Below are 72,089 nucleotides of genomic sequence, written 5' to 3' on the forward strand. Positions count from 1 at the left end.
GGCCATATAGTCCCTCCTAGGCTCCGCCCACCCCAGTCATTCGACCGACGGACAGGAGGAAATATATATATAGGAGAAACCATATGGTACCGTGGTGACTGTAGTTAGAGAAAATAATTCATCAGACCTGATTAATAAAACCAGGGCGGGCCGTGGACCGGACACACCGTTGGAGAAAGTAATTTATCAGGTAAACATAAATTCTGTTTTCTCCAACATTGGTGTGTCCGGTACACGGCGTCATCCTTACTTGTGGGAACCAATACCAAAGCTTTAGGACACGGATGAAGGGAGGGAGCAAATCAGGTTACCTAAACGGAAGGCACCACAGCTTGCAAAACCTTTCTCCCAAAAATAGCCTCCGAAGAAGCAAAAGTATCAAATTTGTAAAATTTGGCAAAAGTGTGCAGTGAAGACCAAGTCGCTGCCTTACATATCTGGTCAACAGAAGCCTCGTTCTTGAAGGCCCATGTGGAAGCCACAGCCCTAGTGGAGTGAGCTGTGATTCTTTCAGGAGGCTGCCGTCCGGCAGTCTCATAAGCCAATCGGATGATGCTTTTAAGCCAAAAGGAAAGAGAGGTGGAAGTCGCTTTCTGACCTCTCCTTTTACCAGAATAAACAACAAACAAGGAAGATGTTTGTCTGAAATCTTTTGTAGCCTCTAAATAGAATTTTAGAGCACGGACTACGTCCAAATTGTGTAACAAACGTTCCTTCTTTGAAACTGGATTCGGACATAAAGAAGGTACAACTATCTCCTGGTTAATATTTTAGTTAGAAACAACCTTAGGAAGAAAACCAGGCTTAGTACGCAAAACCACCTTATCTGCATGGAATACCAGATAGGGCGGAGAACACTGCAGAGCAGATAACTCTGAAACTCTTCTAGCAGAAGAAATTGCAACCAAAAACAAAACTTTCCAAGATAATAACTTAATATCTATGGAATGTAAAGGTTCAAACGGAACCCCTTGAAGAACTGAAAGAACTAGATTTAGACTCCAGGGAGGAGTCAAAGGTCTGTAAACAGGCTTGATCCTAACCAGGGCCTGAACAAACGCTTGAACATCTGGCACAGCTGCCAGTCTTTTGTGTAGTAAGACAGATAAGGCAGAGATCTGTCCCTTTAGAGAACTTGCAGATAATCCTTTCTCCAAACCTTCTTGTAGAAAGGAGAGAATCTTAGGAATTTTTATCTTATTCCATGGGAATCCTTTGGATTCACACCAACAGATATATCTTTTCCATATTTTATGGTAAATCTTTCTAGTTACCGGTTTTCTGGCCTGAACCAGAGTATCTATTACAGAATCTGAAAACCCACGCTTCGATAGAATCAAGCGTTCAATCTCCAAGCCGTCAGCTGGAGGGAGACCAGATTTGGATGTTCGAATGGACCCTGAACAAGAAGGTCCTGTCTCAAAGGTAGCTTCCATGGTGGAACCGATGACATATTCACCAGGTCTGCATACCAAGTCCTGCGTGGCCACGCAGGAGCTATCAAGATCACCGAGGCCCTCTCCTGATTGATCCTGGCTACCAGCCTGGGAATGAGAGGAAACGGTGGAAATACATAAGCTAGGTTGAAGGTCCAAGGTGCTACTAGTGCATCTACAAGAGTCGCCTTGGGATCCCTGGATCTGGACCCGTAGCAAGGAACCTTGAAGTTCTGACGAGACGCCATCAGATCCATGTCTGGAATGCCCCATAATTGAGTTATTTGGGCAAAGATCTCCGGATGGAGTTCCCACTCCCCCGGATGGAATGTCTGACGACTCAGAAAATCCGCCTCCCAGTTTTCCACGCCTGGGATGTGGATCGCAGACAGGTGGCAGGAGTGATCCTCCGCCCATTGAATTATTTTGGTCACTTCTTTCATCGCCAGGGAACTCCTTGTTCCCCCCTGATGATTGATATACGCAACGGTCGTCATGTTGTCTGATTAGAACCTTATGAATCTGGCCTTTGCTAGATGAGGCCAAGCCCTGAGAGCATTGAATATCGCTCTCAGTTCCAGAATGTTTATCGGGAGAAGAGACTCTTCCCGAGACCATAGACCCTGAGCTTTCAGGGATTCCCAGACCGCGCCCCAGCCCACTAGACTGGCGTCGGTCGTGACAATGACCCACTCTGGTCTGCGGAAGCTCATTCCCTGGGATAGATGGTCCAGGGTCAGCCACCAACGGAGTGAATCTCTGGTCTTCTGATCTACTTGAATCATTGGAGACAAGTCTGTATAGTCCCCATTCCACTGTTTGAGCATGCACAGTTGTAATGGTCTTAGATGAATTCGTGCAAAAGGAACTATGTCCATTGCTGCAACCATCAACCCTACTACTTCCATGCACTGCGCTATGGAAGGACGAGGAACAGAATGAAGAACTTGACAAGTGCTTAGAAGTTTTGACTTTCTGACCTCTGTCAGAAAAATCCTCATTTCTAAGGAATCTATTATTGTTCCCAAGAAGGGAACTCTTGTCGACGGAGACAGAGAACTTTTTTCTAAGTTCACCTTCCATCCGTGTGATCTGAGAAAGGCCAGAACGATGTCTGTATGAGCCTTTGCTTTTGACAGGGACGACGCTTGTATTAGAATGTCGTCCAAGTAAGGTACTACTGCAATGCCCCTCGGTCTTAGAACCGCTAGAAGGGACCCTAGTACCTTTGTGAAAATCCTTGGAGCAGTGGCTAACCCGAATGGGAGGGCCACAAACTGGTAATGTTTGTCCAGAAAGGGGAACCTTAGGAACTGATGATGTTCTTTGTGGATAGGAATATGTAGGTACGCATCCTTTAGATCCACAGTAGTCATAAATTGACCTTCCTGGATTGTAGGTAGAATCGTTCGAATGGTTTCCATTTTGAACGATGGTACTCTGAGAAATTTGTTTAGGATTTTTAAATCCAGAATTGGTCTGAAGGTTCCCTCTTTTTTGGGAACCACGAACAGATTTGAGTAAAATCCCATTCCTTGTTCCGCCATAGGAACTGGGTGTATCACTCCCATCCTTAACAGGTCTTCTACACAATGTAAGAATGCCTGTCTCTTTATTTGGTTTGAGGATAAGTGAGAAATGTGAAACCTTCCCCTTGGGGGTAGTTCCCTGAATTCCAGGAGATAACCCTGAGAAACTATTTCTAGCGCCCAGGGATCCTGAACATCTCTTGCCCAAGCCTGAGCAAAGAGAGAGAGTCTGCCCCCCATCAGATCCGGTCCCGGATCGGGGGCTACTCTTTCATGCTGTTTTGTTAGCAGCGGCAGGCTTCTTGGCCTGCTTACCCTTGTTCCAGCCTTGCATTGGTTTCCAGGCTGGTTTGGGTTGTGAGGCATTACCCTCTTGCTTAGAGGATGCAGAATTAGAGGCCGGTCCGTTCCTGAAATTGCGAAAGGAACGAAAATTAGACTTATTTTTGGCCTTGAAAGGCCTATCTTGTGGAAGGGCGTGGCCCTTTCCCCCAGTGATGTCTGAAATAATCTCTTTCAATTCTGGTCCAAATAGAGTTTTACCTTTGAAAGGGATGTTAAGCAATTTTGTCTTGGATGACACATCCGCTGACCAAGACTTTAGCCAAAGCGCTCTGCGCGCCACGATAGCAAACCCTGAATTTTTCGCCGCTAATCTAGCTAATTGCAAAGCGGCATCTAAAATAAAAGAGTTAGCCAACTTAAATGCGTGAACTCTGTCCATAACCTCCTCATATGGAGTCTCTCTACTAAGCAAGTTTTCAAGTTCCTCGAACCAGAACCACGCTGCTGTAGTGACAGGAACAATGCACGAAATGGGTTGTAGAAGGTAACCTTGCTGTACAAAAATCTTTTTAAGCAAACCCTCCAATTTTTTATCCATAGGATCTTTGAAAGCACAACTATCTTCGATAGGAATAGTAGTGCGTTTGTTTAGAGTAGAAACTGCCCCCTCGACCTTAGGGACTGTCTGCCATAAGTCCTTTCTGGGGTCGACCATAGGAAATAATTTCTTAAATATAGGGGGGGGGAACAAAAAGTATGCCGGGCTTTTCCCACTCCTTATTTACTATGTCCGCCACCCGCTTGGGTATAGGAAAAGCGTCGGGGTGCACCGGAACCTCTAGGAACTTGACCATCTTGCATAATTTCTCTGGAATGACCAAGTTGTCACAATCATCCAGAGTAGATAACACCTCCTTAAGCAGTGCGCGGAGATGTTCTAATTTAAATTTACATGTCACAACATCAGGTTCAGCTTGTTGAGAAATTTTTCCTGAATCTGAAATTTCCCCATCTGACAAAACCTCCCTCATGGCCCCTTCAGATTGGTGTGAGGGTATGACAGAACAATTATCATCAGCGCCCTCCTGCTCTTCAGTGTTTAAAACAGAGCAATCGCGCTTTCTCTGATAAGTAGGCATTTTGGATAAAATATTTGCTATGGAGTTATCCATTACAGCCGTTAATTGTTGCATGGTAATAAGCATGGGCGCACTAGATGTACTAGGGGCCTCCTGTATGGGCAAAACTGGTGTAGACACAGTAGGGGATGATGTAGTATCATGTTTACTCCCCTCATCTGAGGAATCATCTTGGGCAATTTCATTATCTGTGGCAGTACTGTCCTTACTTTGTTTGGACGCTATGGCACAATTATAACATAAATTTAAATGGGGAGACACGTTGGCTTTCATACATATAGAACATAGGTTATCCGAAGGCACAGACATGTTAAACAGGCTTGAACTTGTCAACAAAGCACAAAAAACGTTTTAAAACAAAACCGTTACTGTCTCTTTAAATTTTAAACAGAAACCACTTTATTACTGAATATGTGAAAAAGTATGAAGGAATTGTTCAAAAATTACCACCACAGTGTCTTAAAGCATTAAGAGTATTGCACACCAAATTTCAGAGCTTTAACCCTTAAAATAACGGAACCGGAGCCATTTACAAATTTAACCCCTATACAGTCCCAGCTATAGTCTTTGCTGAGACCCAACCAAGCCCAGAGGGGAATACGATACCAATTGACGCCTTCTAGAAGCTTTTCCAGTAAATTTCAGATCCTCACACATGCATCTGCATGCCCTGCTCTCAAAAAACAACTGCGCAATAATAGCGCGAAAATGAGGCTCAGTCTACAACTAGGAAGGCCCCCTGACTGGAAAAGGTGTCTAACATAGTGCCTGCCGTTTAATAAACGTTCCCCAAGTTTATAAATGCGAATTGTCAGCATAAAGATGAATAAAATGCCCCAATAAAGCAAACGATTTAGCCCATAAAAATGTCTACCAGTTTTTTAGCCCATATTAAGCCCTTTATTCTGTTTGTTTGACTAAGAAAATGGCTTACCGGTCCCCATGAGGGGAAATGACAGCCTTCCAGCATTACATGGTCTTGTTAGAAATATTCCTAGTCATACCTTAAGCAGAAAAATCTGCTAACTGTTTCCCCCAACTGAAGTTACTTCATCTCAACAGTCCTATGTGGAAACAGCAATCGATTTTAGTTACTGTCTGCTAAAATCATCTTCCTCTCACAAACAGAAATCTTCATCCTTTTCTGTTTCAGAGTAAATAGTACATACCAGCACTATTTTAAAATAACAAACACTTGATAGAAGAATAAAAACTACATTTAAACACCAAAAAAACTCTTAACCATCTCCGTGGAGATGTTGCCTGTGCAACGGCAAAGAGAATGACTGGGGTGGGCGGAGCCTAGGAGGGACTATATGGCCAGCTTTGCTGGGACTCTTTGCCATTTCCTGTTGGGGAAGAGATATTCCCACAAGTAAGGATGACGCCGTGGACCGGACACACCAATGTTGGAGAAAGAGAACTCTTTTTTATGTTCACCTTCCACCCGTGAGATCTTAGAAAGGCCAACACTAAATCCGTGTGAGACTTGGCTAGTTGGAAGGTCAACGCTTGAATCAGAATGTTGTCTAGATAAGGCGCCACAGCTATGCCACGTGGCCTTAGAACCGCCAGAAGGGACCCTAGCACCTTCATGAAGATTTGTGGCGCTGTGGCCAACCCGAAGGGAAGAGACACAAACTGATAATGCTTGTCCAGAAAGGCGAACCTGAGGAACTGGTGATGATCTTTGTGGATAGGAATGTGTAGATACGCATCCTTTAAATCCACGGTGGTTATATATTGACCCTCCTGGATCAATGGTAAGATAGTCCGAATGGTCTCTATCTTGAAAGATGGGACTCTTAGGAACTGGTTTAGGATCTTGAGATCCAGAATTGGTCTGAATGTTCCCTCCTTTTTGGGAACTATAAACAGATTGGAGTAGAACCCCTGACCTTGTTCTGCTTTTGGAACTGGGCAGATCACTCCCATGGTAAAAAGGTCTTCTACACAGCATAAGAACGCCTCTCTTTTTGTCGGGTTTACAGACAATTGAGAAAGATGGAACCTCCCCCTTGGAGGGGAGTCCTTGAAATCTAGAAGGTATCCCTGGGTTACAATTTCTACTGCCCAGGAATCCTGAACGTCTCTTGCCCAGGCTTGAGCAAAGAGAGAGAGTCTGCCCCCTACTAGATCTGGTCCCGGATCGGGGGATACCCCTTCATGCTGACTTAGTGGCAGCAGCAGGCTTTTTGGCCTGTTTACCCTTGTTCCAAGCCTGATTAGGTCTCCAGGTTGGCTTGGATTGAGCAAAGTTCCCCTCTTGCTTTGCAGCAGAGGAAGAGGAATTGGGACCACTCTTGAAGTTTCGAAAGGAACGAAAATTATTTTGTTTGGTCCTTGTCTTATTTGACTTATCCTGAGGGAGGGTATGACCCTTCCCTCCAGTAATGTCTGAAATGATCTCATTCAGTGCAGGCCCAAATAAGGTCTTACCTTTGAAAGGGATAGACAAAAGCTTAGATTTAGATGACACATCAGCTGAACAGGACGTAAGCCATAACGCTCTACGCACTAAAATGGCAAAACCTGAATTCTTTGCCGCTAACTTAGCAAGATGAAAAGCGGCATCTGTAATAAAAGAATTAGCCAACTTAAGAGCCTTAATTCTGTCCAAAATATCATCAAGTGGGGTCTCCATCTGAAGAGCCTCTTCCAGAGCCTCAAACCAAAAGGCAGCTGCAGTGGTTACAGGAACAATGCATGCTATAGGTTGAAGAAGAAAACCTTGATGAACAAAAATTTTCTTTAGGAGACCCTCTAATTTTTTATCCATAGGATCAATGAAAGCACAACTGTCTTCAATAGGTATAGTTGTACACTTAGCCAGAGTAGAAATAGCTCCCTCCACCTTAGGGGACCGTCTGCCATGAGTCCTTTATGGTGTCAGAAATAGGGAACATTTTCTTAAAAACAGGAGGGGGAGCGAACGGAATACCTGGTCTATTCCACTCCTTAGTAACAATGTCTTAAATCCTCTTAGGGACCAGAAAAACATCAGTGTAAACAGGAACTTCTAAATATTTGTCCATTTTACACAATTTCTCTGGAACTACAATAGGGTTACAATCATCCAGAGTAGCTAAAACCTCCCTGAGCAATAAGCGGAGGTGCTCTAGCTTAAATTTAAATGCCGTCATATCTGAATCTGTCTGAGGGAACTTCTTTCCTGAATCAGAAATCTCTCCCTCAGACAGCAAATCACTCATCCCTACCTCAGAACATTGTGAGGGAATATCGGATACGGCTACTAAAGCGTCAGAAGGCTCAGCATTTGTTCTTAACCCAGAGCTACTGCGCTTCCCTTGCAACCCAGGCAGTTTAGATAAAACCTCTGTGAGGGTAGTATTCATAACTGAAGCCATATCTTGCAAGGTAAAGAATTAGACACACTAGAAGTACTTGGCGTCGCTTGTGCGGGCGTTACCGGTTTTGACACTTGGGGAGAACTAGATGGCAAAACCTGACTTCCTTCTGTCTGAGAATCATTTAATGCCAAATTTTTATAAGTCAAAATATGCTGTTTGCAATTTATAGACATATCAGTACAAGTGGGACACATTCTAAGAGGGGGTTCCACAATGGCTTCTAAACAAATTGAGCAATGAGTTTCCTCAGTGTCAGACATGTTTAACAGACTAGTAATAAAGCAAGCAAGCTTGGAAAACACTTTATTTAATGAAAAAAAAAAACAATTTGCAAAAACGTAACTGTGCCTTTAGAGAAAAAAACTAAATTTATGCTTACCTGATAAATTTCTTTCTCTTGTGGTGTATCCAGTCCAAGGGTTCATCCATTACTTGTGGGATATTCTCCTTCCCAACAGGAAGTTGCAAGAGGACACCCACAGCAGAGCTGTCTATATAGCTCCTCCCCTAACTACCACCACCAGTCATTTGACCGAAGACAAGCAAGAAAAAAGGAGAAACTATAGGGTGCAGTGGTGACTGTAGTTTAAAAATAAAAAACACCTGCCTTAAAGTGACAGGGCAGGCCGTGGACTGGATACACCACAAGAGAAAGAAATTTATCAGGTAGGCATAAATTTTGTTTTCTCTTGTAAGGTGTATCCAGTCCACGGGTTCATCCATTACTCGTGGGATACCAATACCAAAGCTTTAGGACACGGATGAAGGGAGGGACAAGGCAGGAACTTAAATGGAAGGCACCACTGCCTGCAAGACCTTTCTCCCAAAAATAGCCTCTGAGGAAGCAAAAGTATCGAAATTTGTAGAATTTAGAAAAAGTATGAAGCGAAGACCAAGTCGCCGCCTTACAAATCTGTTCAACAGAGGCCTCATTTTTAAAAGCCCATGTGGAAGCTACCGCTCTAGTGGAATGAGCTGTAATTCTTTGAGGAGGCTGCTGGCCAGCAGTCTCATAAGCTAAACGGATTATGCTTCTCAGCCAAAAAGAAAGTGAAGATGCCGAAGCCTTTTGGCCTCTCCTCTGTCCAGAGTAGACAACAAACAATGCAGATGTTTGACGAAAATCCTTAGTAGCTTGTAAATAAAACTTTAAAGCACGAACCACGTCAAGATTGTGTAATAGACGTTCCTTCTTTGAAGAAGGATTAGGACACAGTGACAGAACAACAATCTCCTGATTGATATTCTTATTAGATACCACCTTAGGAAGAAACCCAGGTTTGGTACGCAAAACTACCTTATCTGCATGGAAGATCAGATAAGGGGAATCACACTGTAAGGCTGATAACTCTGAAACTCTTCGAGCCGAAGAGATAGCTACCAAAAACAGAACTTTCCAAGATAAAAGCTTGATATCTATGGAATGCAGAGGTTCAAACGGAACCCCTTGAAGAACTTTAAGAACTAAATTTAAACTCCATGGTGGAGCAACAGGTTTAAACACAGGCTTGATTCTAACTAAAGCCTGACAAAACGCCTGAACGTCTGGAACATCTGCCAGACGCTTGTGCAGAAGAATAGACAGAGCAGAAATCTGTCCCTTTAAGGAACTAGCTGACAATCCCTTCTCCAATCCTTCTTGGAGAAAGGATAATATCCTAGGAATCCTGACTTTACTCCATGAGTAACCCTTGGATTCACACCAATGAAGATATTTACACCATATCTTATGATGGATTTTCCTGGTGACAGGCTTTCGAGCCTGAATTAAGGTATCAATGACCGACTCGGAGAAACCACGTTTTGATGAAATCAAGCGTTCAATCTCCAAGCAGTCAGTCGCAGAGAAATTAGATTTGGATGTTTGAAAGGACCTTGGAGTAGAAGGTCCTGCCTCAGCGGCAGAGTCCATGGTGGAAGGTATGACATGTCCACCAGATCTGCATACCAAGTCCAGCGTGGCCACGCAGGTGCTATCAAAATCACTGAAGCTCTCTCCTGCTTGATCTTGGCAATCAGACGAGGGAGGAGAGGAAATGGTGGGAACACATAAGCCAGGCTGAAGGACCAGGGCACTGCTAGAGCATCTATCAGCGCTGCCTGGGAATCCCTTGACCTGGACCCGTAACAAGGAAGCTTGGCGTTCTGACGAGACGCCATCAGATCCAGTTCTGGTTTGCCCCATAGTTGAATCAGCTGGGCAAATACCTCCGGATGGAGCTCCCACTCCCCCAGATGAAAAGTCTGCTGACTTATAAAATCCGCCTCCCAGTTCTCTACTCCTGGGATATGGATAGCTGAGAGATGGCAAGAATTATTTTTGAAACCTCCAACATTGCCAGGGGGCTTCTTGTTCCCCCCTGATGGTTGATATAGGCTACAGTCGTGATATTGTCCGACTGAAATCTGATGAACCTGACCGCATCTAGTTGAGGCCAAGCCTGAAGAGCATTGAATATCGCTCTCAGTTCCAGAATGTTTATCGGAAGGAAGGCTTCCTCCTGAATCCACGAACCCTGAGCCTTCAGGGAGTTCCAGACCGCGCCCCAGCCCAGAAGGCTGGCATCTGTCGTTCCAGATTTAGCAGAGGGGACAAATCTGTGTAATCCCCATTCCACTGATTGAGCATGCAAAGTTGCAGTGGTCTGAGATGTAGGCGGGCAAACGGAACTATGTCCATTGCCGCTACCATTAGGCCGATTACTTCCATGTTTCTACTGAACCTATCAGTGTTCCTAGGAAGGAAACTCTTGTGAGAGGGGAGAGAGAACTCTTTTCTTCGTTCACCTTCCACCCGTGAGACCTCAGAAAGGCCAGAACAATGTCCGTATAGGACTTGGCGATTTGAAAAGTCGACGCCTGTATCAGAATGTCGTCTAGGTAAGGAGCCTCTGCTATGCCCTGTGGCCTTAGAACCGCCAGTAGGGACCCTAGAACCTTCGTAAAGATTCTTGGTGCCGTGGCTAACCCGAAGGGAAGAGCCACAAACTAGTAATGCCTGTCTAAGAAGGCGAACATGAGGAACTGATGATAATCTCTGTGAATCGGAATGTGGAGATAAGCATCCTTTAAGTCCATGGTAGTCATATATTGACCCTTCTGGATCATAGGGAGGATGGTTCGGATAGTCTCCATCCTGAAGGATGGGACCCTGAGAAATTTGTTTAGGATCTTGAGATCCAAGATTGGTCTGAAAGTTCCCTCTTTTTTGGGAACTATAAACAGATTTGAATAGAAGCCCTGTCCCTGTTCCTCCCTTGGAACTGGGTGGATCACTCCCATAACCAGTAGGTCTTGAACATAACGTAAGAATGCCTCTCTCTTTATCTGGTTTACAGATAATTGTGAGAGATGAAATCTCCCCTTTGGAGATGAAGCTTTGAAGTCCAGAAGATATCCCTGGGAAACAATCTCTAATGCCCAGGGATCCTGGACGTCTCTTGCCCAAGCCTGGGCGAAGAGAGAAAGTCTGCCCCCTACTAGATCCAGTCCCAGATCGGGGGTTACTCCTTCATGCTGTCTTAGAGGCAGCCGCAGGTTTCTTGGCCTGCTTCCCCTTGTTCCAAGCCTGGTTAGGTCTCCAGACTGGTTTGCACTGGGCGAAATTTCCCTCTTGTTTTGCATTAGAGGAAACTGAAGCTGCCCCACTCTTGAAGTTTCGAAAGGAACGAAAATTATTCTGTTTGGTCCTTAACTTATTGGACCTATCCTGAGGAAGGGCGTGACCTTTTCCTCCAGTAATATCAGAAATGATCTCCTTCAGACCAGGCCCAGATAGCGTCTGTCCCTTGAAGGGGATGTTAAGAAGCTTAGACTTTGAAGTAACGTCTGCTGACCAGGGCTTAAGCCATAGCGCTCTACGCGCCAAAATGGCAAAACCTGAATTCTTAGCCGTTAGCTTGGCTAAATGAAAAATGGCGTCAGAAATAAAGGAGTTAGCTAATTTAAGAGCTTTAATCCTGTCTAGAATATCGTCTAGCGGGGTCTCTACCTGTAGAGCCTCCTCAAGAGACTCAAACCAAAAAGCCTCTGCAGCAGTAACTGGGGCAATGCATGCAAGAGGCTGGAGAATAAAACCTTGATGTATCCAATTTTTTATCCATAGGATCTAGGAAAGCACAACTGTCCTCGACGGGGATAGTTGTACGCTTAGCTAGGGTAGAGACTGCTCCCTCCACCTTAGGAACCGTCTGCCACAAGTCCCGTATGGCGGCATCTATGGGAAACATCTTTTTGAAAGCAGGAGGGGGAGAGAACGGAACACCTGGTCTATCCCATTCCTTAGTAATAATTTCCAAAAACCTCTTAGGGACTGGAAAAACATCAGTGTAAACAGGCACTGCAAAGTATTTGTCCATTTTACACAATTTCTCTGAAACCACAATGGGGTCACAGTCATCCAGAGTCGCTAAAACCTCCCTAAGAAATAAGCGGAGGTGTTCAAGCTTAAATTTAAACGCTGTCATTTCAGAATCAGACTGAAGTAACGCCTTCCCTGAGTCTGAAATGTCACCCACAGATAGAAGCTCACCTGCCTCGGCTTCTGAGTATTGTGAGGGTATATCGGACACAGGCATTAAAGCATCAGAAAGCTCTGTATTAGCTCTAGCCCCAGAGCTGTCTCACTTTTCTTGTAGCCCTGGCAGTTTGGAGAATACTTCTGAGAGGGTAGCATTCATAACTGAAGAATTAGACGCGCTAGATGTACTTGGCGTCACTTGAGCGGGAGTTATAGGTTCTGACACATGGGGAGAGCTAGATGGCATAATCTCCCTCTTTTCAGTCAGAGAATCCCCTGGAGATAAATCTTTAAGCGCCATAATATGGTCTTTATAGTTTATAGAAATATCAGTACATTTGGTACACATTCTAAGAGGGGGTTCCACCATGGCTTCAAAACATATTGAACAAGGAGTTTCCTCTATGTCAGACATGTTTAATAGACTAGTTAATGAGACAAGCAAGCTTGGAAAATACTTTAATAAAGGTGAAACAGCAATAAAACAAAACGTTACTGTGCCTTTAAGAGAAAAAAACTAGCACTTAAACTGCAAAACAGTGTAAAATTACAGTAAAGTCTTTGAAATTTTTACACAGTGTGTTAGGGACTAAAGCAACATTGCACCCACTTGCAAATGGATGATTAACCCCTTAGGCCCCAAACCGGATTGAAAAACGTTAAAAAACGTTAAAAGTCAATTGAGCACCTTGTCACAGCTCTCCTGAGGCTCCTACCTGCCCTAAAAAATGATTTTGTACAGAAATAACCCCTTTGAAATGGTCCTCAGATGCCAGAGGAAACCTCTAGGGAAGCTGAATGTCTCAGTCTGAATTAAAACGGCGTAGTTAGAGTGCTAAAATAGGCCCCTCCCACCATGTTACTGGATGTTAGAAGGGCCTTAAGAAAATACTCCTAGGAGTATCTGACTAGCCATGTGGAAACTAGGCCCCAAATAAAGACTTATCTCCGTCCTATTTATGAAATCATGTAAACGTTTTGTCACTAAGTAATATGAATATTAACATGAGTATTGCCCTGTTTTGTAAGCATGATCCCAGTCGCTGTTAAATCACTGCATCAGGCTTACCTCAAATACACAAGGCTCTGTCAGCATTTTCTAGAACTTATTCATCTCTCTAGAAATAAAAATACTCAACATACCTCAAAGCAGGTAATCTGCAGACCGTTCCCCCAACTGAAGTTTTCCCATATTCTTCAGTTATGTGTGAGAACAGCAATGGATCTTAGTTACAAACAGCTAAGATCATCAAACCTCCAGGCAGAATTCTTCTTCTAATTTCTGCCTGAGAGTAAAACAGTACAACGCCGGTACCGTTTAAAAATAACAAACTTTTGATTGAAGGTAAAACTACACTAAGTCACCACATATCTCTTGATACTTCCTTTCTTGTTGAGAGTTGCAAGAGAATGACTGGGGGTGGCAGTTAGGGGAGGAGCTATATAGACAGCTCTGCTGTGGGTGTCCTCTTGCAACTTCCTGTTGGGAAGGAGAATATCCCACAAGTAATGGATGAACCCGTGGACTGGATATACCTTACAAGAGAAAAAGGCATACACAAACTGCAAAACAGGTTAAAATTGCTTCAAATTTGGGGGCGGAGCTTGGCCGCGCTAGTGAATGGCCGCAGGAGACTAAAGCTCCGAGCCAGAGCAAGACTCCAAATGTAGAGATATACATTGAGAGGCTACAAATTTACGCCAGACTACAGGACAGCAGCCACGGATGCTGTGGAGACAATCTGAGGTGCGCTCATGAGATTTTTAGCACTCGGCTGAGTAAACTGTTATCAGCAAGAGAGACACCGCGGCCATCTTGGAGCACATGCTGAACGACATGGGACCCCTGCAGTGAGCGCTCATCTAAGAACTATAACGCACACTTCAAAGCTGCAGGGAAAGAGGTAGGACTGCTCCGGTGCACATGTACGCCTGAAAGGGACAAGTGAGGCACAGATCACTGTTGATATCGCTGCTTTAATAACATGGCAGCTACACCTAAGGGACATAACGTATAGGGGATAATGGAAACAGCACATACACATGGGCCAGAAGCCTGTATAACTATGAATACCCCTGAGTGAATGATGAAGCAGACAAATGATATGAGAAAAAGATTGATGCAAAAATTAAACGTTAAGCAAGTAAATATAACATCTAATCACCTATTACAAAGGCTGGTTCTATTGAACAGAATAGCAGGCTTAGATGATACGCAGTAACCTTCCAGTTGGAGGGTAAACAATATGCCCCTATGTCAGCTCTCTCCTATATGGGTCATCATATATGTATAGTTAGCATCCTCTGAGCTGCTATGGGACTCTGAACGTTTTCCATTAGAATAGTGCAACCTGACCCCTTAAAGGATTTGCAAGGATACTTTTTACCAATAAGAACTGCAAGCAGCTCTATACTCATACCATGTCTAAGAGGTCTGCTAAATCAGATAAGGTACCAAAAACCCCCTCCATTAATAATAAAACTGTGAGCAGTTTCTTTCAAGGATCAAATACCTCTCCTGGGGTGTTAACAGATCAATCTTTATTGCCAAAGGTTACCCCAGAAGACCCGCAGACACATAATATAATGTCTGAAGAGAATATCAGAGAGCTCAAAGATAACATTGCAAATCTACCCACAAAAGCAGACTTTGATGCCCTCAAAACACTTATTACCTCTGAATTAGTTAATATGAAGAAAGATATTAAGGCATTAGGCCATCGCATGGAGTACGTTGAAGATTCACAAGACTCACTAAGCACGATGTATGATAACCTAAACGCGTACTCCAACATTGCTAATGCTCAAATAGAAACGCTACAAGACAAAGTAGAAGATTTGGATAATAGGGGGAGGCGGAATAATTTAAGGATAAGGGGCATTCCTGAGGCTATTTCTTTCACGGATTTGCAGCAACATCTACAAGGCCTCTTCAAATTTCTACTTCAAGACCCACAGACCCCTGACTTGGAATTAGAAAGAGCCCACAGGGCTCTTAGGCCTCCGCCCTCTCCAGGTTCTCCACCGCGAGACGTTATACTAAAATTTCTACGCTTTACTGACAAGGTAAAGGTTTGGCAACAAGCCAGAAAGTCACAGAATATCATGTATCTAGATCATTCACTTCAAGTATACTTGAACCTAAGCCCTACCATGGTTCAGAAGCGAAAAGATGTCCGCTTTATCACCAAGGCACTTCAGGAGAGGTCTATAAGATACAGGTGGGGCTTTCCATTTAGCCTACAAATCTCACATGAGGGACAGTCTTATACCTACAAATCACCTGAGGACTTAGACATGATATCCAAGGCCCTAAATATCAAATTTCAAGCTCCTCAGATCAAGGATGTTGTCATACGGGGCACTAATCCAGATAAACCTACGACACAGAGGACCACGACCTCAAGATGGACGACAGTGAACTACAAGAAAAGCAATAGTAAACCCGCTGCGCCAAAAATGGAGTCTAATAAGGACTATGAGACCTGAACTTTCCAATACCTACCGGACTGGGTGAGATCTTACCAAATATTGCTTGCACTGCATATGATGATAATGTTTGTAATGGTTGTTATTTTTAATACATGTTTAGATATGGCTAAGACTTGTAAGCTTGTTCTATCAAGAGTAATTTAAAACTAAAAAGGCGGGGGTTATTTTCGTAAATTCAGTATCCGGGTCCTCGTGTAGGACTCATAACTTACTAACCCCTTAAGCCAGTAGAGAGAGTTAGTTTATCATAGCTCCTAACTTCAGAGCAACATAGCCGCGGTTATGATAAAAGAATGGTTTAAGTCAGCACAAAGACAGAGTCTGGACACTTGTTATATACTGAGAGACCTGATCATGAAACAAAGGACGCTAAATGTCAGGGAGAGAAAGACTTTTTTGTTCAACAAACTGTAATTGAAACTCCCTAAAGTAATCAAAGACGCTGGGCGCCGAAGATAAATGATCAGGCGGAACTATATAATCTCTGTGCCTCTAAAGTTTGACTTACTCTCAGATAATTAAATATTAGGGAGTCTGCGCTGAGCATTCCCCCATTGTACTGCTGTCATGAGAGATGACGCCTGCTGTATTATTGTTTGTTCATTTTATTGTGTTTGTTATGTAATTGTATGTTTTCTGTTTTTTGTTGAAGTTGTTCCACAGTTTAGCACACAAAACTACACCCAGGTAGGGATTAAGCTACGAAGATCCGATACACACATGAGCTTGATGACACACACACAGACTCTGGAATATGGAGTTAGGTATGGTAATCACATCATTACATCAGAAACTAGCATCCTCTCCGTCATAATCTAAAATGTTGCAAACCCCTAGAAATTTAAACTTTATTACAGCTAATACCAAGGGTCTAAATAACCCATATAAGCGTAATATAGCCCTTAGGGATATTGCTCGCCGCAAAGGCGATATAGTCTTCTTGCAGGAAACACACTTTAAAATTGGTAGGGAACCCAAGACCTTTTCGTATAAATTTGGGGAGACATACTTTGCTTCAAACACGGTAAAAACTAATGGCGTGGATATCCTTATTAGAAAAGATATCCCATTTACCCTCATTAAAAAACATAGCGACAAAACAGGGAGATTTCTTATAGTGGTCGGGAGATTGGTAAATACTATAGTCATGTTAATTAACGTATATGCACCTAACCTAAAACAAGATAATTTTTTTAAGCAACTCACTAATATCTCCTTAGAAATGACTAAAGGTGCTGTTATCATGGGGGGAGATTTCAATCTCACTATTAACCCAGGTCTAGACAATTCTAACGGATTATCCTCTACTCCACATAAAGTTGTAAACACAGTGAAACAATGCTTTAAGGATCTCGCTTTACATGATGCCTGGAGAATCATACACCAGGAAAATAGGGAGTACACTATCTATTCTAGTCCACACCGTAGACATTCCAGGCTTGACTACTTCATGTTAGACGTTACTAACCTAGCTAGAGTGACTAGTATAGAGATTGACCCTAACACATGGTCTGATCATGCGATGGTCAGTTGCTCACTAGACTGTCCACATACCCCTATCTCCCAGTACATATGGCGACTAGACGATACACTGTTGACGGACCCGGTCACATAAGAACGGATCGGAAAAACTATAGAAGAATATTTTCTCTTTAATGATGTCCCTAATTCAAACAGTTGCACGGTATGGGAGGCACATAAGGCGGTCATTAGAGAAGAGATGATTAGCATTAGAACACACAGGGACAAGCAGGCCAGAAACTTAATAGACAAAAGACTTAATGACCTTAATGACTTAGAAACACAGCGTAAGCAAGACCCCAACAACATAACACTCTCACAAGCAATTGCTGATTGTAAAACGCAGATCAATGAACTGCTTCATGCGGAATGTAAAAAACAAGCCCTTAAATTGCAACAGTCATATTTTGAAAACGATAACAAGAGTAGTTCTTTATTTGCTAGAAAGTTGAAAAGGAGGGCTAATAAAAAATGTATCCTGGCTATTAACAGTTGTGGAGGAGGTAAAAAGGTGTATACATCTCAAGATATTGCGAAAGCTTTTGGGGATTACTATAAAAACCTGTATAACTTACAACCGGAGCATAGTATGTCCCATACGGAAAAAAAACTAAAAACATCCTAATAGACAATTATTTAAACGGCATCGATTTTCCACAAATTAGTGAGGAACAGCAAAAGACCTTAAACAAACCCTTTGAACTCCAAGAGATTTTAGAAGTAATAAAGAATTTACCCAAGAGTAAGGCCCCGGGACCAGATGGATATACTAATAGTTATTATAAGACATACAAAACCATATTAGTCCCATATTTGATGAAAATGTTTAACAAAATAACAGAAACCAACCCCTTTCCCACCACAGCGCTAGAGGCGCATATAACAGTGATACCTAAACCAGGGAAAACACCAGACTGCGTGGAGAACTTTAGGCCAATTTCACTCCTTAACTCTGATCTTAAAATATATGCGAAGGTGTTGGCAAATAGGATGTCCCCAGTTTTACCAGATATTATAAATGGTGACCAGGTAGGCTTCATAAATAATAGGGAAGCGTGCGATAACACGGTAAGGGCCTTACACATAATAAACTTCCTCACTCAGAGTAACACACCATCAATGGTGGTGTCAGCGGACGCGGAAAAAGCGTTTGACCGCGTCTGCTGGCACTTCATGAGATCAACACTGCAAAGATTCGGGATGGGGTCCCACTTCATCACCAAAGTTATGGCCCTCTATAGCTGCCCAATGGCCAGGGTTAGAGTTAATGGCTTGCTGTCCACCCCATTTAGGATACATAACGGTACCAGACAGGGATGTCCCCTATCCCCTCTGTTGTTTGCCTGCGTTATAGAGACCCTAGCGATCACCATCAGAAATAGAGTGGAAATTCAGGGAGTTCAAATATGTCATAACACACACAAATTATTATTATATGCGGACGATGTTCCGTTTTTCTTGATAGACCCCTTGTCATCGATCCCCCGACTATTAGCTGAATTTGATATTTTTTTTAGGGTCTCTAATTTTCTTATTAACAAATCTAAGACCGAAATGCTAGCGCTACAGTGTAGCACAGACTGCCTTGGGCTACTTTCGCAAAAATGCCCCTTCCAGGTTCAAACTAAAAGCTTAAAGTACCTAGGTATATTCCTTGCACCAACTATCCAGGAGATGTTCAGAGCTAACTACATCACAATGCAGAGAAATATCATTGCGGATCTTTCCTCATGGAGATCTAGAGGGGTCTCATGGCTTGGCCTTATAAACTCAGTTAAAATGAATATATTACCTAGGGTGCTATATATATTACAGACACTACCAATTCCTTTACCTAGGGGCTTCTTATTGGCTTTACAGGATAGAATCTTTGATAATATATGGGATAGGAAGAAAGCAAGAATTAATAAAGCATTAATGTGCTTGCCGGTCCGTGAGGGGGGATTGGGGGTACCTAACCTGACTAAATATAGACAAGCTGTGTTCCTGCAAAGGATAGTAGATTGGTTTAGGAACTATCACGGTAAAAAATGGGTAGCCTTAGAACACGATATAGCAGGGAAATCACACCTGGGTACGATCTGCTGGCAATCAGCCCCTCAACTACACACAGACTTCAGACAGAACGCCATACTGATGGAGACCCTAACCGTTTGGAAAGGGATACTTAGAGAATACACACATATATCCTCCCGGTTCTCCCCTCTAACCCCTCTTACTGAAAACACTGAACTCCCTATAGGCCTACTAAAAAAAGTTAAGCAAATGGAGACTCCACTTAGGTCCTTATGGGCAATACATTTGGGTGATGAGACGAGACTACTGACTAAAGGGGAACTGGTAGAGAGGGGCCTGACGGTCTTCAGCAGCTGGTTTGTCCTTCAACAATGTCATTCGTACATATACAAACATAAAGAAAGACGTAACCTAGTCAGACCTCTTACTCAGTTTGAGACATTGTGTCATTCAGAATCCCCAGCGACAAGGACCCTTTCGCTGACATACGCGCTGCTACAAAAACCAGCTGTGGGCTATACTCCCTACTATATAGAGAGGTGGAATGATGATATAGATACTGAATTATCAATGTCTGACATTGCTAAATTATTCAACAATGTTACCAAAGTTTCGGTATCTAGTAACCTTACAGAGCTCAACAGTAAAATCCTACAACGGTGGTATCTCACCCCTACTAGAATCAATAAATTATTCCCATCGATTTCGCATAAATGCTGGCGATGCGGTGAAGAGAGGGGGTCTATGTTTCACATTTGGTGGACTTGTAGATTGATACAGCCAATGTGGCTAGCAGTAGTTGGGGCGACTAACACAATGACTGAACTGACTCTGGAACCGGACCCCAGAATCTGGTTATTAAATGCGGTACCTAGTAAAATCCCAACGTACAAGAAAAAGTTGATTTTTATTGCTAGCAATAGCCTTAAAAAATTGCTAGCAAAAAACTGGAAGTCTCAGGTAACATTAAACATAGCCACATGGTATGATCAATTTCAGTTCATCCTATCACTAGAAGAATACGATTTCATGAGACATGGCAGAAGTGAGGTATTTTTACAGATGAAGGTTATGTGGGAGATGTTTATTGCCAACACCTAGAATAGATAAAGAGAGTAATATAATGTGAAGAGATAACACTTCGGGTCATGATAGAATGGGTGTTAAAGATAATGGACCCAAAAAAAAAGCGAAGCGGAAACTTGTGGAACATGGTTAATTATTTGTTGTTGTGAAAAATGTTTTATTTCTTATATTGTATGAACTCTGCATGGACGGTTTGTTGTAAACTGTATACTTTCTTCTCTGTAATGCAATGCAGAAATTACAATAAAAACATTGTTTAAAAAAAAAAAAAAAAAAAATTGCTTCAAATTTTCCGAAATTTTAACAGTGTACTCACTAAGCCTTAGAAAGATTGCACCACAAGTAAATAAGCAATAAACCCACAAATGACAAAACCAGATTGAAATTTGTCTAAAACCAGTTAAAACCCCTATTAGCACCTTGCCACAGCTCTGCTGTGGCCCTACCTGCTCTTAGGAACAATAATCTGGGTTAAAGCTTCGAATAGGCTCTCAGAAGATTATAAGGACCTCAGGAGAAGTTGCTTGCTGCTTGTCTGAATTACTAAATGCGCAACTGAGGCGCGAAAATAGGCTCCGCCCACCTCACTCGATGTTGCTGGGACCTACACAAATCTAGCAAACTATGTTTGAAAACCATGTGGGTTATAACAACACTAAATAAGCCAAAAGACCCCTCAAGCAAACGTTCCCATAAACATAAAAAACGTTACTCCCAGAACACACAAATGTTTGTCCCACTTTCTCATAAACAAACTGAGTGCCCAAAAAACTTAGCCCTTCATGCAAGCTAGTAAAGCCTCTTTCATACTAGGATTACTGCTTACCCTTCCCCTAATGGGGATACTGTCAGCCTTTCTGAGTTAACACAGTCTCTGCAGAAAATATGACTGAACATACCTCATTGCTGCATAGCAAGAAACCGTTCCTCACACTGAAGTTTTCCTGTACTCCTCAGCTTCTGTGGGAACAGTAGTGGACCTTAGTTACAAATGCTAAGATCATAATCCTCCAGGCAGAAATCTTCATCTATGTCCTGCCTGAGAGTAAATAGTACAACACCGGTACCATTTAAAAATAACAAACTCTTGATTGTAGTTAAAATTAAACTAACAGCTTAACACCTCTTTCACTTTACCCTTCCTGCTTAGAGCCGGCAATAGTATGCCGATAAAATTCTAAACCCTCCGATCATCTGGTGAGGCCACTTATGGACCTCCAAAGCTTATAAGGCATTTTAAAATAGCGGTGGGTATGCTAGAAAAAAGGAGACTACTCATGGGCCTCTAGTGAGAGATCTCATTTTATTTTATTATGTTATACTGATAACAAGATGATAGAATAAATTGTTCTGATCAGAATGTGCAAGGTCCCCAAGAACAAAGAAGGTTATGATAGACCTCTTTAAGCTAGAGATAGGGAACATTAAGGGGGTGGTAAACTATGGTTATATAAAGTTGAGTTAAGATATATTTTTTTTTCTTCAAAAGAGCTTTATAAGTTACATACACATACAATGTAAAATACAAGGGCTGGTTAAGAGCCAATGTCCATGTCCTGAAAAATGAACGGGTACATAATTTATATTACAATTTTATGCTGTATTATAAATCAATGCCTGCCCTTAGGCTTATAACATTAGTACAATTTTCTGTGGATGCTGTCAATAAGAAAATGTTCAATCTCCTGTTTTACCTATTTCTTTGTGTTCAAAGAATAGCTCTAACTTTTTCACAGAATTTTCCATATTGTCCTGTTGTAGTCAATAAACATCTTGGACCGCGATCCGATATACGGCGCAGGTTTCGGCGCAAGCGCGGAAACCTGCGCCACCCGTAGTTTCAGCTCGCAACTCGAGCCTTCAAATTAAAATCAGCCAATCGGATGCGAGCTACTTTAATTCTATTGGCTGATTTGAATAGCCAATAGAATAAGAGCTACTGTAATTCTATTGGCTATTCAAATCAGCCAATAGAATTAAAGTATCTCTCATCCGATTGGCTGATTTGAATTTGAAGGCTCAAATCAGCCAATAGGAATTCAAGGGACGCCATTTTTAATCGCGTACCTTGAATTCCTATTCAGTGTACGGCGGCGATCGTATGAAGAGGATCCTCCACGCTCCGGCTCCGGTCTTCAGTTACAGAGGTCTTCAGTTCCAGCGTCGCCGATCTTCAGTTCCAGCATCGCCGGTCTTCAGTTCCAGATGGACGGTCTTCAGCTAAGCGGTCATCGGCCTTCAACTCCTCCACTCCGTGTCGGCTGGATCCAGGAAGAAGAAGAGGTCGCCGCCTGGAAGAAGACTTCTCCGCCTGGAACAGGACCTTCTCCGCGGTCTTCAGGACAGGTAAGGAGCACTTGGGGGTTAGACTTAGGTTTTTTAAGGGGGGATTGGGTGGATTAGAAAAGGGGTTTGTGGGTGGTGAGTTGTAATGGGGGGGTTGTTGTTTTTTTTACAGGCAAAAGAGCTGATTACTTTGGGGCAATGCCCCACAAAAGGCCCTTTTAAGGGCTGGTAATAGAGCTGTTTACTTTTGTAATTTAGATTAGGGTAGGGAATTTTTTTTATTTTGGGGGGCTTTCTTATTTTATTAGGGGGCTTAGAATAGGTGTAATTAGCTTAAAAATCTTGTAATCTTTTTTTTATTTTTTTTGTTTGTTTGTAGTGTTTGTTTTTGTAATTTAGTTTAGTGTATTTAATTGTATTTTAGTTTAGATATTTGTAGTTTATTTAATTTATTTATTTATAGTGTAGGTGTATTTGTAACTTAGGTTAGGATTTATTTTACAGGTAATTATTTTAACTAGGTAGCTATTAAATAGTTATTAACTATTTAATAGCTATTGTACCTAGTTAAAATAAATACCAAGTTACCTGTAAAATAAATATAAACCCTAAAATAGCTACAATGTAATTATTAATTATATTGTAGCTATCTTAGGGTTTATTTTATAGGTAAGTATTTAGTTTTAAATAGGAATAATTTAGTTAATATTATTAATATTATTTAGATTTATTTTAATAATAATTAAGTTAGGGGTGTTAGAGTTAGATAGGGTTAATATAGTTAATATATATAATATAATAACTATATTAACTATATTAACCCTAATATAATTAGGGTTAATATAGTTAATATAGGTGGCGGCGGTGTAGGGGGGTCAGATTAGGGGTTAATATATTTAATATAGTGGTGGCGGTGTAGGGGGATTAGATTAGGGGGTAATACATTTATTATAGGTGGCAGCGGTGTAGGGGGATTTAGATTACAGGCAAAAGAGCTGATTACTTTGTGACAATGCCCTGCAAAAAGCCCTTTTAAGGGCTGGTAAAAGAGCTGATTACTTTGGGGCAATGCCCCGCAAAAAGCCCTTTTAAGGGCTGGCAATAGAGCTGGTTACTTTGGGGCAATGCCACGCAAAAAGCCCTTTTCAGGGCTATTTGTAGGGTTAGACTTAGGTTTAGTGGTAGGGAAATTTTAGTATTTTAGAGGTTAATTAATTTAATATAGGTGGCGGCGGTATAGGGGGATTAGATTAGGGGTTAATATAGTTTAAATTGGTGGCGGCGGTGTATGGGGCTCACATTAGGGGGTAATATAGTTTAAATAGGTGGCGGCGGTGTAGGGGGCTCACATTAGGGGGTAATAATTTTAATATAGATGGCGGCGGTGTAGGGGGATTACATTAGGGGTTAATAATTTTAATGTAGGTGGCGACGGTGTAGGGGGCTCACATTAGGGGGTAATAATTTTAATATAGATGGCGGCGGTGTAGGGGGATTACATTGGGGGTTAATAATTTTAATGTAGGTGGCGACGGTGTAGGGGGCTCACATTAGGGGGTTAGACATTTAATGTAGGTGGCGGCGGGGTCCGGGAGCGGCGGTTTAGGGGTTAAACACTTTATTAGGGATTTCGGCGGGGGATCGCGGTTGACAGGTAGATAGACATTGCGCATGCGTTAGGTGTTAGGTTTTATTTTGAAGTTCGCGGTTGACAGGTAGATAGACATTGCGCATGCGTTAGGTTTTATTTTGCAGCTAGTTTAGGGAGTTACGGGGCTCCAATACACAGCGTAAGGCTTACTACGCCTGCAATTTGTGGCGAGGTGAAAATGGAGTAAGATTTCTCCATTTTCGCCACGTAAGTCCCTACGCTGTATATTGGATACCAAACTGCGCTGGTTTGGTATACCTGTCTATGGGCCAAAAAACTACGGCCGAAGGCAGAAATATACGAGCGTAACTTCTATGTTACGCCGTATATGTGATACCAAACCAGCGCAAAATTTGGCGTCGCCGGCTTTTGCGGGCGATGCTGCATATCGGATCGGGGCCTTGATGAGAGATAACATAAGAAAAGACAACAGGAACTTCATCATAATACAAAACTTATCCAGTGTCCTCTATATTAGAGGATGAAGTGATTGTATAACACAACATTACTATATAGAATAATAACAATGCCATGGCTTGGTTACAGTTTGCCAATTGTCAATTATTCACATACCAAAAGGGGAAGGGGAGGGAGGGGGAGATAAAAAAAAATACACAGAAGGTGAAAGAACAAGCAAGGAAGGAAGGAAAGAAAGAAGAGAGGAATCTCATTAGAGGAAAGTAGAAAGGAAGGAGAAGTAATCCACTCATCGCCAACTCCCACCCAACACTGCTTCCTCCAGCTAAATATCCCAACATCTCACACACCACCACCCCCACATCTGAAGCATAAGATCATGACTATCCAGCTTCGATATTTTAGCGTAGTGATATCTTTCAAGCGCTAAAAGACTCTGCAAATTATGTTTCCATTCCAGTATGGTTGGTGTCTGTGTAGATTTCCAGTGTAGAGGAATCAAATTTTTCGCACCCGCTAACATCAGATACAAAAGTGATTTCTTAATTGGGTCTCGTATTTTAAAGGGGATATGAAAAAATAATGTCTCTGGTGTCTTTGGGATATCTATCCCCAAGATCCCCTACATCTCTTCCCACACTGCGGACCAGTAAGTGTCTAACAAGGGGCAGTCCCACCAGATATGAACCATGGAACCTAGCTCCCCACACCCCCTCCAGCACCTGTCTGAAGTGTTTGGATAGATTGTCTTAAGCCGCAAGGGCGTGAGATACCAGCGGCTCAAGTGCTTGTATTGGGACTCCTGTGTGTGTGCTGAAACCGAAGTGGTCTTAATAGTGCGGAACATCCGACGCCACTCCTCTTCTGTGAACTCTACTTCTAACTCTCTGTGCCACATTCTAGTATATGCTGGAAGTGCACTCCCCCCATGGACAAGCAAATGTGTGTATATCAGTGAGATCAAATGCCTGGAGGCAGTGTTTTTTGTACATAGCTGTTCAAATGGTGTAAGTTTTCTCATCAGTTGTTGTTTGTGTCTGTGGGTGGTAATGTAATGGCAGGTTTGTAGGTATACAAACCAAGGTGTAGGGAAGTCTGTCAAGTCTCTCTCAATCTCCTCCAGCGTCTTCACCCTATTGTCTATAATGTAAGTTCCTACATGGTTGTTGATCAGAGAGGTGTGCACCGGTGTCGTTTTGATTTGCAGCGGGAGTTCAGGGTTCCCATATAGAGGTGTTAGGGGTGAGTATATTGTCAAAATGTGTGGATCAGTATGTAAGTTCCTATCCAACTCCGTAAACAACACCTCCAACACCGGAAAATGGGTAAGGTCCATCTGTCTGTGTCTCTTAGGTATCCAAAGGAGGGAGGCAAGATCCCCAGTTTGTAGTGCTCCTCTAGTTGAATCCAAAAAATTTGGTCGCTGCCTTGACACCAGTCTACCACTCTCTGGAGCAATATGGCTCTCCTATAGATTAGAAGGTTTGGGAGTCCCACTCCTCCCTCATCTCTGGGTAAATACATAGTCCTCTAATTCACTCTAGGTTTCAACCCCTGCCAAACATAATCCTCTATTATCCTCTGTAGGGATGGGAGGAACGTCGCTGGGAGAGGTATCGATAAGGTCTGGAGTACATATAGTATCCTAGGAAGGACATTCATTTTAATAACATTAATTCTTCCCAGCCATGAGATTGATTTATGCCTCCATGTGGAAAGGTCTGCTGTAATCACTGTCTTAATAGGTACATAGTTCAAGGAGAACATATCTGCCACATTGGCTGCTAAGACAATGCCCAGATATTTTAAGGATTTGTCTGTAAGTACAAAGGGGCTATGCATCCTGAGCCAGGCCAAAGAGGCAGGCGTCAGAGAAATACTCAAACGTTCTGACTTTGTGTCATTGAGATGGAAATGAGATACCTCACCATATCTTGCAAACTCCTCCAGCAAAGCCGGTATAGTTGTTTCTATATCTGTAATAGTAAGCAATAGATCGTCCGCATACATGGCTAATTTATTTTCTCTACCCCCCATCTCTATCCCTTTAATCGGGGGGTTGGCTCTAATATTATTTGCTAGTGTCTCAATGAAGATGGCAAACAGCAGGGGCGAAAGGGGACACCCCTGCCTAGTCCCATTGGAAATAGTAAAGGAATCTGAAAGAACGTCATTCACCTTAATCTGTGCATTTGGGGTAGAATATAATGAAAAAACTACCTTAAGGAATTTGTCCCCAAAGCCTATCTTCTCCAAAACAGTCTTTAGAAAGTGCCAGCTCACCCTGTCAAATGCTTTTTCAGCATCTGTGGATAACAGGGCGAGCGGCATCCCCTCTTCCTGGAGTGGGCAATCAACTGCATCACTTTAAGGGTGTTATCCCTCGCCTCCCTTCCAGGGACAAACCCAACTTGGTCTGCTACAATTAGGCCGGGAAGAAACCTGTTTACTCTATTTGCTAAGGCCTTGGCCAGGATCTTGACATCAGTATTAAGCAATGATATTGGTCTGTAGCTTTGTGGTACATCTGCTGGTTTTCCAGGTTTAGGGATGACTGTAATGTACGCTATCAACATAGTCGACGGTAACTGTTCCAGGTCAGGCAGTCTATTAAATAGGTCCTGTAAATGCGGAAGCAGGCCAATCAGAAGTCTTATAATATTTGGCCCCCAGTCCATCCGGACCCGGGCTTTTCCCATTTGGAAGGTCCTTTAACGCTAATTGTAATTCTTCCCGGGTAAGGAGGGATTCAAGAAAGTCAATTGCGTCTTGGTTCAATGTCTGCAATTTGGTGTTAAGTATGTACTCTTGTGCCTTACGTCTGTTTGTGGCCCTCTCAGGAGTCACTGTAGGTGTTAGTGTATCCAGATTGTATAGTCTGCTGTAGTAAGTACGAAATATGTCTGCTATGGTGGGGCTGTCTTTGTGAGGCTTTCCTGCACTATCTCTAAGGGTGTGGACAAAGGATTTCAGCTGTGACCGACGCAAGGCCCTAGCCAACAACCTTCCAGATTTATTCCCTCCTTCATAATATTTTTGTCGTAATATGAGAGGCCTGCGTTGGTTCTCCTCTTGCAGGTATTGTTTAAACTCTATTCTAGCCTGACAAAGTGCTGTTTCTGTTTCTGCTTCTGCGTCAATTGGTTTTTTTTTTATGCCACATCTCTAATGTCATATTGTTAAGGATCAAGTCATATCTATCTCTCAGTTGTTTTAGCAGCTTTGCTTTGTGTTTGATTAGGTGTCCTCTAATAACGCTTTTGTGTGCCTCCCAAATAATTGGAAAAGTTAGGTCCTCCGTCATATTTATATCAAAGTATTCTGTAATCATAGAGGTAATGTCCTCCTGCACTAATGGATTGTCTAAAAGAGAGTCCTCGAGTCGCCATATATATGGGGTGGCTGGTGTGTATGGCCATACCATTTCAAAGGTAACTGGCGCATGGTCTGACCAAGTAATAGAGGAGATATCACTGCGTGTAATGTATGCTATGCCCTGTGAGTCGGTAAATAGAAAGTCTATGCGGGAGTATTTCTTATGTGGGCTGGAGTAGTTGGTATAGTCTGTTTCTGTCGGGTGCATAGTTCGCCAGATATCGTGCAACATATGATCTTTGAGCACCGTGTTAATTTGTTTTAGGACATGATGTGGTACACTTGAAACTCTGTTGGAGGTGTCTAATTTTGGGTTAAGTGGAGCATTAAAATCCCCACCCATAAACAAAACCCCTTTGGTCAATTCAAGTAACTTACTCGAGAGATTTCTAAAAAATGTTGAGCAGTGTTGGGAGCATATATATTTGCTAATGTAACCTGCCTACCATACAACAGGCCCACCACTATAACATATCTGCCCTCTTTGTCTCTTTCTACTTTCTGTAGTTGAAAAGGTGTTCTACTGTGTATCAGAATACCCACCCCATTCTGTTTACGTGGGCCTTATGAGAAGTAGGCAGTGGGGTATCTACTGTTATGCCACTTGGGTTCCTTGTTACTAGCAAAATGTGATTCTTGTATAAAAATAACATCTCCTTGTAATTTCTGTAAATCCCGTAAGACTATAGATCTTTTGCCCGGGTTATTTAAACCTTTCACATTAATCGTTAGAAATTTGAGTGGGTGTTTCTTTGGTTTGAGCTGTGCGGGAACCATTATGCTATAAAAGTCCCTTGCGAGTGGAGGAGAGAAGAAAAAGAGCCAAGAAAAGTAAGAGGAGAAAGGGAAAGAAAAAAAAAAAAAAAAAAAAAAAAAAAAAAAAAAGGGGGGGGGGAAGGAGACGGAATGTGGTACACAGATAAATAAAAAAAGGATGTATGTGTTTACCTTTCAATAAGTCTCCCAACCGGGTGAGAGTCTAAGCTAGAATGACAAAGTTACACTACAACACTAATGGGACAAGTAATAGGGGAAAAGGATAACACAAAGGAAAAGGAAATGGGAAGTGTAGGGGGTTTTGAATAGCCGATTGGCAGTCTGAGTCAAGTTCTTTCTCTGAAAAGATCAGTAAGGAGGGAAAGTGCCGATAACTTGCCAAGTTAGAAATATCAGGGTAAAAGCTGAACAAACATATATAAATAAAATTAACACTTAAATTATAACTGGATCTGCAAACATAAGATCAAGATAAAACATTTCTATATATATAAACTGAGGGGAGACTGATAATATCAGTCAGGGTGAGGGGAACATATTCTCTCTAGTATATAACAGTTGTTTCTAAGTTACTTGCTGTAGTTAGAATAGACATAGTTTCTTGCTATAATGAAACCAGTCATTATGTGAATACTGTATAAGTAAAACCGATACAGACCTGGATGGAGCCCAGGTTCTACCCCATCAATCATTCGCTGTGCTAGAAACACACAGCATTACCTCTACAAGAAAGGTGAATAGTATGTCCTCCATTCACCAAATCCATCAAGTTTGGGACATCCTCCCTTCTTCTGTGAGTACTTGGGTTGGTAAATCTTCTGGTCTCGGTGGTGTGATATTCAGAGATGTGCAGAATACTTCTAGGTCACTCAAAGACCTATACAGCGCCGTTTTCTCTCCATTAGAGGCAATAATGCAGGTGGGAAACCCCCATCGGTATGGAATCTTGTTATCTTGCAATGTGGAGGTTAAAAATCTCATGTCCCTGCGCTTTTGTAACATAGCTGGACTAAGGTCCGAGAACACCTGAAGGGAGACACCAGCATGCTGCACCGGGTGTTTGTTTCTGCTATTCTTGAGGATTTCCTTCTTATCCTTATAATTTAATAACCTGAGGATGACATCCATTGGAGGGGCTTTAGCTGATGGTTTTGAGCGCAACGCCCTGTGCACTCTCTCTATCAAGACCTCAGGAGACATAGGTGTGCCTTTAAGCGTCCTAAAAAGATCCTGTAAGTACCTCTTATGCGCAGGTTGTTTCGCCGACTGCGATTATCCAAATCTTCTATACGTTCTAGTAAACTTTGAACCATATTTGCATTATGAAGTGTTTGTGTCGTGGTGTCTTTTAGCTTATCTTGTAAGATGGTCTGCGATTGCTCCACAACAGTCACAGACAGTTTTAGACCCCTTTTCCTGTGATCCTGTCTTTTTTTGAGCCATTCTATATAAGCTGTGTATTATATAAGTGCAGCTATAGATCGTGCGTGTCAGAGTAGCAAGCACTTTTTTATGTATAACCTTTGAGGGGTCGTGTGGTATATGATATAATTTCAGTTACCCCTGCTGTGATGCAGTTCTGATGTATCTTGTTATGGATCTATGCAGGGCTTTTGACTTCCACCTCCTCACATTCTATTAGTATTTCTGAGAATGTTTATTCAGCACTTTCCCACTCCGGCACAGGGCTATGGCCTACGTCTTATATGGCCTTGTGTAAGTGCGTCACTTAAAATTATGGAGTTAGTAAAAGAGATAGAATAGGCTAACTCCCCTAAGAGGATTCCCCCACAAACACTCTCGGTAGATCAATAAGTTCTTATAAGGATCTCTTGTGAGAAGTGAGTATTTAATGGGCTAAAGAGAGAGAAAACCATATACCCGATGCAGCTATTCAGCAAACAGTGTCACCTGATCTTGGTAGTCCGGGTATCTCACATAGATAAAGGTCCTCTAGTCGTGTTCCTCACAGTGCATTCACATAGAGAGACCTCCTGAGAAGGCAAGTTGTTCCGATTAGCCTCGTCTAGATCTGTGGGCATCCACTATATAAACAACCAGCAGCGAATCTCCGCGGTAAACGTTGTCTACTTTAGACTGGTTGGGGCCTGTGTTACAGAAGCATTAGTTATTTTGTTGTGAAGAGCTTATTTCCCAGCAGCAATGCCTGAACCAGCAAGCCAGCGCCTAAGAAGGGCTCCAAGAAAACCGTAACAAGTTTCATTTCATAAAAAGTTAACTTTTTTTTCAGCTTTTAGAAACTATTGTCTAATCACCTCTGGAGCCAGACTGCTAATTGATAAGATGAACTTGTAAACTTGTTATCTTAAGTACTGTAATCCTATTGTGGCCTGTCAAAGGACAGTGCTCTCTATCTAAATGTGTGATGGGGGATTTTGTGCTTCCCCCCCCTCTCCCCCTGGGAGTGCCCTGTGTGCATGTAACCTTAATAAAAAGCAGGCTGGGCATCCCAGTCCTGAGTTCTTGTTTGACCCTCAATCGCAGCGTTGACTCGTTTTTGTGGGCAGAAGGGTATCCTAGCTGTACTGCAGCTAAGGGAGATTATTCTATATTTGCGAGACTCATATAGAATACTATGGAAAGCAGCTTCTCCCCTCTTTAGCAATAGGGATCCAGGCTACTAAGCGGTCCATCTCTCAGCGAGACTAAGGGTAACCGTAACATTTGGCGGCAGCGGCGGGATTTTCCTGGATTTCCTAGGAGAGGTACAGAACGGATGGGGAGCGCTTACGAAAATTTGAAGCGTACAACCCTAAAGGATTTACTTGAAAGCAGAGGGGGGTACGCCAGCAACCGGCCGAGGAGAGAGCTGATCACAGAATTGACCGAACTGGATCAGAGCTTCACAATGGCGGAAACACCGACCACGATTAGTGACGAAAAAACCAGGATTGTTCGGGAAAGGCTCTCATTATACGGGCCGAACCCCTCCATGGAATTGGTACAGCAGTTGATGGCGGAGGCGGACAAGGATATACGAGAGACTCGAGCCCACGAACTCAACCTAGCGAACGCACACCGCAATGCTGAAGCCCCGCAGGTAATCATCCCTGTCGAAAATGCTGGGAGGCCCAAGATACCCTATGCAGCATTTCGACCCTTCCTAGAGAGCGAGACAGGGATTGATGAATATTTGGCGGACTTCGAAAGGCAATGTGCCCTGCACCAGATTCCCAACAGAGAGTGGCCCACGATATTGTCTGGGAAACTATCCGGGCGAGCCCTGGAAGCCTTTCGTACTCTGGGTGCTGATGAAGTGACACAGTATGAGCTAGTTAAGGAGACACTGTTGCGACGATACGCTGTAACTCCGGACACGTATCGCCGACAGTTTCGGGGCACGGAAAAGAAGCCTAACGATACCCATATGGAATGGGCGCACCGAATGCGGAGAGCGGCAAATCACTGGCTGAGCGGAAGTAAAGCGGTGACTGGGGAGGAAATTTTACAATTGTTTCTCTTAGAACATTTTTATAATGGCATGGAACAGCAAGGGAAGGAATGGCTGCGAGACAGGCGGCCTTCTACCTTAGAAGAAGCAGCCAAATTGGCCGATGAACATTATGACTCCCGTCTTCACGAACCCATGAACTACCGAGCTCCAGCACGGGTCGAACCCAGAGAGGTTTACCGTGCACCCCCTCGTGCTGAATTCCGAGCCCCGGTGCCCACAGGGCCCGTCCGACACTCAGGACCACCCAATAACAGCTCTGAGCGTCCCAGACCGACTTGCCACCGATGCAAGCAACCAGGGCATTTCATGGCTAGCTGCCCCCTTAATACGCACCAGACACCCAGGAATTACAATTACCCCTCTGGGTCCTATCGTCCGGCCCGGGCCCTCTGTGTTAACCAAGAGGCCCCTATGGAGGGATATGTGGGGCCGCTTCACGAGGCAGACCCTGTATATGCTGCCTCAGATAACCGCCAGCACCATCGGCAGAGGGTATGGCTCGAGGGGCGATCTACCGAGGGATTGCGAGACACAGGGGCTACTATCACGCTGGTACAGAGTCATTTGGTGCCAGAGCACAAGCGATCCGGACAGACGGTGGCCGTTAGAGTGGCGGGGGGGGATGTGTACAAAATTCCAACAGCTAAAGTGCATCTTGATTGGGGAGCGGGAAAGGGGGCTGTGAACGTGGGCCTAATGGATAATTTACCTGCCGAAGTACTACTGGGCAACGATTTGGGCCCCATGACTTCTGCCTATGCTCCAGTATGCAACAACGAGGCGGACCCAGTGACTACACGGGCCCAAGCCCGGACGGAGCGAGAGCTTTCACCAGTGCGGGAGACACAGGTAAGACCTACCCCGACCTTGCCTGACAGGTTAGGCCCCATACCCTGGGACACCCCAGATGCTTTCGAGGCAGAGTCTAAGACTGACCCGACCTTACAAAAGTACCGGGAACGAGCAGAGACCGGAGGGGGCGGGGCAGATAACGAAACATTCTTATGGGAAAAAGGGAAACTATACCGCTGGACAGAGAAAAGGGGACAGCGTAGGCGACAGCTGGTAGTGCCCCACAAATACCGTCAAGAAATCCTCAAAATAGGCCACGACATCCCCTTAGCAGGCCACCTAGCCGTTACCCGTACCCTACACCGCATTACTCACACGTTCTTTTGGCCAGGGGTGCACGCTGACGTTAGAACTTACTGTAACACCTGCGATGTGTGTCAACGAGTAGGAAGGCGAGGCGATCACCCTAAAGCCCAGCTAGTAAATATGCCCATTGTAGAGGAACCCTTCAGCCGGGTTGCTATTGACCTAGTGGGACCACTGGCTACCCCTAGTCCCTCCGGTAAGCGATACATTCTTACCGTAGTGGACTACGCTACCAGGTACCCAGAGGCTGTCGCCCTATCCAACATACAAGCGGATACGGTAGCGAATGCACTAGTACAGGTGTTCTCCCGGGTAGGATTTCCAAAAGAAATCCTATCCGACCGAGGCACCCAATTTACGGCTGAATTGACCCAACAACTCTGGCAGGTTTGCAAAATTAAGTCCCTCCTAAGCTCCCCATACCACCCCCAGACGAACGGGCTGTGTGAGAGGTTCAATGGGACCCTCAAGCAAATGCTCAAGACGTTCACTCAGGAATACCGAGACTGGGAACGCTTCCTGCCGCACCTCCTATTTGCTTATCGGGAGGTGCCCCAGGAAACGACAGGGTTCTCTCCCTTCGAGTTGCTCTACGGAAGAAAGGTACGGGGACCCCTAAACCTGATCCGGGAGCACTGGGAGGGAGAGATGGAGGCTGACGGTGTCCCAATTGTGCCATACGTGCTGGAACTCAGGGACCGAATGGAGCAATTAGCCAAATCCGTGCGGGCTAATCTCCAGTTGGCCCAGAGAAGACAGAAAGTATGGTACGATCGGGGGGCCCGAAAGAGAATCTTCACCATAGGACAAAAGGTGTTAGTACTTAAGCCGGTGAAGACAGACAAATTGCAGGCGTCCTGGCAGGGTCCCTACCAGATCGTAGAGAAAAGGGGAGACACCACTTATGTGATAGCTAGCTGCCACGACAACAATCTTAGAAAGACATTCCATGTAAACATGCTCAAGGAATATTTTGAGCGACCAGAGAACGTGACGGCCGTATGTTGTTCCCCTCAGGAAGACCCCGACAGTTTACCCATTCCAGACCTATTAGAAAAGAGCCTCCCCACAGGTATAGTGGCGCAGGTTCAGATAGGGGACCGACTTAGCCCCACTGAAAGGGAGCAGCTCAACCAACTCCTCCAGTCCAAACACCTCACCTTCTCCCCGAAGCCAGGGTACACTACTTTAACCACCCACCAGGTAGATACTCCGGGACAAGCTCCCTTGCGCCAGGCTCCGTACCGAATCCCCGAAGCAGTTAGGACAGGAATGAAGAAGGAGATCGATGAGATGCTCCAGCTCAGGGTAATTGAGCCCTCCGATAGTCCCTGGGCCTCCCCAGTTGTCTTGGTGCCCAAGAAAGATGGGACCACCCGGTTCTGCGTAGACTATCGGAGGCTCAATGAAAATACTGTGACGGACGCTTACCCTATGCCCAGGGTAGACGAGCTACTCGATCGTATAGCCAGGGGAAATTACCTGACCACTATTGACCTCTGCAAAGGTTACTGGCAGATTCCCCTGGCCCCGGAGGCTATCCACAAGTCGGCATTCGTCACCCCATTCGGCTTATATCAGTTTAGGGTAATGCCGTTTGGGATGAAGAATGCCCCAGCTACATTCCAGCGCTTGGTGGATAGGCTCCTGGATGGCTTCCAGAGTTTTGCTTGCGCCTACCTGGACGACATAGCGATCCACAGTGAGTCCTGGGAGGACCACTTAGCTCATGTGGGAATGGTTCTGGATCAGATCCGGGCTGCTGGCCTGACTCTGAAGCCAGAAAAATGCCACTTTGGGATGGCCGAGGTACAGTACCTGGGTCACCGGGTGGGGTGTGGAAAGCAGCGACCAGAGCCGGCCAAAATAGAAGCTGTCGCCAATTGGCCCACCCCCATCACTAAGACTCAGGTCCTAGCCTTCCTGGGCACGGCAGGGTACTATAGACGGTTCGTACCAGACTACAGCACACTTGCCAAACCCCTGACTGACTTGACCAAGAAGAACTTACCTCGACAGGTCCTGTGGTCTCCCCACTGTGAAACGGCTTTCCAGGCTCTCAAAAATGCTCTAATTAACGCTCCTGTCTTGGCGGCCCCAGCCCTTAACAAACGTTTTATCGTCCATACAGATGCTTCCATGTTCGGGCTGGGAGCCGTCCTCAGCCAAGTAGGCGAAGATGGAGGGGAGCATCCAGTTGCCTACATCAGCCGGAAGCTCCTGCCCCGCGAAGTCAGCTATGCAGCGGTCGAAAAGGAGTGTTTGGCTTTGGTGTGGGCATTAAAGAAATTGACTCCCTATTTATATGGTCAGGAGTTCACTCTGGTCACCGACCATAACCCGTTGGTGTGGCTGAACCGGGTCTCTGGAGATAACGGCAGGCTATTACGTTGGAGCTTATCGTTGCAAACCTTCAATTTCACCATTACTTACAGACCTGGGAAACAGAATGGCAAAGCCGACGGGTTGTCCAGACAAACCGACCTCAGCCCCGCATAACCAGCGGTCTGGACAGCCTTAGTCTGCCCCGAAAAGGGGTCAGACCGTGTCTGCCAGAGTGTTCCACAGAAAGGGAGCAATGTTACAGAAGCATTAGTTATTTTGTTGTGAAGAGCTTATTTCCCAGCAGCAATGCCTGAACCAGCAAGCCAGCGCCTAAGAAGGGCTCCAAGAAAACCGTAACAAGTTTCATTTCATAAAGAGTTAACTCTTTTTTTTCAGCTTTTAGAAACTATTGTCTAATCACCTCTGGAGCCAGACTGCTAATTGATAAGATGAACTTGTAAACTTGTTATCTTAAGTACTGTAATCCTATTGTGGCCTGTCAAAGGACAGTGCTCTCTATCTAAATGTGTGATGGGGGATTTTGTGCTTCCCCCCCCTCTCCCCCTGGGAGTGCCCTGTGTGCATGTAACCTTAATAAAAAGCAGGCTGGGCATCCCAGTCCTGAGTTCTTGTTTGACCCTCAATCGCAGCGTTGACTCGTTTTTGTGGGCAGAAGGGTATCCTAGCTGTACTGCAGCTAAGGGAGATTATTCTATATTTGCGAGACTCATATAGAATACTATGGAAAGTAGCTTCTCCCCTCTTTAGCAATAGGGATCCAGGCTACTAAGCGGTCCATCTCTCAGCGAGACTAAGGGTAACCGTAACAGCCTGCATCGGCGATTGCGGTCTGCTTGCAACTCTGGTCTTTGCAATGACTGTTTCCAACCTTCTGTCTGCTCCCCTCGGTTTTGTGTTGCAGATTAACAGTTGTTACAGCTTTTAGTTAAGTTTACATGCTTTGGGCAATCTTTCGGCACCGGAGCTTCAGGGATACACAACCATTCTCCTGCATGGTCAGGCTCCGCCCCCAGAGTTAAGATATTTTTAACTTGTATTTCAGGAGATTGTAAAGTATCTAGGTAGAGGATTTTTGTATGCAGATTAACATAAGGTGTACCTGCATGCATGACCAGAGGGGAGTGATGAACAGATCTAGGATAGTGGACAATTATGTAATAAATGAAAGAAGGTATTATAGGATCAATTTGCACCAGGTAAATCATATGTAATGTGAAGCCTGATAGAGTTGCGCCACATTTATCCTACATTAAAAAACATCAGTTCTAGTTTAATAGGATCAGAAAGGAGTTAGTGTGTGTAGGCAGTAAGAACTATAATGATTGTGTGATTAGTTCAGCTGACATGTATTGGTTGGAGGCTATGGGTATACGAAGGACAGAGTACTTTGATGTGTCACAAGAAATATAAAGTATATGCCATATTAGCCTGGGATTACTGTATACAACTGGGAGTATTAAGCATTAAATTATCTCCTAATTTTCAATTGGTAACAGGACAGGGCATAGTAGTTTATAAATCAAGATTGTCATCCTACCACCCCGGACGCAGGCAGCAGGACATGAAAATAGTCATTTAAGATGTTGCCCTTTCCACTATTTACACTACTGTACCTTACGTTGTTAAACTTTATAGACAAATCATAAAAAATCATAACATATTCTGCCCCTCTTAACCTTGCATTAAAGAAGACTCTAAAAATATTTCAGGATCAAAGAACATCAATGAAAAGAACTTATTCTACGTCTCAGTAGCGCTTACTGTGCTATATAAAGTTATTTTTGGGACTATGTTGTAACACACTACTATTACTACTTCAGTGACCCAAGAAATAGGCTCAATAAATCTAAGCAGGATATGAGGCTACATATTACTTGGAAGCCACGGTTGAAGAAACAGGCTTTGGGGCCTATCTAAGCAGGATATGAGGCTACATATTACTTGGAAGCCACGGTTGAAGAAACAGGCTTTGGGGACAACCCGTGTTTCTGGCGAGTCTTTAGACTCACCAGAAACACCAGTTATAAAGCTCTAAGCAGGCAAACAGGAATCGCCAGAAATCAACCTAGTACGATCGGGTTGACTGACGCCCCCTGCTGGCGGCCCATTGGCCATGAGTCTGCAGGGGGCGGCGTTGCACCAGCAGCTCTTGTGAGCTGCTGGTGCAATGCTGAATACGGAGAGCGTATTGCTCTCCGCATTCAGCGATGTCTTGCGGACCTGATCCGCACTGTCGAATCAGGTCCGCAAGACATTTGATAAATAGGCCCCTTTGTAGAGGATTAAAGCATAAGAACACAGAAGATCTCAGATATTACCAAAATTAAACTGCTGATATATAAATATCAATAAAAAAGACGTAATATATTATTTCAGCCAGTATATGGTACAGCCTTACAACAAAAAAGTTTTAGTCTGAGTAGAAGGAGAGATATTATGTATCAAGAACAGACATGATGATAAGCCTACTCCAACTATTCTGATGGGCTGCAAACAAGTTTGATGGCCATAACGCAAGTACAAAAATACGAAGACCAAATAAATGTTAGCCTTAATCTCTTTGTAGGACTTGACCACAAAGGAGATTGTCACTAATCAAAATAAAGACTTGACTGTCTATGCTGAACAAGGCTGGCTCCATGTACTGTGAGATGGCCCAGCGATGCATGAACCCTATATCCTGTTTCAGGGATCTAGCCTCTCCGTACCAGGACAGGGGTAAAAATGAGATAGTATCCCTCTCATCTGTATAAAGTGCAGGCAAAGAGTTAAGAGGACGCTTCTCACTTATAAGCTGTATATCTGAAGGAAGTCCCCCGGGATCTATTGATGCCATCTCCACATTTTACAGTAGAGGTTTAGGCTGAATATATAAGGGTAAGTTGGTAAGGGGCATAGGCAACAAGCTAGAGCAACGCATCATTGTTTCATATGCATCGCCAGTTTGCAATCCTTCCAGAACTATAACCGGCTGCTGCGTGGAGGTCTGGTAAGAGGCTGCAGCAATAGCTCCGGTCTCGGCATGTGGTGAACCGCTACCTTTTAGTGTCGCACATCTGCAGGTCTGTAGTGCAACATCAGAGTCTGTCCCTATTAGAGACCCTCGCAGCGATAGGTTAGGGGGCAGGCTAGTAGTTTCAACCTCTGTATCTCTCATCTGCGCCACATCGGTAAATTGGGTACAGGAGTCCTCGTTAGTAACCGACTGCATAGATTTAAGTGAATCCTCCTCAAATTGGGCAAAGTGCTGTAAAAGTAAGTTCTCCAACTCCTGAAGTATATGCTTCTCCATGTTTACCACAGCTGGTGATGTTAGCAGTGTCAAAGCACTGTATACCCAGCATACAAGATACCAGGTGGGGGGAGGTGCTGAGCGCCTCTCGTTGAAGAGTCTGCCTTAGGCCTCAATGCTCCAGATAAGTAGGGTATCAACAATTTGGCCACTCTCTGGTAAAACAAAAATGGTTAATTTAAACAAAAATGGTTCCAGTGAGGACCCTTTGTACCTGCTAAATTGTTAAAGCTGAAATGTTTCACGTGTCCCTTATATGCATCATCTGCTGCTCTGTATATAGCAGAATTGTATGGTAATTAAAGGGACAGTAAAGTCATCATTAGACATACATGATTTAAACAGAGCATATCATTTTAAACAACTTTCCAACTGACTTATTTAATTTGCTTCCTTCTCTTGTTATCCTTTGCTGAAAGGTTTATCTAGATAAGCTCAGGAGCAGCAAAGAACCTAGGTTCTAGCTGCTGATTGGTGGCTGCATATATATATATATATATATATATATATATATATATATATATATATATACCGATTGTCAAATGATACAAAGAGAATAAAGGAAATAAGTAAATTTGATAATAGCAACGCGTTTCTCAGACTGCTGTCTGTTTCATCAGCCTGATGAAACAGACAGCAGTCTGAGAAACGCGTTGCTTGTTCTTTTAATATCTAGTGTCATGAGACACTGAGATTTTTATTTTATTAATAAAATTTGGTTTTATGTAAACCTCTTTGTGAGAGTCTGAGCTCTGTCAGTTCGGCAAGACGTTGGAGAAACCAGTTTCCTTGCAGTGTCAGTGAGCTGGGACACTGTGAGATCCCAGTCTGTTTGATTTAGCACAATTGGGTGCAGCTCCACTTGTGACTACCTTTTTGATAATCTAACAAATCTCTTTCACCAACTGTATTACACCAGGAGGCGCCTTTGTCTTTTTGAGTTTTTTTCACAGAGAAAACTTGCTCTTAGATCCTGATTTCCCTGACAAAGCAGCTGACTCCAGTCATCATCTGTGTTCCTGATCATTGATCATCCTGGTATTTGATCATATTCATCATTTTGGACTATTCCCACCCCAATTGGGACATTTACCATCTATATAACATTGCAGAAGAAGACAGCATTCCAGATAAGAACCTTTCAGGAATTTCTTATTACTGTATTTGTTATTATCTGTGTTGTATCCTATGTTTCTCATAGTCCCATATTTATAAGAATTGTTTCTTATTTGTTTACATTATTTCATATAGTATATTTTATTCTAGTTATTACATGTAATTTCTTGTTCTCTTCTCTCTTAGCCTATTTGCATAGTAATCATATAGGGTCCTGTGCGCCCCCTAGTTGTAACACACCCTTAGTGTTACTGATTGTTACATATACAATGTATTATAGATTTATTATGGCAATGACGGAAACTAAAAAGTACAGACCAGTGATTTCTCAATTTTATGCATCTAATTATTCCCTAGACCAGAGCTTTCCAAACTTTTCATGTTGGTGACACACTTTTTAGACCTACATCATTTCGCGACACGGTAATTCAGTTGTACTAGCAAACAGGAGGTTAAACTAACTTGTTTTAAGAGATATGGACACATACATAAATGATATAATAACAAAATGTATTTACAAGTAACAGTAAGTATGTGCAAGAATTAAAAAAAGTTTAATATCACTAATAGCTACTTACTATTTTAATGGGATGTATGAGGTTGATGGGATGAACAGTTTCGGAATATTTGGTGGAATATTAGATAAAGACACTCGCATTTCATCATCAAGCATTTTTAAGCTTCCACTTCCTATCCATATATCAAAAACAGGAGCAGCAATGCACTACTGGGAGCTAGTTGCAAAAAAATCCCACTGACTTCTGCTCAGCGTTTAAGCTGCCACCCTCAGAGCTCTGTGAGTCCGACTGACTACTGCCCGGGCTGCAAACACACTGCTGTCCCACTCACTGGCTACACGTGCAGTCACAAGCCAATGTGTCGCCAATGGTAATACTTTCAGTTCCCACTGAGCTGTGCCAATTGGTTAAGATGATCTGTGACCCACTAGGTATCAATCACGTGTCAACCATGTGATATCTGTGTAGCAGGCAGGTGGAAAGTCAGAAACCAAAAAACTATTTAAAAAAAAATAATTAAATTTAAAAAAATTTGTGCTGAAGCAGGGACACACCTACACACTGCTGCCGACACACTAGTGTGTCCCGACACACAGTTTGGAAAGCACTGCCCTAGACCATGCACATAGACTCTCACAGGTGGATTTTCTATGTATTTCTCTTTTTTGGGATCATCTATGTGAAATTAGGGTGGATAACACATTTATTTGAATGCACATCTATAGGGTTTCTGTTTTGCTGGGGAGCTCAGCAATGTAAATCTGCAGGGAATGACAGCTCTAATCTTTGTGGTCAGAGTAAAAATGCTTATTTGGGCTCTAGGGACTCGATCACATATGCGGCGTTGCCCGCAAAATCCTCCACCGCCTGTTTTTACGCACTTTTGGTATTACATATACGGGGTAGCATACAAGTTACGTACATATATTTCACCCGTCGGCCGTATTTTTTTCTCCCATAGATTAACATAGAACAGCCGTGCAATTTGGTATCCAATATACAGCGTAAGGACTTACGCACGCAGAATTAAAAAAAAGCTACTCCATTCTCATCTCACCACACATTGCAGGTGCAGCAACCCTTGCACTGACTAAAAGAGCAACGTAACTCCCTGGAAGCCTTAACAAACGCATACATTTAAGCAGCATCTCAAATAGTTAAAGGGACAGTATACTATGATATTGTTTTTTTAAGGTTTATTTGTGTATTTTTAAATAGCTGATTTTGTATTTTGAAGCCACAACCTAATCAAATGGATTGAGCTTGTAAGTATAATCAGATCTCATTACTTTATCACATTGTGTACATATACTTGCTTCTTTACTTTATATTTGTTCTTAAAACAATCACCAATACTTGGAGAGAACAATGGGAAATCATAATTGTATTACCTTTATCTCTTTAGAACCCACTGGGAGTGTAATTTATTCTAATGTTAACACAGCTTGGCATTGAGTAAAGTCCAAAGAAAACCTTCTTGTTTCAAATAGAGCATGTCATTTCAAACAACTTTCAAATTTAATTCTAACACCAATTTTGCTTTGTTCTCTTGGTATTCTTAGTTGAAAGCTAAACCTAGGATGGCTCATATGATAATTTGTAAGACCTTCTTGAAGGCCGCCTCATTGCAATTGTGTCAAACCAATCACAAACAACACAAACGCTCACCTGCAGCCTTAAAACACCTGATAATGCACACCCTATCAGTAACATCAGTATTATATACCCATGTTTCAATTTATATTGGATGTGAGATACATTGATTTATATCTTGGAAGTGAATATAACTATATGTACCCTTCATAAACAACTATTGTGGATGTGAGTTATAGTACAAGAATAGGTCATAAACATGATATTACCTCTTTTTATTGCCATTTTCACACAGGTCATATTATATGTTTTAACAATATTAGTGTAATAAAACACACCTCACATGGATGTGTATGACAATTATATGGTAAATAACCGAGGAAAAGGTTTATGGTGAACTATAAGAATATTATTATTTTTTTGGCTTCTTGGATGAGGGAGCTGAGGTGTCTGTAGTGGATTTCCTTGTTCTCCTGGTTTTAGCAGATTCTGCTTGTGTGCTGGCCACATATGATAGGCTGGAGGCAGTGTCCTGCTGGTGTGTAAAGTGCTCAACCAACACACCCAAGAGTTGATTTTGTTCTCTCCATCTATTGTCCATTTGCATCTGCATATCAGACAGAATTCACATTATCTGTGACTGGTTCTGAACACTTGCACTTAACGATGCTGCCATGTCCCTCTGTAGCTCTATGCTACGTTGTTGTATCCTCTCTTGGCTCCTGATGAACCTTTCTTGGTTCCTGAAGAACCTCTCTTTGCCTCTTTGTATGCTCTCGGTGCTTGTTATGAGCATCCTCTGGAGTGCAATGTATTCCTCACCCAGGGAAGAATACAATGCATCCACAGGCTCTTGAGCAGCAAGGTTTCTAGTTGCTTGTGGGGCAGGTTCACCTGCATCTGCTGGTGCTTGAGGTGCAGGGTCAGCTACATCTGCTGGTTCTTGTGGGGCAGGTTCAGCTACATCTGCTGGTTCTTGTGGGGCAGGTTCAGCTACATCTGCTGGTTCTTGTGGGGCAGGTTCAGCTACATCTGCTGGTTTTTGTGGGCAGGTTCAGCTACATCTGCTGGTTCTTGTAGGGCAGGTTTAGTACATCTGCTGGTTCTTGTGGGGCAGGTTCAGTACATCTGCTGGTTCTTGTGGGGCAGGTTCAGCTGCAACCAATGGTTCTTGTGGGGCAGGTTCAGCTGCATCTGATGGTGCTTGAGGTGCAACTGTAGTTTCTGCTATATTTCCATCTGCAGATGGTGGAGCTCGTCCAAGTGATGAGGATGGTGGAGCTCGTTCAAGGGATGATGATGGTGGAGCTCTCATGGTTGATTGATAGTCCCACTGATGACCAGTGTGTGACCACTCAGCCTGTCCAATTGGCACTTCTTGTGACATAGTCTGTGGGTAAAATCCATGACTGCCATGAGATTGTGTTGTGTGTGGGGGGTAAATACATGGACCCTTTGTGGCTGTCTTGGCTCCCCTTCAAAGCCAAAGGGAGGATATTGCTCTGGCCAGGAATCTTGCCAGGGGTCATATGGCAATGGTGGTGGCATCACTCCTGGGTCCTCAACTGAAGCCAGCCAACCATGCTCATGCCTGGGAGCATACTGTTCTTGCAGTTGCCTGAAGACTGGTGGTGGTGGTGGTGGCATGGATACTTGTATCCTCGTAACAGGAGGTTCTGTGGAGGAGTCAAAGGATGAGAGGGATTAGTACAGTAAGATATATGTCCATGTGGGCATACAATGTACATTGATACATGCTAGGGCCTATACTGATTCTCATGTCAAACGTTATAACATGCATGTGCACATTGTGAGTTGTTCTCTGATTGATTTAAAATATGAGCAGTATACAGGGATGTGTTTCATACAATAGTTATGTGTCCATTCAATGAAAACTCTACATGTGGCTTGTGTCCTGTGTTACTCTGAGACATGTTAGTATTGCACTATTCCACCTCATATCATGAATTGCATTGTGTTAAGTAGCAGTAATGTCAAGTATAATTGTAGATGTTTTTGTTAGTACGCCAAATACCATGCTCCTCATTGTGTACATGAATGTGTGATATTAAAGGATGTTATATCTCAAATACATATAATACTGGTGTGTGGGATGTTACTCACCAGCATGATGTGCTGTGGTTGCAGCCCCTGAGTCACGAGCCCCTGGAAGTCCACGGACTGCTGTGATACTCAGGGACCTGCGTATCATCTCCTGCAGGTGTTATACTCTAAATCCAGGGATGTACCACCGCCTGTTCTCTTCTGGTGCATAGCTGCCTGCCCCATATTTTCTTTGACCTGCCTCTTGTAGTCATTCTAGTGTTTAAGGCCCTCAACAGTCCTCCTCTGCGAGGCCACACTGTTGACATGCAGTTTTTCTCTTTTTGGCAATGCCTTTGCCCTTCTCCTGCCTGAAGAGGTCACAGTAATTGTCCATGATGGCCTGGACAAGGGCAACATTTTCAGCAAATGAGAAGTTGGGACATCTCAGCCTCTCATCCTCCACGGACACTTGGCTTTCTCCCTGTGATGTCCCTGGTGTGGGTTCCTCCCTATCCTCTCCCTCCTCCCCCCTTCTGTCCCCATGTGCACCCTCTGTCCCTCTCCTAGATGTGCCTGCTCTCTGCCAGTACTTAAGATGGCGGTGACAATGGTGGGGTGGGGGAGGGAAGGGAGCTGTTTGAGGGGGGTCAGGATGTGTCAGGTGGAAGACTGATCTCTACACTAAAGCTAAAATTAACCCTACAAGCTACCTAATTAACACCTAAACTGCTGGGCATAATACACGTGGGGTGCGCAGCAGCATTTTGCAGCCTTCTAATTACCAAAACGCAATGCCAAAGCCATATATGTCTGCTATTTCTGAACAAAGGGGATCCTAGAGAAGAATTTACAACCACTTGTGCCATGATTGCACTAACTGTTTATAAATAATTTCAGTGAGAAACCTAAAATTGTGAAAAAGTTAACTATTTTTTGGCGGTGAAATGGTGGCGTGAAATATACCAAAATGGACCTAGATAAATACTATGGGTTGTCTACTACACTACAGCTAAAATTAACCCTACAAGCTCCCAAATTAACCCCTTCACTGCTGGACATAATACACGTGTGGTGCACAGCGGTATTTAACTGCCTTCTAATTACCAAAAAGCAACGCCAAAGCCATATATGTATGCTATTTCTGAACAAAGGGGATCCCAGAGAAGCATTTACAACTATTTGTCCAATAATTGCACAAGCTGTTTGTAAATAATTTCAGTGAGAAACCTAAAGTTTGTGAAAAAGTTTGTGACAAAGATAACGATTTTTCTTTATTTAAACGCATTTGGCATGAAATATACCAAAATGGGCCTATATCAATACTTTGGGTTGTCTTCTAAAAGAATTCATATACATGTCAAGGGATATTCAGGGATTCCTGACAGATATCAGTGTTCCAATGTAACTATCGCTAATTTTGAGGAGAAAAAAAATGGTTTGGAAATAGCAAAGTGCTACTTGTATTTATTGCCCTATAACTTGCAAAAAAAGCAAAGAACATGTAAACATTTGGTATTTCTAAACTCAGGACAAAAATTTAGAAACTATTTAGCATGGGTGTTTTTTGGTGGTTGTAGATGTGCAACAGATTTTGGGGGTCAAAGTTAGAAAAAGTGTGGTTTTTCCCTTTTTTTCCTTATATTTTATAAAAAAATGTTTTTATAGTAAATTATAAGATATGATGAAAATAATGGTATCTTTAGAAAGTCCATTTAATGGCGAAAAAATCAGTATATAATATGTGGGGGTACAGTAAATGAGTAAGAGGAAAATTACAGGTAAACACAAACATAGCAAAAATGTAAAAATAGCCTTGGTCCCAAACAGTCAGAAAATGGAAAAGTGCTGTGGCATTAAGGGATTAAACTATGAAAATTGAGGGTTTTCCCATCATTAGAATTATAAGTACACACTACAGGCTTCATAAACCTGACCCTGCTACATATCTGCCCCTAGTAAGTCTGCGCAGGGGTGATAAGATCATGTAAAACAATACAAGTGTTGCTATCAAAATAGCAGTGACAACCCTTTGTCTACTCAGTAACAAGATCAAATTGGCTCCTACAAATAAGGCAAACTATGTGTGTGGGGGGGGTTTGGCCATTAAAAAACTAACACCTAGATTACGAGTTTTGCGTTAGAGGCTATGCGGTGCTAACAAGCAGTTTCCCCTCACCGCTCACTTACCTACAGTGCTGGTATTACGAGTTTTCAGAAACCCGTCGTTAAAAGGCAAGAAGTGAGCGTTGAGCAAAATTTTGCTTATTACCACACTCCAATACTAGCGCTGCTTAAGTCAGCGGTAAGCTGGTGTAACGTGCTCGTGCACGATTTCCCCATAGGAATCAATGGGGAGAGCCGTCTGAAAAAAAGTCTAACACCTGCAAAAAAAGCAGCGTAAAACTCCTTAACGCAGCCCCATTGATTCCTATGGGGAAATAAAAGTTATGTCTACACCCTAACATGAACCCTGAGTCTAAACATCCCTAATCTTACACTTATTAACCCCTAATCTGCCAACCCCGAAATCTCCAACACCTATATTATACTTATTAACCCCTAATCTGCCGCTCCGGACACCGCCGCCACCTACATTATACTTATGAACCCCTAATCTGCTGACCCCAACATCGCTGCCACCTACATTATATTTATTAACCCCTAATCTGCCGCCCCCAATGTCGCCGCCACCTACCTACACTTATTTACCCTTAATCTGCCGCCCCCAACGTCGCAGCCACTATAACATATTAACCCCTAAACCGCCGCACTCCCTCCTATAAATAAATATTCCTATCATTTACTAAATAATTCCTATTCAAAACTAAATACTTACCTGTAAAATAAACCCTAAGCTAGCTACAATATAATTAATAGTTACATTGTAGCTAGCTTAGGGTTTATTTTTATTTTACAGGCAAGTTTGTATTTATTTTAACTAGGTAGAATAGTTATTAAATAGTTATTAACTATTTAATAACTACCTAGCTAAAATAAATACAAATTTACCTGTAAAATAAAACCTAACCTAAGTTACACTAACACCTAACACTACACTACAATTAAATAAATTAACTAAATTAAATACAATTACCTAAATTAAATTAAATTAGCTAAAGTACAAAAACGCCCCACTAAATTACAGAAAATAATAAACAAATTACAGAAATTTAAACTAATTACACCTAATCTAATAGCCCCAAAATAAAAAAAAACCCTAGCTTAAAGTAAACTACCAATAGCCCTTAAAAGGGCCTTTTGCGGGGCATTGCCCCAAAGTAATCAGCTCTTTTACCTGTAAAAAAAAAATACAAACAACCCCCCCAACAGTAAAACCCACCACCCACACAACCAACCCCCCAAATAAATTACTATCTAAAAAACCTAAGCTCCCCATTGCCCTGAAAAGGGCAGTAAGCTCTTTTGCCGCCCAAACCCTAATCTAAAAAAAAAAAAACCAACCCAAAACACCCTTAAAAAAACTTAACACTAACTTCCTGAAGATCGACTTACCGGGAGACGTCTTCATCCAAGCCGGGCGAAGTGGTCCTCCAGACGGGCAGAAGTCTTCATCCAAGCCGGGCAGAAGTGGTGCTCCAGACGGGCAGAAGTCTTCATCCAGGCGGCATCTTCTATCTTCATCCATCCATCCGGTGCGGAGCGGGTCCATCTTCAAGACACTCAACGCAGAGCATCCTCTTCTGGCGACGACTAAAACAGAATAAAGGTACCTTTAAGTGACGTCATCCAAGATGGCGTCCCTTAGATTCCGATTGGCTGATAGAATTCTATCAGCCAATCGGAATTAAGGTAGAAAAAATCCTATTGGCTGATGCAATCCGCCAATAGGATTGAAGTTCAATCCTATTGGCTGATCCGATCAGCCAATAAGATTGAGCTTGCATTCTATTGGCTGATTGGAACAGCCAATAGGATATTTTCTACCTTAATTCCGATTGGCTGATAGAATTCTATCAGCCAATCAGAATCTAAGGGACCCCATCTTGGATGACATCACTTAAAGGTACCTTCATTCTGTTTTAGTCGTCGCCAGAAGAGGATGCTCCGCGTCGGATGTCTTGAAGATGGACCAGCTCCGCGCCGGATGGATGAAGATGCCGTCTGGATTAAGACTTCTGCCCGTCTGGAGGACCACTTCGCCCGGCTTGGATGAAGACGTCTCCCGGTAAGTCGATCTTCAAGGGGTTAGTGTTAGATTTTTTTAAGGGTGTATTGGGTGGGTTTTATTTTTTAGATTACAGTTTGGGCGGCAAAAGAGCTAACTGCCCTTTAAAGGGCAATGCCCATCTAAATGTCCTTTTCAGGGCAATGGGGAACTTAGGTTTTTTAGATAGTATTTTATTTGGGGGGTTGGTTGTGTGGGTGGTGGGTTTTACTGTTGAGGGGGTTGTTTGTATTTTTTTTACAGGTAAAAGAGCTGATTACTTTGGGGCAATGCCCCGCAAAAGGCCCTGTTACTGTGCACCCCTCTGTGCTAGTTACTGTGCGCCCCTCTGTGCTAGTTACTGTGCGCCCCTCTGTGCTAGTTACTGTGCGCCCCTCTGTGCTAGTTACTGTGCACCCCTCTGTGCTAGTTACTGTGCACCCCTCTGTGCTAGTTACTGTGCGCCCCTCTGCGCTAGTTACTGTGCGCCCCTCTGCCCCAGTTACTGTGTGCCCCTCTGCGCTAGCTACTGTGCACCCCTCTAATCTAGGTTACTGTGCACCCCTCTAATCTAGGTTATTGTGCGCCCCTCTGTGCTAGTTACTGTGCGCCCCTCTACCCCAGTTACTGTGCGCCTCTCTGCCCCAGTTACTGTGTGCCCCTCTGCCCCAGTTACTGTGCGCCCCTCTGCCCCAGTTACTGTGCGCCCCTCTGCCTCAGTTACTGTGCGCCCCTCTGCCCCAGTTACTGTGCGCCCCTCTGCCCCAGTTACTGTGCGCCCCTCTGCCCCAGTTACTGTGCGCCCCTCTGCCCCAGTTACTGTGCGCCCCTCTGTGCTAGTTACTGTGCGCCCCTCTGTGCTAGTTACTGTGCACCCCTCTGTGCTATCTACTGTGCACCCCTCTGTGCTATCTACTGTGCACCCCTCTGCGCTAGTTACTGTGCGCCCCTCTGTGCTAGTTACTGTGCACCCCTCTGTGCTAGTTACTGTGCGCCCCTCTGTGCTAGTTACTGTGCGCCCCTCTGTGCTAGTTACTGTGCGCCCTCTGTGCTAGTTACTGTGCGCCCCTCTGCGCTAGTTACTGTGCGCCCCTCTGCGCTAGCTACTGTGCACCCCTCTAATCTAGGTTACTGTGCACCCCTCTAATCTAGGTTACTGTGCGCTAGTTACTGTGTGTGCCCCTAGATAAAGCAGGGCTGATAATGTGCGCTTTGGGTGCACAGTTTGTATTAACCCTTCACTGGCACAGAGAGCAGCACAGTGTATTAACCCTTCACTAGCAAAGAGAGCAGCACAGTGTGTATTAACCCTTCACTAGCACAGAGAGCAGCACAGTGTGTATTAATCCTTCACTAGCACAGAGAGCAGCACAGTGTGTATTAACCCCTTCTTCAGCACAGAGAGCAGCACAGTGGTTATTAACCCTTCACTAGCAAAGAGAGCAGCACAGTGTATTAACCCTTCACTAGCAAAGAGAGCAGCACAGTGTGTATTAACCCTTCACTAGCACAGAGAGCAGCACAGTGTGTATTAATCCTTCACTAGCACAGAGAGCAGCACAGTGTGTATTAACCCCTTCACTAGCACAGTCATTTGTAGTGGGTATTAACCCTTCACTAACACAAATAGTTAAACAGCACTTTACTATCCCATTGCCTGGAACAAGCAGGTACATAACATACAATAAAATAACAACATTTATAACAATTATAACCTTTTTAAGGGGATGTACTAAAAGGAATAACAAGGGTGAATGACAAAATGGAATGCCCATAGACTTTAATGGGAAGTAAATTTAAAAGTGTTGAAGCAACAAAACTATGAGACATATCAACTAGATATTTACCAGATATGTTCCCCAGGTACAGTAGCATATTCTGAAAGTGAGATTACTTCAGATTATCGCTGCTTACTATGGAATGACAGGAGTTAATGACATAATGGAATGCCCATAGACCAGGGGTGGGCAGACTTTTGTAAGGCAGGGGCTACCTCAAATTTTATTCCAAGTGACATGGTCACCTAACTAAACAAAACCACCATGATTCACCATCATTGGTCAGCTCATATTTCATTCATTTTGCGATCCATTGACCGCACTTGTAGCAGCCTTCAATCCCTCCCTTTCCTTTCATGCTTCCCTTTACTCCACATTACATCAATATTCAGTTTATACTTATCTATGAATTACAGAAGTCTTATTAAAAGATAGACATGAGCAGGTACACACACGTGTCAGTCTCACCTACAATACCAGCAATGAACAAACTAAACCAGGAGTGGGGGTGGACACTGACTTTGAATTCTGAGTAGTGTGTGGTCGTACAGTGCTGTATAGCAGACGGACATAAGCAGATCCTATGTAAGGTTGGATCTGCTTATGTCCGTCTGCTATACAGCATTATCAGATTCCAGCACTGTCAGACCACACACTCCTCTGATAGAATTCAAAGTCAGAGTCCACTCCCGCCATAACACTTTGCCTCCCAGATCTCTGTTTTCCAAGGCCCAAGGGGTTACTAAGATAGTTTATGTTAGTTTGATCCCTATGACTGGAAGTTTCCTACCTTCTGCATAACTTCTAATCGCCGACTCCAGGCTACGGGGTGATTGTGCCCTACAGCAATACCCTCCTTACTCCTTAAATATATTAGTTTCTTTACTGGCCATAGAGCTCCCCTGGCCTCGAGCAGGTAGCCAATCGGCATGTAGCAGTGGAAAAATCTACCAGTCCGAGACAAGCCAATAATGTAAGGGGGGTTGGCTCTCAGCCGATCGGAAACTTCTTGTCTCTAGCGAAGATGGTTGCGTAGTAGAAGTTTGGTACTGAGGATCACGTGAGCTGTTGAAACTTGTATGTAAGTTATATTTATATATATGTAATGCTACACCCCTGAGGCACGCTATGAGTCCTGCGTGCTGATAGGCCACATGTTTAGCAGTCTGCATAAGAGATAGATTTCTCACACATATATGATGGCAAAATCTTGCTCTTACTGTGCAGACTTTGTAAATCCAGACGGTCACCTCAAAATGTACTCGCGGTCCACTGGTAGACCGCAATCTACCTCTTGCCCACCCCTGCCATAGACTATAATGGGGTCACATTTAAAAGTGCTATAGCAACACAAATATCAGATATATCAAATATATATTTACCAGATATGTTCCCCAGGTACAGTAGCATATTCTGAAAGTGAGATTACATCAGATTATAGCTGCTTTCTATGGAATGACAAGGGTGAATGTCAAGATGGAATGCCCATAGACTTTAATAGGATGTAAAATTAAAAGTGTTAAAGCAACAAAACTATGAGACATATAAACTAGATATATACCAGATATGTTCCCCAGGTACAGTAGCATATTCTAAAAAGTGAGATTATGTCATATTATAGCTGCTTTCTATGGAATGACAAGGGTGAATGACAAAATAGAATGCCCATCCTATAATATAAAAGGCTAAGTGTGCTTGTCCGAAGCTGTCATGCGCAGTAGAGACAGCATGAGGACAAACACACCTGGCCTTACCTGACATGCTGTTTGCGGCGGTGGGCGTATGCATGGGCCTGGCTGGGTGCTGTTGGCCAAGAGAGAGGGGAAAGAAATAGAAAGAGAGGGGATAGACAAAAAGAGATAGGAAAGAGCTAAAGGGGGGAGAGCAGAAGAGAGGGGGGATAGAGAGCAAAAGAGAGGGGAAGAGAGAGAGCAAAAGAGAGGGGGGAGAGAGAGCAAAAGAAGAGAGGGGGGAGAGAGAGGGGTTAGAGAGAGAGGAGGGGGGAGAGAGAGGGGGGAGAGAGAGCAAAAGAGAGGGGAGGGAGGGAGAGAGAGCAATAGAGAGGGGGAGAGAGAGCAAAAGAGAGGGATAGAGAGAGAGAGCAAAAGAGAGGGGAAAGAGCAAAAGAGAAGGGGGAGAGAGAGCAAAAGAGTGGGGAAAGAGCAGAATAGAGGGAAGAGAGAGCAAAAGAGAGGGGGAGAGAGAGCAAAAGAGATGAGGAGAGAGAGCAATAGAGAGGGGAAGAGAGAACAAAAGAGAGGGGGGAGAGAGAGCAAAAGAGAGGGGGGAGAGAGCAATAGAGAGGGGGAGAGAGCAAAAGGGAGGGATGGAGAGAGACAAAGCAAAAGAGAGGGGGGAGAGACAGAGCAAAAGAGAGGGGGAGAGAGAGAGCAAAAGAGAGGGGGAGAGAGAGCATAGGAGAGGGGGAGAGAGAGCATAGGAGAGGGGGAGAGAGCAAAAGAGAGGGATGGAGAGAAAGAGCAAAAGAGAGGGATGGAGAGAGAGACAGAACAAAAAAGATGGGGAGAGAGAGAGCAATAGAGAGGGGAAGAGAGAGAGCAAAAGAGAGGGATGGAGAGACAGCAAAAGAGAGGGGAAAGAGCAAAAGAGAGGGGGAGAGAGAGCAAAAGAGATGGGGAGAGAGAGCAATAGAGAGGGGGAGAGAGAACAAAAGAGAGGGGGGAGAGAGAGCAAAGAGAGGGGGGAGAGAGAGCAAAAGAGAGGGGGAGAGAGAGCAATAGAGAGGGGGAGAGAGAGAGCAAAAGAAAGGGATGGAGAGAGACAGGGCAAAAGAGAGGGGGGAGAGAGAGAGCAAAAGAGGGGGGAGAGAGAGAGCAAAAGAGAGGGGGGAGAGAGAGCAAAAGAGAGGGGGGAGAGAAAGAGCAAAAGAGAGGGATGGAGAGAAAGAGCAAAATAGAGGGGGAGAGAGAGAGCACAAAAGAGAGGGGGAGAGAGGGTGCGCAAAAGAGGGGGGAGAGAGAGCGCAATAGAGAGAGCGCAAAAGAGAGGGGGAGAGAGAGAGCGTAAAAGAGAAGGCGGGAGAGGGAGCGCAAAAGAGAGGGGGAGAGAGAGCAAAAGAGAGGAGGAAGAGAAAGCAAAAGAGAGGGGGGAGAGAGAGCAAAAGAGAGGGGGGAGAGAGAGCAAAAGAGAGGGGGGAGAGAGAGAGAGCCAAAGAGAGGGGGAGAGAGAGAGAGCAAAAGAGAGGGGGAGAGAGAGAGCGCAAAAGAGTGCAAAAGAGAGGGGGAGAGAGCACAAAAGAGAGGGGGAGAGAGCCAGGGGTGGAACCGCTGTACTGCAAAAATAGCCTGTGTAAACGGGCTTTAGGACTAGTATACTATAATAGGATTACATTTAAATGTTCTAAAGCAAAAAAAATATTAGACATATCAAATAGATATTTACCAGATATGTTCCCCAGGTACAGTAGCATGTTCTGAAAGTGAGATTACATCAGATTATAGCTGTTTTCTATGGAATGGCAACGGTGAATGACAAAATGGAATGCCCATAGACTATAATGGGATTACATTTAAAAGTGCTATAGCAACGAAAATACGAGACATATCAACTAGATATTTACCAAATATGTTCCCAAGGTACAGTAGCATATATTCTGAAAGTGAGATTACGTCAGATTATAGCTGCTTTCTATGGAATGGCAAGGGTGAATGACAAAATGGAATGTGCATAGACTATAAAGGGATTACATGGAACAAGTATATATAAACTGCTTTTTTCCAGTTATCACATAAAATATTTCACAACAGATATAGAACCAACATATTAAAATACCATAGAAAGTAAGTGGTATATAGTTGTACGTATACTATATAATACAGAGAATATAGGGTAAAACTTCAAAGTGACCTGTATACTTATAACCAGATCAGAAAAGTGTATGTCAACCCTGTTGGTATGTAAATTCCTGCATATGATGGAAGCAGAGGAAAAAGTATTTTCCAATATATGTCCCTGGAAAGCAGTGTGGACAATTCCAAGCGGTGGCCTCAGAAAATGCTGTCAATGGATGCTGCTCTTATTATACTGAGAGGACTGTGATCCTTCTCCCAAATGGAACTTGTAAAACAAAAACAGAGAGCACAAACCCCTCTAGGAGTAAAAGTAATTAATACAAATTGTAAAGTGCAAGTAAAAAATATACATACAGGAATTAAAAACAACAAAGCATATAGTGCATATCACCACAGAAACTCTGTTTCAGGCCAGATGAGTGTTGACTTGTGCCACTCGGTCCTTCCTACAGTCTAAGCGCAACCGGAACGCCGTGAAGACTTGGAGGTGCGGGGCTACTTAAAGTTGTAATAGCCTGTGTCTGGAGATCATGTGACTACGATATAGCTCCTCAACCCGTTTCATAGGGATCCGACCCAACTTTGTCAAGAGGTGATGTATCAACAAACCGCTTAGAACCTTTTGAATTCAGCGGGCTGTCAAAGGTCTGGTACGTTGCAGCGTCTGATTGGCTGACTACGTGTCACTTAATGATTGGCTACTGAACGCCAATGAAATCCTACCAAGCAGCTGTCATAGCGATATGTGATATAATACATAAAGTGCTAAGAAGGCATATACCTAGCTACTGGACAATACTTATATAGCTGTACACATACAAGCATGTATTAAGTAACACTGTAAAAGGGGTACAATGTAAAATATTCAGTAATATAAAAACATTGCAACGCAAATAAAAAGCTTATGATTGAAAACAGTCGCTCTCACATATATATATATATATATATATACTGTATATATCTATATATATATATATATATATATATATATATATATATATAAAATACAAGCGAAATGTCGAAAGAGGTTCAGCGCTGCAAACACGTGGAATACAAATACAATGTTACTATGTCAAATATACTAAATGTCTTTCAGATATGATAGACAAATGTTTTATCTATCCCACTGGTTCTATATGAACCGATATAAGACAAAGTCCGGTGAATATAAAAGTTCAACAAAAGTAGTGCAATGGTTTGAATTGATAATACTAGGTGGAACTCAAATTACAACAAATGCAACAATGGTGCTGGGGGATAAGTGGTATACCCTTACCAGAGGGTACCTCAATCTTATGAGGTAATGTCAGCGCGTCTGTTTGGATTCTCTCCAGTCAGTCTTGGATTTTCCTCCTGTGTGTGAAAAGATCCAGGTCTTTACATTCGTGCCGACTTGTGTATGGTGCTTTCAATCTAGGAACTTCCTTGTTCTTTATATCACTGGCTTGGTATCTCCTCGTAGTATGGTGGTTCCGTCTGGACCTTGGCTCTCACCGTATTTAAAGGGATAAAGCAAAGAAAAGGAAAGAGCACATAGCGTGATACTGTATAATAAAAATTTATTACATACAAGAATGAGATAAGAAATGCACTCACATTCAACAACCTCAATCCTTATGAGGTAAGTAAAAACTTGTACATATATTTTTATACACCTTACACAGGTGTTACTATGCCCGGTATCGATATAGATCACTTGGTGGTGGTTTAGACTTCACTCAGTGTGGACTGTTAGAGTTAAAACAGTAGAATAGGATACTGGTGGTTGATAGGGTCTGTCGCCAGGTATCTTGACAGTTCACTTAGTGGTGATTTGCACTTGAATATGACTTGTTGCTGATAAAGTTGCAGCAGCTACGGTCTCAGTTATACAATAAAGAGACTATATAGAGACTGAGAGCCTATCCCTCAGATTTATAACACTGGTCAATATTGTATTAACCCGTCTAACCGGCAGAGTAAAACCGGAATAAATTAAATGTATCAGAGCCTACTATGTGAAGTTGGTTAAGGCTGCTGTTTTGTCAGAACCTATCTTATAATTAAGTAGGCAGGTCAGTGTTTGCAACTTCGTTAGCCAAATCAGTGGCTTGGTGTATATTGCGCTGATTATGTGTATATGTGGGTGAGAATAAAATGCCAAAAAAAGCAAAGTATCAAAACTCCAACTACTGTTGTATGAATAGTGGAGAGATAGCACTCTAGGACGTGCCTCTAGTGTCGGTCAAATGGACGAGCCGTGTGAGTATCGTCAGGGACCGCTGTGAGTCACTGTGCAGATGTCAGCCGCTTCGGAAACAAAGAACAAAGCCACTCTCAAATATCATAATCCTTACGCGTTTCGAAGCGTGCAAGATGCTTCTTCATCAAAAATGTAAAAATAGCCTTGGTCCCAAACAGTCAGAAAATGGAAAAGTGCTGTGGCATTAAGGGATTAAACTATGAAAATTGAGGGTTTTCCCATCATTAGAATTATAAGTACACACTACAGGCTTCATAAACCTGACCCTGCTACATATCTGCCCCTAGTAAGTCTGCGCAGGGGTGATAAGATCATGTAAAACAATACAAGTGTTGCTATCAAAATAGCAGTGACAACCCTTTGTCTACTCAGTAACAAGATCAAATTGGCTCCTACAAATAAGGCAAACTATGTGTGTGGGGGGGGTTTGGCCATTAAAAAACTAACACCTAGATTACGAGTTTTGCGTTAGAGGCTATGCGGTGCTAACAAGCAGTTTCCCCTCACCGCTCACTTACCTACAGTGCTGGTATTACGAGTTTTCAGAAACCCGTCGTTAAAAGGCAAGAAGTGAGCGTTGAGCAAAATTTTGCTTATTACCACACTCCAATACTAGCGCTGCTTAAGTCAGCGGTAAGCTGGTGTAACGTGCTCGTGCACGATTTCCCCATAGGAATCAATGGGGAGAGCCGTCTGAAAAAAAGTCTAACACCTGCAAAAAAAGCAGCGTAAAACTCCTTAACGCAGCCCCATTGATTCCTATGGGGAAATAAAAGTTATGTCTACACCCTAACATGAACCCTGAGTCTAAACATCCCTAATCTTACACTTATTAACCCCTAATCTGCCAACCCCGAAATCTCCAACACCTATATTATACTTATTAACCCCTAATCTGCCGCTCCGGACACCGCCGCCACCTACATTATACTTATGAACCCCTAATCTGCTGACCCCAACATCGCTGCCACCTACATTATATTTATTAACCCCTAATCTGCCGCCCCCAATGTCGCCGCCACCTACCTACACTTATTTACCCTTAATCTGCCGCCCCCAACGTCGCAGCCACTATAACATATTAACCCCTAAACCGCCGCACTCCCTCCTATAAATAAATATTCCTATCATTTACTAAATAATTCCTATTCAAAACTAAATACTTACCTGTAAAATAAACCCTAAGCTAGCTACAATATAATTAATAGTTACATTGTAGCTAGCTTAGGGTTTATTTTTATTTTACAGGCAAGTTTGTATTTATTTTAACTAGGTAGAATAGTTATTAAATAGTTATTAACTATTTAATAACTACCTAGCTAAAATAAATACAAATTTACCTGTAAAATAAAACCTAACCTAAGTTACACTAACACCTAACACTACACTACAATTAAATAAATTAACTAAATTAAATACAATTACCTAAATTAAATTAAATTAGCTAAAGTACAAAAACGCCCCACTAAATTACAGAAAATAATAAACAAATTACAGAAATTTAAACTAATTACACCTAATCTAATAGCCCCAAAATAAAAAAAAACCCTAGCTTAAAGTAAACTACCAATAGCCCTTAAAAGGGCCTTTTGCGGGGCATTGCCCCAAAGTAATCAGCTCTTTTACCTGTAAAAAAAAAATACAAACAACCCCCCCAACAGTAAAACCCACCACCCACACAACCAACCCCCCAAATAAATTACTATCTAAAAAACCTAAGCTCCCCATTGCCCTGAAAAGGGCAGTAAGCTCTTTTGCCGCCCAAACCCTAATCTAAAAAAAAAAAAAACCAACCCAAAACACCCTTAAAAAAACTTAACACTAACTTCCTGAAGATCGACTTACCGGGAGACGTCTTCATCCAAGCCGGGCGAAGTGGTCCTCCAGACGGGCAGAAGTCTTCATCCAAGCCGGGCAGAAGTGGTGCTCCAGACGGGCAGAAGTCTTCATCCAGGCGGCATCTTCTATCTTCATCCATCCATCCGGTGCGGAGCGGGTCCATCTTCAAGACACTCAACGCAGAGCATCCTCTTCTGGCGACGACTAAAACAGAATAAAGGTACCTTTAAGTGACGTCATCCAAGATGGCGTCCCTTAGATTCCGATTGGCTGATAGAATTCTATCAGCCAATCGGAATTAAGGTAGAAAAAATCCTATTGGCTGATGCAATCCGCCAATAGGATTGAAGTTCAATCCTATTGGCTGATCCGATCAGCCAATAAGATTGAGCTTGCATTCTATTGGCTGATTGGAACAGCCAATAGGATATTTTCTACCTTAATTCCGATTGGCTGATAGAATTCTATCAGCCAATCAGAATCTAAGGGACCCCATCTTGGATGACATCACTTAAAGGTACCTTCATTCTGTTTTAGTCGTCGCCAGAAGAGGATGCTCCGCGTCGGATGTCTTGAAGATGGACCAGCTCCGCGCCGGATGGATGAAGATGCCGTCTGGATTAAGACTTCTGCCCGTCTGGAGGACCACTTCGCCCGGCTTGGATGAAGACGTCTCCCGGTAAGTCGATCTTCAAGGGGTTAGTGTTAGATTTTTTTAAGGGTGTATTGGGTGGGTTTTATTTTTTAGATTACAGTTTGGGCGGCAAAAGAGCTAACTGCCCTTTAAAGGGCAATGCCCATCTAAATGTCCTTTTCAGGGCAATGGGGAACTTAGGTTTTTTAGATAGTATTTTATTTGGGGGGTTGGTTGTGTGGGTGGTGGGTTTTACTGTTGAGGGGGTTGTTTGTATTTTTTTTACAGGTAAAAGAGCTGATTACTTTGGGGCAATGCCCCGCAAAAGGCCCTGTTACTGTGCACCCCTCTGTGCTAGTTACTGTGCGCCCCTCTGTGCTAGTTACTGTGCGCCCCTCTGTGCTAGTTACTGTGCGCCCCTCTGTGCTAGTTACTGTGCACCCCTCTGTGCTAGTTACTGTGCACCCCTCTGTGCTAGTTACTGTGCGCCCCTCTGCGCTAGTTACTGTGCGCCCCTCTGCCCCAGTTACTGTGTGCCCCTCTGCGCTAGCTACTGTGCACCCCTCTAATCTAGGTTACTGTGCACCCCTCTAATCTAGGTTATTGTGCGCCCCTCTGTGCTAGTTACTGTGCGCCCCTCTACCCCAGTTACTGTGCGCCTCTCTGCCCCAGTTACTGTGTGCCCCTCTGCCCCAGTTACTGTGCGCCCCTCTGCCCCAGTTACTGTGCGCCCCTCTGCCTCAGTTACTGTGCGCCCCTCTGCCCCAGTTACTGTGCGCCCCTCTGCCCCAGTTACTGTGCGCCCCTCTGCCCCAGTTACTGTGCGCCCCTCTGCCCCAGTTACTGTGCGCCCCTCTGTGCTAGTTACTGTGCGCCCCTCTGTGCTAGTTACTGTGCACCCCTCTGTGCTATCTACTGTGCACCCCTCTGTGCTATCTACTGTGCACCCCTCTGCGCTAGTTACTGTGCGCCCCTCTGTGCTAGTTACTGTGCACCCCTCTGTGCTAGTTACTGTGCGCCCCTCTGTGCTAGTTACTGTGCGCCCCTCTGTGCTAGTTACTGTGCGCCCTCTGTGCTAGTTACTGTGCGCCCCTCTGCGCTAGTTACTGTGCGCCCCTCTGCGCTAGCTACTGTGCACCCCTCTAATCTAGGTTACTGTGCACCCCTCTAATCTAGGTTACTGTGCGCTAGTTACTGTGTGTGCCCCTAGATAAAGCAGGGCTGATAATGTGCGCTTTGGGTGCACAGTTTGTATTAACCCTTCACTGGCACAGAGAGCAGCACAGTGTATTAACCCTTCACTAGCAAAGAGAGCAGCACAGTGTGTATTAACCCTTCACTAGCACAGAGAGCAGCACAGTGTGTATTAATCCTTCACTAGCACAGAGAGCAGCACAGTGTGTATTAACCCCTTCTTCAGCACAGAGAGCAGCACAGTGGTTATTAACCCTTCACTAGCAAAGAGAGCAGCACAGTGTATTAACCCTTCACTAGCAAAGAGAGCAGCACAGTGTGTATTAACCCTTCACTAGCACAGAGAGCAGCACAGTGTGTATTAATCCTTCACTAGCACAGAGAGCAGCACAGTGTGTATTAACCCCTTCACTAGCACAGTCATTTGTAGTGGGTATTAACCCTTCACTAACACAAATAGTTAAACAGCACTTTACTATCCCATTGCCTGGAACAAGCAGGTACATAACATACAATAAAATAACAACATTTATAACAATTATAACCTTTTTAAGGGGATGTACTAAAAGGAATAACAAGGGTGAATGACAAAATGGAATGCCCATAGACTTTAATGGGAAGTAAATTTAAAAGTGTTGAAGCAACAAAACTATGAGACATATCAACTAGATATTTACCAGATATGTTCCCCAGGTACAGTAGCATATTCTGAAAGTGAGATTACTTCAGATTATCGCTGCTTACTATGGAATGACAGGAGTTAATGACATAATGGAATGCCCATAGACCAGGGGTGGGCAGACTTTTGTAAGGCAGGGGCTACCTCAAATTTTATTCCAAGTGACATGGTCACCTAACTAAACAAAACCACCATGATTCACCATCATTGGTCAGCTCATATTTCATTCATTTTGCGATCCATTGACCGCACTTGTAGCAGCCTTCAATCCCTCCCTTTCCTTTCATGCTTCCCTTTACTCCACATTACATCAATATTCAGTTTATACTTATCTATGAATTACAGAAGTCTTATTAAAAGATAGACATGAGCAGGTACACACACGTGTCAGTCTCACCTACAATACCAGCAATGAACAAACTAAACCAGGAGTGGGGGTGGACACTGACTTTGAATTCTGAGTAGTGTGTGGTCGTACAGTGCTGTATAGCAGACGGACATAAGCAGATCCTATGTAAGGTTGGATCTGCTTATGTCCGTCTGCTATACAGCATTATCAGATTCCAGCACTGTCAGACCACACACTCCTCTGATAGAATTCAAAGTCAGAGTCCACTCCCGCCATAACACTTTGCCTCCCAGATCTCTGTTTTCCAAGGCCCAAGGGGTTACTAAGATAGTTTATGTTAGTTTGATCCCTATGACTGGAAGTTTCCTACCTTCTGCATAACTTCTAATCGCCGACTCCAGGCTACGGGGTGATTGTGCCCTACAGCAATACCCTCCTTACTCCTTAAATATATTAGTTTCTTTACTGGCCATAGAGCTCCCCTGGCCTCGAGCAGGTAGCCAATCGGCATGTAGCAGTGGAAAAATCTACCAGTCCGAGACAAGCCAATAATGTAAGGGGGGTTGGCTCTCAGCCGATCGGAAACTTCTTGTCTCTAGCGAAGATGGTTGCGTAGTAGAAGTTTGGTACTGAGGATCACGTGAGCTGTTGAAACTTGTATGTAAGTTATATATATATATATGTAATGCTACACCCCTGAGGCACGCTATGAGTCCTGCGTGCTGATAGGCCACATGTTTAGCAGTCTGCATAAGAGATAGATTTCTCACACATATATGATGGCAAAATCTTGCTCTTACTGTGCAGACTTTGTAAATCCAGACGGTCACCTCAAAATGTACTCGCGGTCCACTGGTAGACCGCAATCTACCTCTTGCCCACCCCTGCCATAGACTATAATGGGGTCACATTTAAAAGTGCTATAGCAACACAAATATCAGATATATCAAATATATATTTACCAGATATGTTCCCCAGGTACAGTAGCATATTCTGAAAGTGAGATTACATCAGATTATAGCTGCTTTCTATGGAATGACAAGGGTGAATGTCAAGATGGAATGCCCATAGACTTTAATAGGATGTAAAATTAAAAGTGTTAAAGCAACAAAACTATGAGACATATAAACTAGATATATACCAGATATGTTCCCCAGGTACAGTAGCATATTCTAAAAAGTGAGATTATGTCATATTATAGCTGCTTTCTATGGAATGACAAGGGTGAATGACAAAATAGAATGCCCATCCTATAATATAAAAGGCTAAGTGTGCTTGTCCGAAGCTGTCATGCGCAGTAGAGACAGCATGAGGACAAACACACCTGGCCTTACCTGACATGCTGTTTGCGGCGGTGGGCGTATGCATGGGCCTGGCTGGGTGCTGTTGGCCAAGAGAGAGGGGAAAGAAATAGAAAGAGAGGGGATAGACAAAAAGAGATAGGAAAGAGCTAAAGGGGGGAGAGCAGAAGAGAGGGGGGATAGAGAGCAAAAGAGAGGGGAAGAGAGAGAGCAAAAGAGAGGGGGGAGAGAGAGCAAAAGAAGAGAGGGGGGAGAGAGAGGGGTTAGAGAGAGAGGAGGGGGGAGAGAGAGGGGGGAGAGAGAGCAAAAGAGAGGGGAGGGAGGGAGAGAGAGCAATAGAGAGGGGGAGAGAGAGCAAAAGAGAGGGATAGAGAGAGAGAGCAAAAGAGAGGGGAAAGAGCAAAAGAGAAGGGGGAGAGAGAGCAAAAGAGTGGGGAAAGAGCAGAATAGAGGGAAGAGAGAGCAAAAGAGAGGGGGAGAGAGAGCAAAAGAGATGAGGAGAGAGAGCAATAGAGAGGGGAAGAGAGAACAAAAGAGAGGGGGGAGAGAGAGCAAAAGAGAGGGGGGAGAGAGCAATAGAGAGGGGGAGAGAGCAAAAGGGAGGGATGGAGAGAGACAAAGCAAAAGAGAGGGGGGAGAGACAGAGCAAAAGAGAGGGGGAGAGAGAGAGCAAAAGAGAGGGGGAGAGAGAGCATAGGAGAGGGGGAGAGAGAGCATAGGAGAGGGGGAGGGAGCAAAAGAGAGGGATGGAGAGAAAGAGCAAAAGAGAGGGATGGAGAGAGAGACAGAACAAAAAAGATGGGGAGAGAGAGAGCAATAGAGAGGGGAAGAGAGAGAGCAAAAGAGAGGGATGGAGAGACAGCAAAAGAGAGGGGAAAGAGCAAAAGAGAGGGGGAGAGAGAGCAAAAGAGATGGGGAGAGAGAGCAATAGAGAGGGGGAGAGAGAACAAAAGAGAGGGGGGAGAGAGAGCAAAGAGAGGGGGGAGAGAGAGCAAAAGAGAGGGGGAGAGAGAGCAATAGAGAGGGGGAGAGAGAGAGCAAAAGAAAGGGATGGAGAGAGACAGGGCAAAAGAGAGGGGGGAGAGAGAGAGCAAAAGAGGGGGGAGAGAGAGAGCAAAAGAGAGGGGGGAGAGAGAGCAAAAGAGAGGGGGGAGAGAAAGAGCAAAAGAGAGGGATGGAGAGAAAGAGCAAAATAGAGGGGGAGAGAGAGAGCACAAAAGAGAGGGGGAGAGAGGGTGCGCAAAAGAGGGGGGAGAGAGAGCGCAATAGAGAGAGCGCAAAAGAGAGGGGGAGAGAGAGAGCGTAAAAGAGAAGGCGGGAGAGGGAGCGCAAAAGAGAGGGGGAGAGAGAGCAAAAGAGAGGAGGAAGAGAAAGCAAAAGAGAGGGGGGAGAGAGAGCAAAAGAGACGGGGGAGAGAGAGCAAAAGAGAGGGGGGAGAGAGAGAGAGCCAAAGAGAGGGGGAGAGAGAGAGAGCAAAAGAGAGGGGGAGAGAGAGAGCGCAAAAGAGTGCAAAAGAGAGGGGGAGAGAGCACAAAAGAGAGGGGGAGAGAGCCAGGGGTGGAACCGCTGTACTGCAAAAATAGCCTGTGTAAACGGGCTTTAGGACTAGTATACTATAATAGGATTACATTTAAATGTTCTAAAGCAAAAAAAATATTAGACATATCAAATAGATATTTACCAGATATGTTCCCCAGGTACAGTAGCATGTTCTGAAAGTGAGATTACATCAGATTATAGCTGTTTTCTATGGAATGGCAACGGTGAATGACAAAATGGAATGCCCATAGACTATAATGGGATTACATTTAAAAGTGCTATAGCAACGAAAATACGAGACATATCAACTAGATATTTACCAAATATGTTCCCAAGGTACAGTAGCATATATTCTGAAAGTGAGATTACGTCAGATTATAGCTGCTTTCTATGGAATGGCAAGGGTGAATGACAAAATGGAATGTGCATAGACTATAAAGGGATTACATGGAACAAGTATATATAAACTGCTTTTTTCCAGTTATCACATAAAATATTTCACAACAGATATAGAACCAACATATTAAAATACCATAGAAAGTAAGTGGTATATAGTTGTACGTATACTATATAATACAGAGAATATAGGGTAAAACTTCAAAGTGACCTGTATACTTATAACCAGATCAGAAAAGTGTATGTCAACCCTGTTGGTATGTAAATTCCTGCATATGATGGAAGCAGAGGAAAAAGTATTTTCCAATATATGTCCCTGGAAAGCAGTGTGGACAATTCCAAGCGGTGGCCTCAGAAAATGCTGTCAATGGATGCTGCTCTTATTATACTGAGAGGACTGTGATCCTTCTCCCAAATGGAACTTGTAAAACAAAAACAGAGAGCACAAACCCCTCTAGGAGTAAAAGTAATTAATACAAATTGTAAAGTGCAAGTAAAAAATATACATACAGGAATTAAAAACAACAAAGCATATAGTGCATATCACCACAGAAACTCTGTTTCAGGCCAGATGAGTGTTGACTTGTGCCACTCGGTCCTTCCTACAGTCTAAGCGCAACCGGAACGCCGTGAAGACTTGGAGGTGCGGGGCTACTTAAAGTTGTAATAGCCTGTGTCTGGAGATCATGTGACTACGATATAGCTCCTCAACCCGTTTCATAGGGATCCGACCCAACTTTGTCAAGAGGTGATGTATCAACAAACCGCTTAGAACCTTTTGAATTCAGCGGGCTGTCAAAGGTCTGGTACGTTGCAGCGTCTGATTGGCTGACTACGTGTCACTTAATGATTGGCTACTGAACGCCAATGAAATCCTACCAAGCAGCTGTCATAGCGATATGTGATATAATACATAAAGTGCTAAGAAGGCATATACCTAGCTACTGGACAATACTTATATAGCTATACACATACAAGCATGTATTAAGTAACACTGTAAAAGGGGTACAATGTAAAAAATTCAGTAATATAAAAACATTGCAACGCAAATAAAAAGCTTATGATTGAAAACAGTCGCTCTCACATATATATATATATATATATATATACTGTATATATCTATATCTATATATATATATATATATATATATATAAAATACAAGCGAAATGTCGAAAGAGGTTCAGCGCTGCAAACACGTGGAATACAAATACAATGTTACTATGTCAAATATACTAAATGTCTTTCAGATATGATAGACAAATGTTTTATCTATCCCACTGGTTCTATATGAACCGATATAAGACAAAGTCCGGTGAATATAAAAGTTCAACAAAAGTAGTGCAATGGTTTGAATTGATAATACTAGGTGGAACTCAAATTACAACAAATGCAACAATGGTGCTGGGGGATAAGTGGTATACCCTTACCAGAGGGTACCTCAATCTTATGAGGTAATGTCAGCGCGTCTGTTTGGATTCTCTCCAGACAGTCTTGGATTTTCCTCCTGTGTGTGAAAAGATCCAGGTCTTTACATTCGTGCCGACTTGTGTATGGTGCTTTCAATCTAGGAACTTCCTTGTTCTTTATATCACTGGCTTGGTATCTCCTCGTAGTATGGTGGTTCCGTCTGGACCTTGGCTCTCACCGTATTTAAAGGGATAAAGCAAAGAAAAGGAAAGAGCACATAGCGTGATACTGTATAATAAAAATTTATTACATACAAGAATGAGATAAGAAATGCACTCACATTCAACAACCTCAATCCTTATGAGGTAAGTAAAAACTTGTACATATATTTTTATACACCTTACACAGGTGTTACTATGCCCGGTATCGATATAGATCACTTGGTGGTGGTTTAGACTTCACTCAGTGTGGACTGTTAGAGTTAAAACAGTAGAATAGGATACTGGTGGTTGATAGGGTCTGTCGCCAGGTATCTTGACAGTTCACTTAGTGGTGATTTGCACTTGAATATGACTTGTTGCTGATAAAGTTGCAGCAGCTACGGTCTCAGTTATACAATAAAGAGACTATATAGAGACTGAGAGCCTATCCCTCAGATTTATAACACTGGTCAATATTGTATTAACCCGTCTAACCGGCAGAGTAAAACCGGAATAAATTAAATGTATCAGAGCCTACTATGTGAAGTTGGTTAAGGCTGCTGTTTTGTCAGAACCTATCTTATAATTAAGTAGGCAGGTCAGTGTTTGCAACTTCGTTAGCCAAATCAGTGGCTTGGTGTATATTGCGCTGATTATGTGTATATGTGGGTGAGAATAAAATGCCAAAAAAAGCAAAGTATCAAAACTCCAACTACTGTTGTATGAATAGTGGAGAGATAGCACTCTAGGACGTGCCTCTAGTGTCGGTCAAATGGACGAGCCGTGTGAGTATCGTCAGGGACCGCTGTGAGTCACTGTGCAGATGTCAGCCGCTTCGGAAACAAAGAACAAAGCCACTCTCAAATATCGTAATCCTTACGCGTTTCGAAGCGTGCAAGATGCTTCTTCATCAGAGGGAGTTTGTCACAAACTCCCTCTGATGAAGAAGCATCTTGCACGCTTCGAAACGCGTAAGGATTACGATATTTGAGAGTGGCTTTGTTCTTTGTTTCCGAAGCGGCTGACATCTGCACAGTGACTCACAGCGGTCCCTGACGATACTCACACGGCTCGTCCATTTGACCGACACTAGAGGCACGTCCTAGAGTGCTATCTCTCCACTATTCATACAACAGTAGTTGGAGTTTTGATACTTTGCTTTTTTTGGCATTTTATTCTCACCCACATATACACATAATCAGCGCAATATACACCAAGCCACTGATTTGGCTAACGAAGTTGCAAACACTGACCTGCCTACTTAATTATAAGATAGGTTCTGACAAAACAGCAGCCTTAACCAACTTCACATAGTAGGCTCTGATACATTTAATTTATTCCGGTTTTACTCTGCCGGTTAGACGGGTTAATACAATATTGACCAGTGTTATAAATCTGAGGGATAGGCTCTCAGTCTCTATATAGTCTCTTTATTGTATAACTGAGACCGTAGCTGCTGCAACTTTATCAGCAACAAGTCATATTCAAGTGCAAATCACCACTAAGTGAACTGTCACGATACCTGGCGACAGACCCTATCAACCACCAGTATCCTATTCTACTGTTTTAACTCTAACAGTCCACACTGAGTGAAGTCTAAACCACCACCAAGTGATCTATATCGATACCGGGCATAGTAACACCTGTGTAAGGTGTATAAAAATATATGTACAAGTTTTTACTTACCTCATAAGGATTGAGGTTGTTGAATGTGAGTGCATTTCTTATCTCATTCTTGTATGTAATAAATTTTTATTATACAGTATCACGCTATGTGCTCTTTCCTTTTCTTTTCTTTATCCCTTTAAATACGGTGAGAGCCAAGGTCCAGACGGAACCACCATACTACGAGGAGATACCAAGCCAGTGATATAAAGAACAAGGAAGTTCCTAGATTGAAAGCACCATACACAAGTCGGCACGAATGTAAAGACCTGGATCTTTTCACACACAGGAGGAAAATCCAAGACTGACTGGAGAGAATCCAAACAGACGCGCTGACATTACCTCATAAGATTGAGGTACCCTCTGGTAAGGGTATACCACTTATCCCCCAGCACCATTGTTGCATTTGTTGTAATTTGAGTTCCACCTAGTATTATCAATTCAAACCATTGCACTACTTTTGTTGAACTTTTATATTCACCGGACTTTGTCTTATATCGGTTCATATAGAACCAGTGGGATAGATAGAACATTTGTCTATCATATCTGAAAGACATTTAGTATATTTGACATAGTAACATTGTATTTGTATTCCACGTGTTTGCAGCGCTGAACCTCTTTCGACATTTCGCTTGTATTTTATTTTTTTTGTCAGTGTTAGGGGTACACTGTATCGTACTTGTTCAAGCAGCTCAAATACCTACACCCATCAAGCTTACAGAGAACATATACATCTCACCTGTATATACCTCACAGCTAGGTGTAAAAATCTATTCACACTTTCTCAGTAATATCTTACCTACCTTTTGGTGGAACAACTGAGCGCTGATCCTTTCTTTATATTTCATATATATATATATATATATATATATATATATTATGTCAGGTCAAAAACTATTCAGATAATATACAATACAATCAGATTCAATGTATAGAAATACATAATATACCATTGTTATACAATGTAATAGATATATAGTGCAAATGATGAATACACTAATAGAAGAGACAATCTCAAAAGATCAAATACTGCAATTGTCTAAATAGATATCCAGTTAGGATACCAGTAACAAACGTATACATGTGCAATAAAAGGTGATATACTGTGAAAGACAGTCAAAAAATGGCGAAAAATTTAAAAAATAATAAAAAAATATATATATATAAAAATCAATATATATATATATATATATATATATATATATATATATATATATATATATAAATCAAAAATTCAAAAACATATTGTGAGAAATATGTGAAAAAATATGTGAAAAATGTGTAAATATATATATATATATATATATATATATATATATATATATATATATATATATATATATATATATTGTATTAAAGTGTCCAAATAAAAAATAGGAAAAAATCCATAGGTATAACTCCAAAGATATAAGTATATAACACCCCAATAAATATCTATAAATCTGCGTATATATGTACAGTGGTATTAAAATACTGATGATATAATCCAAGTGTCCAAATGAATGTGTATACTATTAGTAGTAATTCCTGTGTCCAAACTTGATATCCAAGAAGTCCCACTGCTGGGATAATAACTAGTGATAAACAAAACAATCCTAAAAAAGAAAGAAAAATAAAAACAGCGTACAAAATGCCATTTATAGGTGGAAGCTATTGTTATTGCACTCACCCAAATAAACGATCCTGAGAGAAATAGAAAACCTCACAAATCCTGGTGGGGATACTGGTCAACGCGTTTCAGCCCTTATATAGGGCCTTTTTCAAGACATAATGAGGCTTTATAAAACTTAGACTTATAAATGGTATCTTCTCCAATCAAATTATATCTGGAAGAAAGGTCCCCCTTTGTTATTGGTGCCAAATTTCACGGTAAAATGACACTTCCGATTCATACATCTATTTTCGTTCTTTGGTTTAACACGCCATGTTGTATCACAGAGGAGTAGTGTTTCCATATATCTTATCTCTTAACTCTTTTAGTAAGGACAGTGTTTTAGCGGTAGCAGCTGATAATCTTCAGAACTATCTATGAGATCGCATAATAGTCAACCATTTTTGATAGCAGATATGATTTCAAATTTAGTATCCTGGATAATTTTCTCATATCACAGTACACAATTACTTACATCATTAACTATTGATAGTTTGTATTTTGTCTGCCGGATAGCCTTTTACGTGTTCTAATGTTTTCAATCATAAGCATTTTATTTGCATTGCAATGTTTTTATATTACTGAAGTTTTTACATTGTACCCCTTTTACAGTGTTACTTAATACATGCTTGTATGTGTATAGCTATATAAGAATTGTCCAATAGCTAGGTATATGCCTTCTTAGCACTTTATGTATTATATCACATATCGCTATGACAGCTGCTTGGGAGGATTTCATTGGCGTTCAGTAGCCAATCATTAAGTGACACGTAGTCAGCCAATCAGGCGCTGCAACGTACCAGACCTTTGATAGCCCGCTGAATTCAAAAGCTTCTAAGCGGTTTGTTGATACATCACCTCTTGGCAAAGTCAGGTTGGATCCCGATGAAACGTGTTGAGGAGCTATATCATAGTCACATGATCTCCAGACAACTTTGAGTAGCCCCGCACCTCCAAGTCTTCACGGCGTTCCGGTTGCGCTTAGACTGTAGGAAGGACCGAGTGGCACAAGTCAACACTTATCTGGCCTGAAACAGAGTTTCTGTGGTTATATGCACTATAGGCTTTGTTGTTTTTAATTCCTGTACGTATATTTTTTACTTGCGCTTTACAATTTGTATTAAATATTTTTACTCTTAGAGTGGTTTGCGCTCTCTGTTTTTGTTTTACAAGTTCCATTTGAGAGAAGGATCACAGTCCTCTCAGTATAATAAGAGCAGCATCCATTGACAGCATTTTCTGAGGCCACCGATTGGAATTGTCCACACCGCTTTCCAGGGACATATATTGGAAAATACTTTTTCCTCTGCTTCCATCATATGCAGGAACTTACATACCAACAGGGGTGATATACACTTTTCTGATCTGGTTATAAGTATACAGGTCACTTTCAAGTTTTACCCTATATTTTCTGTATTATATAGTGTAAATACAACTATATACCACTTACTTTCTATGGTATTTTAATATGTTGGTTCTATATTTGTTGTTAAATACTTTATGTGATAACTGGAAAAAAGCAGTTTATATATACTAGTTCCATGTAATCCCATTATAGTCTATGGGCATTCCATTTTGTCATTCACCCTTGCCATTCCATAGAAAACAGCTATAATCTGACTTAATCTCACTTTCAGAATATGCTACTGTACCTTGGGAACATATTTGGTAAATATCTATTTGATATGTCTCATATTTTCGTTGCGATAGTACTTTTAAATGTAATCCCATTATAGTCTATGGGCATTCCATTTTGTCATTCACCCTTGTCATTCCATAGAAAGCAGCTATAATCTGAATTAATCTCACTTTCATAATATGCTACTGTACCTGGGGAACATATCTGGCAAATATCTATTTGATATGTCTCATATTTTAGTTTCTATTGCACTTTTAAATGTAATTCCATTATAGTCTATGGGCATTCCATTTTGTCATTCACCCTTGTCATTCCATAGAAAGCAGCTATAATCTGACGTAATCTCACTTTCAGAACATGCTACTGTGCCTGGGGAACATATCTGGTAAATATCTATTTAATATGTCTGATATTTTTGCTGCTATAGAACTGTTAAATGTAATCTTATTATAGTCTACTAGTCCTAAAACCTGTTTACACGGCCCATTTTTTGCAGTACAGCGGTCCCACCCCTTGCTCTCAATCTCCCCCTCTCTTTTGTGCTCTCTCCCCCTCTCTTTTGCGCTCTCTCTCTCGCTTCACCTCTCTTTTGCTCTCTCTCCCCCCTCTCTTTTGCGCTCTCTCTCCCCCTCTCTTTTGCTCTCTCTCCCCCTCTCTTTTGCGCTCTCTCTCGCTCCACCTCTCTTTTGCTCTCTCTCTCCCCCTCTCTTTTGCGCTCTCTCTCTCCCCCTCTCTTTTGCTCTGTCTCTCTGTCTTTTTTTTGCTCTCTCTCCATCCCTCTCTTTTGCTCTCTCTCTCCATCCCTCTCTTTTGCTCTTTCTCTCCATCCCTCTCTTTTGCTCTCTCTCTCCCCCTCTTTTGCTCTCTCTCTCCATCCCTCTCTTTTGCTCTCTCTCTCTCCCCCTCTATATTGCTCTCTCTCCCCCTCTTTTGCTCTCTCTCCCCCTCTCTCTTCCCTCTATTTTGCTCTTTCCCCTCTCTTTTGCTCTCTCTCCATCCCTCTCTTTTGCTCCATCTTCTCCTCTCTATTGCTCTCTCTCCCCCTCTCTTTTGCTCTCTCTCTTCCCCTCTTTTTTGCTTTCTCTCTTCCCCCTCTTATTTTCTCTCTCCCCCTCTCTTTTGCTCTCTCTTCCCTCTATTTTGTTCTTTCCCCT

Source organism: Bombina bombina, chromosome 5 (assembly GCF_027579735.1).
Source record: "Bombina bombina isolate aBomBom1 chromosome 5, aBomBom1.pri, whole genome shotgun sequence".
NCBI lineage: Eukaryota > Metazoa > Chordata > Amphibia > Anura > Bombinatoridae > Bombina > Bombina bombina.